Source organism: Phytophthora infestans, genomic scaffold, assembly GCF_000142945.1.
Source record: "Phytophthora infestans T30-4 supercont1.3 genomic scaffold, whole genome shotgun sequence".
Lineage (NCBI taxonomy): Eukaryota > Oomycota > Peronosporomycetes > Peronosporales > Peronosporaceae > Phytophthora > Phytophthora infestans.
Genome location: NW_003303756.1, coordinates 4,994,817 through 5,050,089, shown reverse-complemented (window position 1 = coordinate 5,050,089; position 55,273 = coordinate 4,994,817). Strand labels below are relative to the sequence as shown.

The window sequence follows — 55,273 nt, the reverse complement described above, 5'->3', positions numbered from 1 at the left end:
CGAAGTGGCCAAGGTATTTGAGGAATGCGTCTTCAGGCAGTTCGGGGCTCCGTCTCTGATACGGCACGACCGAGATCCAAGGTTTATGAGTGAAGTATTCCAAAAGTTCTCCGAGATGATGCAGTCGAGATCAAGAGCTACGCTGAGTTACCGACCACAAGCTAACGGTCAACAAGAGAGGTCAGTCAAGACAATGGTTCAGACTATACGGGTCTACGTAAAAGACCCACTTCAAGCCGACTGGGATGACATCGCCGAGAAGATGGTTCACGCTATCAACAACTCAAGAGATTCGACTCGGCGAGAAACCCCTTTCTATCTGGTGCATGGTTGGGACGCAAAGTCTACACTCAAGGCTATGACGAGTTCAATACGACGTGGACAGGGACGCCCAGTCAACTCGGCGGACGCAGTCGAGTGGCGCCGAGAAGCGAACAGACAACGAGAAGTGGCACTTCGATTAGCAGCTGAGTTCCAAGTGCGAGAGAAAGCACGACGATCTCGAGAGCACAACGAAGCGTTGAGCAAGAAGGAGAGAAGATCCATTCCCAACACAGCAGATGAAGAAGATGAAGTTGCAGAACCAGGCGATGAATCCACCAAATTCTTGTTCAAAGAAGGAGATCAAGTCTGGTTGTTTATGGAGCGAGTCAAGTCGGGCCTGACCAAGAAGTTAGCCCACCGATGGCATGGACCATTCAGGGTGAAGAAGAAGGTGGAAGAATTCGCCTATGAATTGGAGTTACCCGACAAGAGTGGATATAGGTTCTACCCAGTGGTCCATGTATCACGTCTGAAGGCAGTCACCGAACTCGGCGAAAGACCAAAGACGAGGCTAATCGCCGACCTCGAAGAGACTCAGCGATTTGACTTTGATGAAGAATTACTGCCTGAAGACAGCTGGGAACCAGACACAAGTACAAACCAGTATGAAGTCGAAGCAATTCTCGACGATGAGCTACCATTATCCACAAGTACGTCACGATCACAACGGAAGTTTAAAGTTAAGTGGGTCGGCTACGATGAGCCTACTTGGGAACCACTGTCGAATTTGTCATGTGGGGGTCTCCTGTTTGACTATCTACGACAGAAGAAGCGCGAAAACCGTCTGCAAATGGTGCAAGTTGCAGATGAGGATTAACAGCTATTGCACCAAAAGTTACACCAACTCAGCGGACGACACAGGCCGAGTTGAGACGGAATGCTACTGTGTCGAAAATACATATACTGAATAATTACGAAATGAAGTCCTGAACGATACCTACGGGACGCCCAGTCAAAGGAAGAAAACTAAAAAGTCGGCGATCCGGATTCCAAGTGAGTTGAACCCGACGGAGACAACTGGGAAAAGCTCAGCGGACTCGACGATTGGGGGTGTGGCGTCGTAGCAGACGTCATCCCTTGGGAACTTGCGGAAGGAGATGCAACATTCGCAGCCGTGGCAAGAAGTATCATCGCCGAGCTAGCCAACGAAGCTGACGCCGAACCAGGTGCCTCAGGACCCGACGCGGCGGAAGTGGGCTGAGGATCCGTTCCACTGGGGAGTGGGGTGCCGAACGGAGACATACTCGGAGACGCGCCTCGGAGATTGGGAGAACCCAACCCATCGTCCGCCGAGTCGTCATCAGACGCACTCTCGCCATCTGAGCCGAGCTCACCGAGCGAAGACCCAGTGAAGATATGGATGCCTTGACGATTCAGCCGAGTTGGAGCATAGGCAGGAGGCGCTTGTTCAGCAAGATCGAAATCTTCTTCAATCGCGTCGTCAACAACCTGAGGATCCATACCGCGCGGAGCGAAATGCTACAGCCTTTCGCAGCGACGCGAGGAGATTAGCCGATTGCGTGGCAGCAGCCTCCAATCGAGACACTTGCTGTTGAGCCGACAAGAGCTGAGTTGACAAGTCGACATTGCTGAGAGCAAGCGAGTCCAGTCGCCGAGTCAGTGCGCGGTTCTCCTCCTGAACAGCTTGATTGTCAGCTTGGAGATCGCCGATGATCTTTGGATAATCAAGAGCGGCGTAGTTGCCTTTCAAGATATCCAACAGTTCTCCCGCGGAAGCAGCATGCAAAATCGCTCGCCGCTGCACGGGATCGGAGGGCTCCACGGAACGAGTAAATCCGTAAGCCATGAGCCTTGCCAAGAAGGTCAATTCTTCTCGGCGATCATGCCCTTGCTCGTTAATTCTGGCCATGAGGGAGTCAAGACTCACTGGAGCAGCCGAGCTTGGCTGATTGGTGGCGCCCGAAGTGGTGTCGCCCGGCAAGCTCGGTGGACCAGGAAGGCGCACGCGAGAGGACTCTGCCGACTCCGCGTCAGACTCATGGGAAGTTGTCAGGTCAACCAGCCCAGCTTCATGCCGGTCGCTGACCCCACGAGTACCGACGGGTCGAGGAATCGACTCAGCTGGCACGCCTTCACCACGACGAGGAGTTGGAGAAGAAGGATGGTGCCACGGGTTGTGCTGGAACAACATGCGAAGAGTAAGGAGCTGCCAAGTGAGTGACAGCGGAAACAACGAACGTACCAAAGAAGGTGGTGGGGAGCCGCGAGACGTCATCAGCCGAGTACGGACCAACGGTGGCAGAACAAAATGAAGGATTAAGACACTCACCAGCTCGGCTCGTATCATAACCGGGGCAGTTGTGGTGTAGGGATTTCCAGATTCGACCATACGCCGACCTACTTTAGGTCAAGAATCGGCTCGGTCTGATAACCCAGAGCTTAGGAGCCAAGGATCACGATAAGTACTCGGCGATCTGTCCGGATATGCTATCCGGACAGCCGCTGAGCTCAACGGTCGCCGGAACTCAGCTGAAGGGTCGGTAGAGATCCGAAACGACTACATTTCATTTGATATTTGTATGAGAAGCATAGGATTAAATAGGGGGAGCCGAAAGGGCTCCCAGAAGATAACAGAGCAGAATTTTCCTAGTCCAAGACACGTGTACACTTTTCCGGTAAGTCCCTGCATAGGGCTGGATTATGCCTGCCGTCAATACTCGAGAGGCATAGCTTGTAGGGTATTGACTGGTAGCGCCAAGAGATTAGGTCGGTCCGGGTAGGACAAAGTCTCGCTACGCGCGAAAGAAAGTCCCGCATACTCAGCGGGCCGGTACGTCGGATAGCCCGGGTGCCGTAACACTTCTAGCTGAGCTGCCTCTGCGCTCGGTGACCTGTAAAAGCGCTCGCGCGCCGTCGTCCATCCTTTGGTGGAGGGCACAGGGTTGTGAACGAGCTCAGCCGAACCAAACTCGGCAGAGCATCGGAAGTGGTTCAGTCTAGTTAGTCGGAACCGGGTGGAAGCGAGCCACTCGTCTGTCCCGGAAGGGCCGGACCGCGAGGGGACCACCCTCTGCGCAGGCCATACAAACCGCCGACCTAACTCGGCGATTCGTTGTGGTTTGTGTAAGGAATCCACATCTGACGATATTTGTGTGTTCTACTACACCACATGCTGTGATCCTGTACCGAAATGAACACTGGTGTGCAGCAGCAGTAAATTTCAACATCCTCACGATCACTGTGTATAACGCACTGGAGACAGATACGAGGCTCTTCGAAAGTATCTGTATGCCGATTTGGTGCCGCTGTTGTCACAGCCCTCGTCTCCAAAGCGGTACAGGTTCAAGCAACTCGAATGGATGACGCAGGTCGATTCCTACAGCTGTGGCGTCTTCGTGATCATGTTTTTCGAGATGCTTCTGCTAGACGTCGCTGTAGTGGGGTCAGAATCGGCGTCAGAATCTACGATAGCGATGCAGTATTTCCGATATCGTTTCATTAGCCATATATTAAGCTCAATGTGAGCTTAGGTCACACGTTAGTGTAATTGCTGCTAAGTTTGAATACTGTGACTTTAAGTTGGCCGTGTACGTACTTCGTGAAAATCACCGCGTTGGAAATCTGTGTTGAATTTGCCTAAGTCTTTGCCAATTTGACGAAATCGAGCTGTTTTTAGGTACGGGCTCGCGCCTTTCTGGTCGGGCAGTACGCTCTATTGCACTGTCCTCGTCGTCTATGAAGAGAAACGTGAGTGCCGGCTGGAAAAGAGCTTCGTCCCTGGAGTGAATCCTGACGTTCACATGGTTGTGCTATCCAACACATGGTGAGGCTATCCACCAGAAAGGACACCGGACTGTATAAGACTGTGCGTGATTCTGTAAGACTCTGCACAAAATGCTGACTCATCGCTTTCAAACTGTGTACGCAGGCTCTCTCGTGCTCGTAGTGGCTGAGAAAAAAGTTTTTTTGTGGACAATCGAACGATGGTTGACACCATGCAAACAGATACTAGTTTTTTTAAGCAGTAACTATTAAGACCTACTGTAGGTAGTAGAGAGCATCATGTTCGCTGCGCTGCTAAAAGGGCCGACGACTTAAAACTATGTGGTACACATAGTTTCGGCTGACGTCCCCTACAAACCACATTTACATCCGAGTTCGAAAAATGGTGAGCAATAGTCGTTGCCAGGGCACACGCAGTGACGGTAAGCCGATCACGGTTAGAGCGGATTAAGAACCCACCGAGATGAATAGATTGGCCTTTTCCTCTGTTTGTTGTTCGCGCAGTGCTTCATCCACCTCGGCCAGTAGGGCCTCCGCACTGTAGTCAGTGAGTCCGCGCGCCAAGTTGAACGTTGTTGTAGCGCCTTCGAGCAAATTAAAAAGTGAGGCAACGAATTTTCACTTGTGCAACACACGAAGGCAGCGACTTTATAACTATTAGTACTAAAAAAACGGCAACGCAGGTCGCTACGCCAACATCTCCTTCCATAAATTTGATGATGCGTCACCCTTCCGGAAATACGACCAACGATGGGTATGGCTCCTATTAGCAATTCAATAAAGTTACTGCAGCACTAGCTATCCCAAGCGATTCCAACGATTAGCTCATGTTATGAGCGACGGCAGCCTACTCATGACCCAACAAACCACTGCATACTGTCGAAGCATCTAGTACATCAATGCTAATCATCACGCTACCTTCTATTGCTCATAAACAGACAGTCAGACAACTGAAATACGATCTCACACCCCCACAGATAAATTCCAGTACGTCAAACGTTCTAGCAGAAGCAGCTTTACTTAAAATAATACAACAGCCGACTCAGACCACAAACGCCATCCATCGGAGCCACAAAGGGGAATCACAGGTGATGGCGACTGTGTCCATTGATGCGCGGCATAGCGGCACTGAATGTGTCTGCTCCGCGTGCGAGTCTGGTGCGCGCAGCCAGCACGCAGGCGGCTGTGATACCGGCTAATTTGTCGCTGGCCGAAGAGAAGCCAATGCCGCATAGCCTGAGGCCTGTGAACCTTGCTAATCCTTGGGGTCGATGGCAATTGGCCTTCAGCTCGGCCATCGAGCGTCGATGGCAATTGGCCTTCAGCTCGGCCATCGAGCGTCGATACTCGATTCGAGCACTCTTATAATAGTGGAGCGTCTTGAGCCTTGGTGCCGAGCAACTGCCGAGATGTAGCCTGGATGGGTATACCAGCGGTCAATTTGTCACGGTATACAGTTAGATGGTGGATTAACGATGCTGGCTGACTGCCTGCAGAAGGTCTACTCACTCCAGACTCTCCGGACCACGTCCAGGCAAGCGGGACCTGCAACCAAGACAGTGACGTTCCAAGTGTGAGGTCGTGGAGCAGCTGGTCGTGGCGGGAACTGGAGCTGGACCGCCACACACGAGGGATCTACTGAAAGGTAAGGAGCTCTGAAACTCTTAGCGAGGTGAAATGAGGAGGTCAGTCGTGGATTTCCTTCTAACATACAACACAAGAATTTATCAACTTTTACATTACTATCCCAGTAGTGTCGCTATTACTACTACCTCCTACGTCGGCCCAAGATACTCACGACCCCGATTTTATAGGAAGACCGCGACAATTTGGTGGAGAAGCAGGGTATCTTCTAGCCGAATTTCGTAGGAGTACAAGCGTGAAAAGAAGCCTTGGCAACGGAGTATCAAGGAAGAAGAAGAGAGAAGTGGAAAAAGGATGAGTGCTCAAGGATGGCCCGGCGAGGGACTTGGAGCCAGTGAAGGGGTAGGGGGATGGGATCCTCCGTCGGAAACGGAGCCCGTGGAGATCCTCGAGGATGAAGAGGAAGCGCGCGCTGAGAGAGATGCTGACGGCGGCACGCCGCAGAGACTTCAAGGAAGGGAACGCCAGGGAGATGGCGGGGAACGTGGCACGCCGTAGCGAGCTGATCCCGAGACGGGAAGGCACGAGACACGAGCGGTCCACGTGGAAGGTGAGGACATGTTCGACGTGGCGTCTCCGTCTCCGGAAACGAGAAGGACGATCGAGGCTGTGTCTGGAACGCTTCAGGGTGGACAGATGTCCAACACAGTCTTTGAGCAGTGGGCACGTTAACCGGCGCCCAGCGAAGGAACGACGCCTGCGAGGACGACGCCGGGTACGCTCTTGGACGCTTCGGCGATGGACTCGGGAGGTCGCCGCGAGGTGGGGTCCGCCTTGGATCGGACTCGTCCCTCCTTGCAACCGATGGGCGACGTGCCCATGGTCACGTCAGTGTACGGACAACCCAACAACAACGTACCGAGCCAACAAGAAAGCCGACGTGCCCCAGGAGCTGCATCTGTTGTTGCTGGAACACCTACGCGAGCGTACGTGCCTAGTGGAAGTCGAGGAGCGACGCCTGTTCAATCAATGAGAACACCGACGAGAGGAAGTGGAACGCCGACGACGGGCCCAGCCTTACAGACTTTCATCATGGATGGTCTCGCTCAATTGCTACAGAGGGCTGGGGTGACGAACGGAACGTCGGTGCCGTCACCAAGACCTCAAGCTACGGGACACGTGCCACGTACTGTGCCGACGTCGACCCGACCAGTGACGTCTTCAATGATGGAGTACCAAGGACCTATGCCCCGAGGATGAGGACGCAAACGCCGGTTTCGACACCTAGCCGAATGCCGATGGCTGCTATTCCTTCGTATGGAGGCGTGTCAATTCCAATGGCTGGTTCCACGTGGAATGGTGGAGGTGGTGGAACGCCTCAACGGAGTGCGTTCTACCCTCCCTTCCAACCGCCAATGACGTCGACACCTGGGTGGGCTGCTGCTGGAACGATACCCGCGTGGTCTGCTGCGTCTGCACGGCAGACACCTGCCAGCCCCAGAAGTGGAACGTACGGATTGCCGTTCCAGAGAACGTCTCCTATGAACGTTGCGACGTTCCAGGGACGAACAGGAGCGCTAGGACAAGAAGGGAACGTGGGTGCTCGGGGAGGAAGGTACGCATCTAACGCAGTACCTCCGCAAGGGCAAGTGACGAGTCCGTACTACAACCAAGGAGTCCGCAATGGCTCGCACGGGTCAGGGAGAGGCGCTCAGCGGGACGTTCCGATTATTGATATCCCGACGGAATTGCGGAACGCTGTGAAAGTTATCGTTCCATTCTACTCGGAGACGGCCACGTCCTTCGAGAAGTGTACGCTCGGTATGGACAACCAAATGCGGTTGACAGCCTTCGAGCAGTGTCTGAAGGGCAAGTTGGGTCAGGAATGGTGGTACAATACGAGGATCAACGATTTTGAGATTCTGCGCGTGAGATTTTACAACCGCTTCATCTTTCAGACGCCAGCTCAGTTGTGGAGCCGACGCAAGGCCGCTAAGAGGAACAACGGCGAATCTGCGGAAGAGTGGGGCGACAGGATCATCACGATATGCGAGTACCTAAACTATCACGAACCTCGTATGCAGTACGAGTTCTTCCTCGATGGGTTAAGCAGCAAGCAGATGCGTGCCGTTTTGAACGCGAACTTAGCTGCGTCGATCCAGGAAGCGTGCGCTTTATTGTTGTACAAGAATCTGCATCTCCCTGTGGAAGAAGAGGACGAGTTTGCGAATAGTGGAACGACGGTGAGGAACGTGAACGCGGTGACGTCCACGCAGTCACAGATGCTTCAGCAGCTTCAACAAATGAACCAGTTGATGCTGAAGCAGCAGCAGAATCCTGGAACGTCACAAGGGTTCGTTGGCGACGTGGCTCCTACGAACGTTCCAAGTACTGGCATTCCAACTCCGAATGGGAACGTGGCTGGCACACCGCTCGGACCTCTTCGCATCCGACTAGGGCCTGATACGCGTACCACGGAAGGAGAAGTGGTTTGCGGACGCTGTGGTCGTGTCGGATGTGGACGTGAGACGTGTCCCCGTGGACAAGGCCGTTGCAATCGGTGCAACGAGCTTGGGCACTACTCGATGGAGTGCAACTGGCCGAGACCCCAAGGGAGCTACCGGAACGGGTAACGTCGCCAAGCGGAGTATCTGCTGTGTGATAAGGCGGGTCACCTTGTGGCGAGATGCCCGATCCTTGATACTTTGCGAGGAATGATGCAGAGCGTGGCCGCGGGGAACGTGACTGCACCCGCTGGTACGTCCCAACAATGAAGGGGGCCGGAGGAAGGGGAAGGAAGTGTCGCTCCTTCCTCTTGCCTGGTTGGCGACACAAAGAGAGATGAGGGTTCACCGCGACAGGACTTGGCGGGTGGATATCAGAGGGCTCTCGGGAGAGGTGTGATGAACGATGAAGGCGCTCGTGACGTTCCAGTCACGAGTGCAACGACGGAGATTGAGGAAACTAATAGTGGAACGAGCGGAGAAAGCACTCCGACGGAACGGACTGGGCTACAACGAGACGAGAAGATTGAGGGCTCTACGGAGAGGCCCGCGCGAGACAGAGTGGTCGCTAAGGTAACAACGGAACGTTCCTCTGCGACGCTGAACTGGGAAAACGCAAAAAGGGCACGTTCTGAGTTGGTACAGGACGTCAGTAAGGGAGCAACGGAACGCCCCGAGACTGCGTCAGACGCCAAGAACGAGGGTCGAGAGATAGAGGGCTCTATTGAGAGGCCCGTGCGAGAGAGAGTGGTCGCTGAGGAAACAACGGAACGTTCCTCGGCGAAGCTAAACTGGGAAAACGGAACAACGGAACGCTCCAAGTTGGTGGAAGACGTCAGTAAGGGAGCAACGGAACGCCTCGAGACTACGTTGGACGCCGAAGAGAAGTGTCAAGAGAGTGAAGAAGTGGAGACGTTGTCCACCCGCCCAAAGCAGTACGAAGGAGCACTCGAAACGATCACGGAGGACGCATCTGGCGCCAGGTCAAGTCAGTTCTCGGCAGTCATTGGACAAGTGAGCACAGGTCAGGAAAGGACAGAAGCTCAGAAGGCCGAGGAGGACGAAAAACGTACTAAGGGGAAGGATTCGACGCAGCACTACGAATGCCTGTTTACTGACGAGGAGATGGATATGCTCGAGTACGGTGGCGACCAGGTAGTGAAGAATGAACCCGAAGGGTACGAGAAGGAACTGGAAGAACGATTGTTCCCGATGGGCGAAGAAGAGGTGCTGCTACGTGCCAAGCGGAACGCGGATGAACAAGGGAAGCCGACACTCGCGGAATTGAGTGCCGAGCTTAAAATACCGGAAGACGTGTTGGAACGTACCCGGGAGGTCTCATCAGGGGATCTCGGAACGCCAGAGTATTGGCTAAACTGGTACGCTCACACATTAGAGACGTCGACTGAAGCGAAACGTGCCAATCGGGACTTCAAGGATGTCGGAGGAACGGGAGAGAAGTCGACGACGGTCATTGGTTCCGTTACGACGGACGAGCACGAGCGTAAGGGTTGTACGGAGATGTCGGAGGACGCGCTGGAAAACGAGTTCGTGCAGAACGTTTGTGTTGGACTCGAAGAGGACGTCGTGCCAATCTCGGAACTCCCTGCGGAGGAGAAGGGAACGTTAGCATTTCGGTGGCGTTCCATAATTCGTAACCGAGTGTACGAGCTCCTCAAACAAGAGCAGAACGCCACGAAGGATCGTCAATCTGACGTTCCTGAAAGCGAGGGAAACGGTGATGCTGAAGACGACATCCTACCTTTGCACGACAAAGAGGACGGAACTCAATTTGACGAAGACTCGTTCCGAGAATACCTCGTTGAAGTGGGTGGAACGCTGACTGAGACGTTCCAAAATCGAGCGTTGGCCTAAGCACGAGACTATTTCGGGATAGAAGCTTCCGTTATTCGCGACAAGTTGTGCGACAGACGAGACAAGACGTCGAACATAGTGGCTGCGACCGTTTGGACAGGTTCCAGGAAGAGGGTGACTTTCGGTGCGACTATCGAGGACGGAGATCCCAAAATAGGAGAAGAGGAGCGCAAGGTCTACTTCCTAAACCTTTGAAGAGCTCTCAAGCCGCGAAGAAGCCCTGGGCTGCGCGAAGTGAGCGGCGATGACGTCTTCGACGACGGTGAAAGTGTCGTGACGGATGGCAAGCGTGTCATCAGCAGCGTTGGTGGTGTGCAAGCGCTGTCGGACGGCTTGATCGATTGCTGCCCGTCCGAAATGCTGGCTGATACAGGTGCGGTCGCCAGTCTTGTCGACAAACGCGTGCTGAAGCGTCTCGGACGAGCCTTCGAACCTCTACGACCTTATGCTGGGGGCTTGGATAGTGTCTCGGGGCACAAGATTCGCGTTAGTGGGGTTATCGACTTGCCCGTCACGCTTGGAACGCTGGAGAAATCGCTTCCTTTCGTCGTGACCGATCACTTGTTCGTAGACGCAATCCTCGGAACAGACTCGCTAAGGGCGTTCCGCGCGGTGATTGACCTCGAGGAGCTGTCAATGACACTGAACGAGGCGGGAGACGTGATCCCGTTGGGTGCGACAAGGGTAGAAGAAACCTACGCGGCTACGATATTGTCGACGGTGCGTTTGGAACCCGGACGTCAGGCCTTAGTGAGATCGAGCGTTCGCGGAACGATGAAGGACCACTCAGTTGTGTTGGTCGAGGGCGTTCCCGGAACGGACGAGTCTTTGAGAGTCACGAGGACGTTGTGTACCGTGACGGATGGAACGGTGTTGGTCGAGGTGTGTAATGCTTCCGCGGAAGAGGTAGAGATCAAGTCGGGCGCGTACGTAGCTGCCGTGACTATCGTTCCCAAGTCTGCGTTCGCTACCAGGACTTCTAGGCCAGGCGGAACAACGAAGAACATAAGCGCAGTGCTGAGTACGGTGAAAGAGAACGTGACGGCTGAAGTTGGAACGACCGAGGCTGAGATGAGTGCCGCCATGGACAACAGCGAGGAAGACGACTTCGAAGTGGACTTCGAAGTCACTCGGAGCAGAACAGAGGGGTTTATTCGCGAAGACGTTGAAGGACCTGAGGAACTTATTCGTTGAAACTTCTAAGAAGCCTGAGAGGACGGACCTGCTACGATTCAGTATAGACACCGGAGATCACGCGCCTATTAAACAGCCTCCGTACAGAGTGTCGAAAGCTGAAGGAGATGTCATGGAAGCCGAAATTCAAGAGTACCTGGATCTCGAACTTATCGGACCGTCGACAAGCCCGTGGGCCGGTCCAGTGTTGATGATACGGAAGCCTGATGGTGGCGTAAGATTCTGCATCGATTATCAGAAACTAAACGCTGTGACCGTGAAGGACAGTTACCCAATGCCTTTGATCGACGACATCCTGGACGTTCTGGGGAACGCGAAGCTTCTCTCCACGATGGACATCGCTTCGGGATATCGGAACGTTCCAATGGATCTCGACAGCGTGGAAATGACGGCTTTCACTAGCCAATTCGGCCTCTACGAGTGGTTGGTTATGCCGTTTGGTTTGTGTAACGCGTGCCTGCGTTTGAGCGTCTGATGGAGAACGTTCTCGTTGATCTCAAGTTGAGGACGTGTCTCGTCTACTTAGACGACTGTGTTGTCTTCAGTGACGACTTCCCGACACATTTGATTCGAGTACGCCAGGTTCTGGAACATTTCCGAACGGCAGGATTCAAGTTGAAAATGAAGAAGTGCCATTGGGGACGTGACCAAGTGGCGTTCCTAGGGCATATCGTGACTCCGACTGGAATACTACCGAGCCCTGAGAAGGCAAAATCGGTGATGAACATCAAGAGACCGCATGACTTGCACACGGTAAGAGCGTTCCTGGGTCTGACAAGCTACTTTCGACGCTACATACCGGGATTCGCTGCGATCTCTGCGCCGCTGGAGCGCTTGAAGCAGAAGGACGTCGATTTCAGATGGAACGACGACTGCGAGGGCGCGTTCCGACAACTACAACGAGCACTAGTAAAACCACCGATACTGGTGTATCCAGACTTCAAGAAGAGGTTTAAGCTCTTTGTAGATTCGTCACACTTAGCGGTGGGATCATGTCTGATGCAAGAGGTCGACAAGAGAGACAGGGCGATCGCGTACGCGAGTAAGATGCTGGTTGGATCGCAACGAAACTGGGTTAACAAGACAAGTGGAACAACAGAAAATTGAGTGCTGGGGAATCGTATGGTCGACACGCAAGTTCCCGGTGTTATCTGAGTCACGCGAAATTTGACCTGTACACAGACCATCAAGCTCTCACGTGGATCTTCGGCGAGACAACAAGAACGTCAAACGCCAAGTTGGCACGATGGGTTATGGAGCTGTCGCAGCTACGGTTTAAGATATACCACAAGCCTGGAACGTCGATGGGACACGCTGATGGTTTGTCAAGACTGTATCACCGACCGGATGCTGGTATTGTTAGCGCAATCAGAATGGCGGACCTTCTCAACGACAGTGAAGAAGAGACTCCTGACTTACAAGTGCCGACTTCAGACGAAATGCAGACTCAATCGGGAACTCAAGCCTTAAACGGAACGCTGGGTAGGAACGCCACCGACGTTCCAATCCCAGTCGGGGAGCCTGCCGAGACTACGGATCCTAACGGAGAGACTGAGCGAAGTAACCAACAGACAGAGGATGCATCCGTAGCTGTAGAGTCTCTCACGCAAGCGGAGCAGGAGGAAGACTCGCAAGGGAGAGCTCTACAGGCGAACTCATCACCGATTGACGTGTTTGGACTGGACTATGTCAGGTTTGTGGCTGAACAAGAACGTGTGTCCTGGATACGAGCGCTGAAGGCGTTCCTGAAAGATGAAGCCTTGGTTCTTGATCCACAGCTGAGAGTGAGTGTGCTGAAGATGTCTCCGCACTACTTGATTCGAAACGGAGTTCTGGCATGTCTCGTACATCTAGGAGCACGTGCCGGTCCAGCCAGAGCTGTGTGCGTTCCAACTGTCCCGTTACCGTTCATTGAGACGGTCCTACACTTTTGTCACGCAGACATCTTCTCTGCTCACTCAGGGAGAACGAAGACGACGGACAAAGTGAGACGCCACGCGTATTGGCATGGGTGGAGGAAGGACGTGATCGAGTACGTGCGTGAATGCTCTATCTGCAGTGGTGGAAAGGGACATAGACCTTGGAGAGCTGCATCGGATGCCAGTTCAGGACTTGTCTGGCCCGTTCTCGCTACTCGTAGTCGACGCAATTGGACCATTGGTCGTCACTTTTCGTGGAAACAAGTACATCCAGGTGTTTGTGGACTATTTCACAAGATGGGTCGAGGCATTTGCGGTCGCTTCGTTGGACACAATCTCGTTTGTGAACGCAATGATAGAGGGCGTTGTCTGCCGACATGGAGTACCGGAACGTCTACTAAGTGATCGTGGTTCCAACTTCACGTCCAATATGGCCAAGTCACTGTATCAGACGTTGGGGATTAAGAAGTTGTTCGGAGCGGCGTACCACCCGCAAAAACAAGGTCTGGTGGAACGTTTCAACGGAACGTTGATGGGTATGCTACGTATGTTTGTGAACGAGACGCAGACGGATTGGGACGTGTGCCTGCCAAGGGTCCTATTTGCGTACCGGACGGCATATCACGAAGGCCTCGGTGACACCCCGTTCTTTAGTCTGTAGGGACGTGATCCTGTGCTACCAATCGACTTAGCGTTCCTAAACACGGGAAGGGACTGGAAGAGTAATGAAGTTGCGACGTACCACCGGAAATTGTATCGCTCGTTGCGTGACTCGCGTCGCCTTGTGGAACGACAACTACTCAAGACTCAGGGTCGACACGAGCAGAGGTTGGACAACCAAGTAAAGGTGACATATGCAGAAGGAGACGCTGTCTGGGTGTACCAGTACTACTTTAGAGCCCGAGTGGGGGAACGCAGGACGAAGAAGCTGGCGTTCTCCTGACACGGTCCCTACCGTGTTGTTGGCCAAGTCGGGGAGAACGCCTACAGGATCGCGATTCCGACGCACCCGAACAAGGTCGTCACGGTGAACGTTACCATCTGAAGCGATTTCAAGGACGCTGGAGCCGACCCTACGCAGACGAGAAGCCTGATAGAGCCGAAGAAGAAGAGGATCAGGACGGTACAGGTCCATTGGACGTTGAGGACCTGCCGTCAACGAGCTTTGTGGAAAGTCTCTCTATTGGCGAAGAAGAAACTGCGTTCTCGGGAGTGTCGTCGCCGATAGTTGACGTGATCGCGAAGAGAGTCGAAAAGCGTGAGTTGCAGTATCTCGTACCCACCGCCACGTACGAGACGTTCTGGTTGTCTCGAGCGGCGTTGGCACCGGAGTTTGGAACGATGATTCGTGCCTTTGAGGACGCAGATCGAAAGAAGAGAGGTATGCCGGAGTTGCGTCGGAGCGTCAGATTGGTCGAAGCCAATGCCGATGTCGACGATGCTGAGGTGTTATTATAGCTGGCAACGGAAGCCGGTTAGAATGCGTGCAGCTGTGGGACTGCACGAGAGTGCTTGGGGCTCGCTGAGTCTCAGAACACTGAGTGACGTATACATATTTTCTATTTTGGAACGACCACGGGTTGTTCTTTGGGTTTTACGGGGTTGGATATTTTGGGAACGTCACGAGTCTATGAAGACAGAAGAGCGTCGGGTTTGAACGAGAGGAAGTTTGCGATGAGTCAGATTGGAACAAGAAGAAGCATTTAAAGGAGGACTCATTGGAGATGGGAACGAGGAACCAACAGAGGAGAGACAAGACAAGACGGCGGGGGAACGACGGAACGTTACGGTTAAGTGTCAAAAGGAAAGAGAGTGAGCAAGTGTGGAGCGACTGCGAGGCGTACAAGCCGAAGGAACGTCGTCTGGAGTAAGGAACGTGAATCCAAATGCAAGTGGAACGTCACGTGGGAACGTTCCAGATCTGGCTGTGAAAGACACCGTGCGACAGGCTCCGGGCGATGTGGCTCGGCGAGGACACCGAGCATCAGTCGGGGAGAACTGTCACGGTGTACAGTTAGATGGTGGATTAACGATGCTGGCTGACTGCCTGGAGAAGGTCTACTCACTCCAGATTCTTCGGACCACGTCCAAGCAAGCGGTACCTGCGACCAAGACAGTGACGTTCCAAGTGTGAGGTCGTGAAGCAGCTGGTCGTGGCGGGAACTGGAGCTGGACCGCCACACACGAGGGATCTACTGAAAGGTAAGGAGCTCTGAAAACTCTTAGCGAGGCGAAATGAGGAAGTCAGTCGTGGATTTCCATCAAACAAACAACACAAGAATATATCAACTTTTACATTACTATCCCAGTAGTGTCGCTATTACTACTACCTCCTACGTCGGCCCAAGATACTCACGACCCCGATTTTATAGGAAGACCGCGACAAATTAACGACCATTGGAAGTCCTTCTTCATGTCTAAACGGTCCAGTTCACGCCACAAGTGGTTCATACTGGATCCCGACGTCGTGCACGACCACTGCGGGTACTGTGAGAAGGCGATAGCACGAGTGGTGAAAACGCACCGGTTGGTGGCCTAAGGGAACGGGCCTGTTCCCAAGGGAGCAAAGTGACCAATAAGGTAAGTTGTAAGTTGAATGTATTTATAGGTTTACAAACTATAAGTCACCTATTGTAAAGCTATATCATCAGTCAATGGCTCCCGAAGTGTTGGTGTGTCATATTTCATGTAGCCGGGGGTACACTTGGGCTGCGTACCTCGTTACATCTGTGGTCGTGAGAGTGTATTTGGCGATGAGCTTGATGAATGAGGAAAACAGCTCGAGATTTACAAGTACTGTACACTATTAGAATTACTGCTTCAAGGTGACCCTTCAAGGTGATCCGTACATGCTCACCATTTTGTTGCGGGGTATAAAACTACCTCAACAACTTATATGTAGATATACATACAGAAAACCGTTCGACGTAGCATTTGTGATCTTCAGTTTTGACGACAGAGACTCGAGTCGAGTCTCTGTCTCGAGCGCGCTACTGTCCCTCCCTCCGGGATGCCGTAAGCGATCTACATGTATTTAAGGAAGCGTGGTTGAAGCGTAGATATTTGCTAAACGCAAGATGATTACATGTAAATACATGTACTACTGGACCGGAATTAACGGTATTTTTGCAACCGATCAATTTCTTGCAACCAATGGTCCGTAAAAATTCTACAGCACCAACAAAAGTAGCGAGTTTGGCAATAAAACAGTGTCCCAGCTAATGCGCGCCTTCTCTTACAATATTGTGAACAAAGCGACGGTTTAAATGGACAGAAGTATCTTGTGAGAGATTTTACACCGGTTGCAGAAAACTTGTAAATTCCGGTACAGTACAGTAGTAGTACTGTAATTAACAAAGCGCTGGTCGTCATCACTTGTTTGTCTCCTGCAACAGAACGGTACTAAAGTACATGTAGGAATCCTACTCTTTCAACTACATGTACGTGTAATATTCAGCTTAAAACTTCATGCACAAGCCACCTGTGTCTGCTACTGTACACCACTCTACATACACAAACTGTATACTACCGGATGGCAAGCAGTTCCCGCGACACAACTTCAAGAATGCCTTGTCAACCTTGTACATGTACTGCCCGCTTGGCGGGTCGCCCTGCACCGTAAGCTCTGCACCTCCGCTCGTGAAGCCTCAGCTAAAACTCACTCATTCAACATTTTGCTGACTCTGGCGCAACAGCTCCCTCCACGTTCAAGATGCTCCGCGGCTCGCTCCAATCCAAAACGCTTGCCACTCGCAGTTGTACAGTCTTCCTCTGCCCGCGCACTCAGTTCCTCTGCTGCAGCGAATGAATACGACTACGTCATAGTCGATGGTGGCTCTGCTGGATGCGTCCTCGCTAACCGCCTCAGCGCTGACCCGACCAACAAGGTTCTTCTGGTGGAATCCGGACCCAGCGACGTGGGCAAATGGGACTCAGCTCGCATTCACATGCCTGCTGCATTGGCCTACAACCTGGCAGATGACCGATACAACTGGAATCACTACACTGAACCCCAGAAGAACTTGGATGGCCGTCGTATCCCTTGGCCTCGTGGACGTGTCCTTGGAGGTTCGTCCTCCATTAATGCAATGGTCTACAACCGTGGACATGCAGTCGACTTTGACGATTGGGAGAAGAGCGGCGCCAAGGGCTGGAGCTACGCGGACTGCTTGCCGTACTTTAAGAAATCGACGACCCATGACCTTGGTGAGGATGATTACCGTGGCGGGAGCGGTCCGATGCGCGTCACGAGGAAGACGCAGGATAAGGCGCAGCCTCTTTTTCAGGCGTTCATCGATGCCGGTGTCCAGGCTGATTATCCTGAGGCAGTGGACATGAACGGATACCAGCAGGAGGGCCTCGGTTGGATGGATATGACGATCCACAAGGGTAAGCGCTGGAGTGCTGCTGCTGGCTACCTGCACCCTGCAATGGGTCGTAAGAACTTGACTGTTATTACCGACACATTCGTGAACAAGGTCATTTTCGAAGGCAAAAAGGCAGTGGGCATTGAAGTTGAGGACAATAAGTCCAAGTCAGTCTCACAGATTCGCACGGCAAAGGAAATCATCCTCTCGAGTGGAGCCATCAACACTCCACAGTTGCTCATGCTGTCCGGTGTTGGTGACGCGGAGCATTTGAAGGAGATGGACATTCCTCTCGTTCACCACCTTCCGGCACTTGGCAAGAACATGGAGGACCACCTGGGCACGTACCTGCACTTCGAGTGCAAGAAGCCCATCACTCTGTACAACGCTACTTGGCGTTTCCCTCATAAGATGGTCGCGATCGCCCTCGAATGGCTGACGTCGCAAACTGGTCCCGGATCCTCTTCACAGATCGAGGCTGGCGGCTTCATTCGAACGTAAGTTAAGATTCTGCACGGAGATTTTTTTTCTTACGCTCAAGTTTACTACTGTAAAGACACTAACGTTGACTATTTTGGTGATGTACAGAGCTCGTGGTAAAACCTACCCAGACCTCCAGTTCCATTTTCTACCGGGATCCATTGATGAAGGACTTCACGTTCGTGCTGGTCACGTTATGACTGGCCATTGCTCGACGATGCGAGCAACTAGCCGCGGTTACGTCAAACTTCGCAGTAAGAACCCAAGGGAGCACCCCATCATGGAGCCAAACTACCTCGACACCCATGAGGACATTGTTGACATTCGCAACGGTGTCAAACTCACGCGCGAAATCTTCAAGCAGAAGGCATTTGACGAGTTCCGCGGTGACGCGCTTTCACCTTCGGATAGCGCCCAGACCGACGAAGAGATCGACGCTTGGGTGCGGCAAAATGCTGGCACAGTCTACCACCCGTCCTGTACTGCTCGCATGGGAAAGGACGAAAACACTGCAGTCGACGCCGAGACGCGCGTGCACGGTATGGAGGGATTGCGCATCGTGGACGCGTCCATCATGCCCAACATTGTTAGTGGGAATCTCAATGGACCGGTGATCATGATGGCGGAGAAGGCAGCCGACATTATCCTGGGTAACCCTGCACAACCCAAGTCGAACGCACCTGTTTACCAAGCGGAGAACTGGGAGACTAGCCAGCGTTAAGAGCGATGCTTCAGAACCACACTGAAGAATCACAATCTTTGGTTCTGGCGTCCGGATACTTTTTTCTTCGGCAATAAGTGCTTCACGATGTCCGCGTAGCCCAGATGACGGGCAAACTGTAAGAAACTGGTCTTTTGTGCGGATAGGAGGAAAGGAGAGAGGTGTTCCATATTTCGAGGGAGGGGTGACAGCTTAGGCCTACTACACCTTTGCCAGTCCAAATCGGCGACAGTGTAAAGCAAAGTGGAACGTCCCGTAATTAATTTTTTTAATTTTTGAAATTTATTTTTTTAGAAAAAGCCTGTCATTTAGTGTAGTGCAAAACTTTACGTGCCGTACTCCATAGGTTTGCTACGAATAGCTGCCGCCACTGACAACGCACAGTGGCGCGCCATCTTGTTAACCAAGCGCAGATCCATACATGGAAGCTATGCTCTGCAGCGTTTTCAAGCAGCTGCATCCGGCGCTCTGTTTTCTGGGCAAGCGGACGATGTTGAACTGAGCGCTGACTGGGAAAAACAACGCAAGGCAAGCCACTGAGTGTTTGTAAGTGGATGGAGCAGATCCACCAAAACTGGTACTTGCATGGCAGCGGCGCGAGTGAGTGGCCACCCGGGAGGGGCGCGTGAACGACATACAGCCGACGCCCTCTGGGTCTTTCCTCCATTCCTTCCTCGCCCCAGTCCAACAGCCACATACACAGCAGCCATGGCGATTAAGAGCGTACGCTGGTCCACCGTCACCGTCTACGAGTTCGGCGTGGGCATCGGCGGCAGCGCAGTGCCTCGACGCGGTGGTGGCTGGCTCGAACCCCGCAATGTGTGTGGAGGACTTCAGTGAACGCGGCGCAGCATCAGCGGGAGAAAACACAGGCGGGGGACAGGCAGGAAACCGCAGGACGACATCGGCGGAGACGCGTGCGCTGGTTCAAGCCGCTGGAGCGCATCACGATGCTTGAGAAGGCAGGCTACAGCGAGGAGCGTATCTTCCGCTCAATGCTCATGGAGTCGTCCAGCATCGCCCAGTCGCGACGGCTCTGTCTGCGTGTCGAGTGTGTGGCCTAAGTTGCATTTTGCACGTGTCGACGACGACCGAGGTAGCATAAAATGGAATTTTAACGTGGGGGTGCCGGGTACGATGGTGCTCGGAAGGAAGAAGCAAAGGGCGAAGACAGGATGGACTTTTTTAACTTGTTTTGATGCCGACCACCAGTTAGCTCTGCACTAAATCGCCATTGCTCTAAAGTCAATTTTTGAAAATAAAAATTAAAAATTTCTTTGTCACTTAAGTTACTTCACACAGCTTTGCTTTACACTGTCGCTGGCAAAGGTGTAGTAGTATTAAAGGGACTGTACTTATTGATAGTACTTGACTTTTTTGTGCTGGCGGGTAGATTACAAGTTGTAATTTACAACGATGACCTTACAGACTTCTTGTAGGTAAATTCCGGTATATTGTAAGCCCCAACAAATTTTGCCCTTAAAAAAGAGGACGAAATAAGATACAAGATCGTCAAATTCCATTGATTTTGTCCTTTAAGGGCAGCAATACTATGCGCTGTTTTCCCTTATACATGTATATTTTGTTTTTGCTGATTCGCGGTTTAAAATTTGGTGCAGCTAAACGGGCATTCATGTAAATCGATACAAACTTTAAACAGTCGTGTCTCCTGAAGAATTTGTCAAGCACCCTTTAGTTTTTTACCTGCAAGTTCTAACAAAGCTCCCGTTAACTCTAGTGACCATGGTCTGGACGTCGGATGCGACGCCGCTGCTCAGCGGCTGCTCGGAAGTGGGCTGCAATTCTGATGGCGGCGGACAGAGGATGCATAGGAAAGTCGCGTCTACAGTGTGAGCTCACTTGTGGTTGCTTTGGAAACCCTTTTGTAGTTCCTTTTCTTTTAAATTCCAATGAGCCCTCCCCCACAAAATGACGGGTGGGTGGGTCGTTCAATATACCCAAAACCCAAACAAACCAAAATCCAATTTGAGAACACTTATCATGGCATCAACTCGCGAGTGCTTGGCGGTGCTCAAGCCGATGGGCGAAGTGTTCGTCAATGGTTTGGCTTCTAGCTACGACGATGAGTATCCAGAGTCCGAGCAGCTACGGGCGCTAATGACCCGCGAGGACTTTGACAAGAGTATAGGTATCATTAACGACGCGTTGATGGACCATTGGCCGTGCATGCCTTGCAAAAGCTTCGGTTATGGCTGCTGCATCTGCACACTGGGGCTGTCGCTCTATTGTGCTGGTACCCAAGTTTATGAAGCTGAGAGTCGTCTGCAGCTGCAATTGCGACGCATGAATGAGCACAGGAAATTTAAGGTCAAAGGGATCCAGTGGCGACTCGAGAGGTCGTGGTGGAAGCACTCGTCATATATTGAAATCTCCGTTGACGCTGAGGGCGGTAGGAGTCTTGGGGCTTGGAGTGACAGGTCCGAGGGGGAAATTCGAGACGAAACAATGAGCGACCGAGTATTAATTGTGTGAAGAGAGTAGAGCTCGCTTCATGCGTTTTTTTTTATCTGGATACGTGTTTCGAGCAGAAGCTTGAATACAGGGTGAACAAGTTGACGTGTGATTCCCTGATTTCTAGGCGGTAGTTCTCTTAATGGTGTATACGGTGTTTGTTGTTGGAATCATCGGAGGGGTGGGGGGGGGGGGCAATGCACCGGTATAGGTTTCCAACAACCATCCATTCCTCCCGGTGCCTGTCTTATTCTTCAATTTTCCAAGCTAGTGCCCCCAAGATGCCAGTCGAACCTAAGTCAAGTTGCACCATGCTCACCAATGGGTGCCTGCGAGGATACTGGAGGTGCAGCAGAGAATAATGATGTAGAGCTCAATTCTGCGGATATAATGGAGCACCTCAAGTGGATTACAAAGGTGCAGATTCAATAGGCGTGTCGAATAGAAGTGTAAAGGGGCCTAGAGCAATGCAGAGAGAGCTGCGAGACGAGCTAAGCAGGAAGGAAGGGCGCAAGCAGCAAGTGCTTGCTTGCCTACTTTGGGCGTGCTGCACAATAGTGACATTCCTATAGTAAAGCAGACAAAATCCCAGGTGTTTTTCACCCACCCACTTCTCCAAGTCACACCCACCTCAGGTATTTTAGAACACGGGTTGACAATCGATTTTTGTGCTTTCAGGACCACTTAATAAAGCCATTGTCCATTTTAGATCAAATGTAGCCATGCATCTAATCTTCGCGTCGCTTCGTGTGCAATAAGTCGTAGAGGAGACCCAAGCGTGACGATGGCAAAGGAGAAATCGCTGGACAGCATTCGCTCTCCTAGATCGCACCATGAAGCACGCCAGAGCTCCAGCAGTCACATGTCGGAGCCTTCAGCTCGAAATTGGTATCTTCATCGACTGTACCTTCGCTCCGAGTTCAAGGAATGTCTGCGCGTCATTGAAGGAGTGTTGCGAGAGCATCAGGGTCTGAGCGAGTACCCGTTGTACATTAAAGCTCTGATCTTACGTCAGTCTGGACGAATCCAAGAGAGTCTGCAGCTGTTCCAAGCTGCAGCGTGTTTGAACCCGGAAAACAAGGAAAATCTGAAACAAGTGGGAAGATCACTCTACCTGTTGGGCAAACACACGGCTGCCATTGAGGTGTACGAGGAGATCTTGACTATGGGACGCGTGGACGACTGGGAGATTTATCACAGTATGGGACTTTGCCACATGTACCTCAAGGACTACGACCGCGCGGCGCAGAATTTCCAGCGAGCAAACACCATCAACCGCCATGACGCGACTTTCCTCCAACTGGGCAAAGTGCACACGCTCCGAGAGGACTTCAAAGCTGCGATTAACGTGTATCTGGAAGCGCTAGAGTTCTCACCGGAGAACCCGAAGATCCTAACAACCCTCGGACTGCTCTATCTCCGCGTAGGCGAAAACTTCCGCGCCTTCGACTACCTGGGCAACTCGCTAACGCACGACCCCCGTAACCCGAAGACCATTCTCGCTGCAGGATCGATCATCCAGGACCATGGGGATATGGACGTTGCCCTCGTAAAGTACCGCGTGGCTGCGGCTCAGACGCCCAATTCGGCCCAACTTTGGAACAATATCGGCATGTGCTTCTTTGGCAAGCAGCGTTACGTAGCGTCCGTGGCCTGCCTCAAGCGTGCATTGTACTTGGACCCATTTGAGTGGATCACGTCGTACAATTTAGGTCTCGTGCATCTCAATACGGGTCAGTACGCGTCCGCTTTCCACTTCTTCAGCGCCGCCATTAACCTCAAACCAGACTTCCCGAGCTCGTACATGTATTTGGCCATCACGCTGAGTCGTCTGGACGATTTCGAGAACGCCTGCAGCGCATTTGACAAGGCCATCGAGATGGAACGGTACGGCCTAGTGATCATGTTAGCACGACGTTGCTGACGTTGCTTGCTGTGTGTTATTGATGAAGAGACCACATGTTTCACCTTAACTACGCCATCACGCTGTACAACAACGACGAGATGGAGCGAGCCAGGGTGCAGTTCGACCGCTTCGAGGAGATCTTTGAGGGTCTGGACGAAGAGGCTCGCTCGGCCGATCCAGAAGTGCAGGAGCAACGTCAAGCTCTGCTGAATGCGCTGGTGGACTAATAGCTCAACGTCGCTGGGCAACGTGATAGCTGCAATGGTGTAGCATTAATACAAGGGAGCGGCACTTCGATGCAAGCGGGGCGAATTATATTCGTTCTCAATTTAATAAAAAACGAGTTCAACAAGCGCTACCAGTTTTTCTTACAAGATGGTGGATGGAAAGAAAAGAATTCCTCCGTACCGTAGCAACAGCCAATAACGGCGACGAAGTTGTCTTTCTCACGGACAGTAAGTCGCAGAAGCTGATTAAAGCGCCTCCAAGACGAGAGGAATGACCTCGCAATTGGCAGGGTGGATTCGGATGTTCAGCACGACAGCGCATATCGATTCCATAAAGCCTGAATGTGTCACAACAGCAACATTCTGCTCGGGTATCTCACGGAAAAGCTCTAGTAAAAATTCCTTTGCTCGAGCCTGCATCTCCGCGTCCGTCTCGCGATGCGTCGCTGGTCGTTGTCGTCCTTGATGGCTGAAAAGTCCACGTCCGGAAACTTGAGCTTCAGCTCTGAGACCGAACGCCTTTTATCGCATGTGTGACAGCCAAGAATTTCGCGGCAACTCTCAATGCAGACGAACGGCGTATCCGGTACCTGGTCTTTCGCAAAGAAGTTCTTAGCAGTCTGAATGGCTCGAGAGAGCGGCGACACAATCACCCGCTCAATGGGAGGCATGCCTTTTTCCAGCTCTGCCTTTACACTACCCGGCCCTTTGCTCTGTGCGTCATTGATGCCAAACGGTGTGAGGTCTGCGTCCAAATATTTCTCCTGGAACGCAAGCTCAGATTCCCACAGTTCGGGGCCGACTTCGTTGGCCGTAGCGTTGTGGATGCCCTCGGCGTGGCGCACTAAATACACAACCTTGACTTGTCTTGGGACATTCGTAGTGTCTGCCTCAGGTTTCTCCAGTTGGGCGATTTTCCGTTGGAACTCGTCCCAAGACGGAGGTTCGAGCTGAAAGCGCTTGAAGAGCGACACAGCCTCCGCACTGTTGGCAGCTGTTTTCGGAGCGAAAAAACCTTCGAAGGCTCGCACGGAAGTGGGAGCGGCGCTACATGAAGCAGCTCCGTTAGCGTTGGCAATGCGATCTTGCTCCGTCATTTTCTACTTCTTTGTGACATCCGGCCTGCAGCGTTTCGATCCCTGTCAAAACAGATAATGATTATTTCTTCACTTGAAGTTCAAATTTGAAAGGTTTAAAGGTTTATATTTAATAAATAATTCTTGCTGTGATTTAAAGACTTTTGGGTTAATACTTGAGTTTTATTATGCCGCAGTAAGAGGCCATATTCTAGTCCAGGAGATTATTTAGGCGGTGGTTTTACTGTTTTAACGGTAAAACAACCACCTTTTTTGTTTAAAAGAAACAAAAAAAATATTTAGGCAGTAAAACATTATTGCATGTAGCGGTATTGTGCATTGCTGGCTACACCAGCAAGCAGTGCCTTATGTTTGCGTGGTAAATGCATCCTGCCGGTAATTTGATGGTACAGCTACGGGCGTAGTTGAACGAACTGCAGCAAATTGCAGTTTCAAAAGTGCAATTCAGGCCGCTTTCCTAAAAATCATCGTGCATCACGGTCTTATGAACTCGCATTACCGTAAACCCACCACCTGCTACTTCTAAGTCCAGCAAATTCAAACTCTCTCTGCCAAAATCGCTGCAAAGCATAATGGAATTCTGTTAAAGAGGTCTATATGATTGCGGATAATTTGGGCAAGCTACAAACGTAATTTGTTGGCTTTGTCCAGCCTCAAAAACGGCCACAGATAGACAAAGTTTCACCCTCGATGCTGTCAATATTCTGGTACACGAGTACATGAAGAAACCGATATCACCAACCTTGAGCGACGACCACCTTCTGCGACACCCAACACTCGGTGAGCACTTCTCACTGAGCAGGCAGCTTCAACATCTACCACCTGCCGATCGCGTAAACCGAGCGAAGAGCTCGGAGTTCACCAACAAGGCAGCGCACTGCGCTATACAGACCGTCGGCAATGCCTGCGAGTTGACAAACTCTTGGTACGGAATTACAGACACGTTAGAAAAAGGTATTTGCTTTTTCAGTTTGAAAACTAGAGTACTCTTTTTTGCGCGAAAAGTTGGGGATCTCTATCGACGACAACAAATTTCACCTATGCGATTATCTCCAAGAGCAAATCTTAACAAGGAAACAATGCAGGCTGGCCGATCTGGCCGAAACAAAACGCTACACGACATCCAATCAGAAGTCGTTCAACTTGACTTAGGTACTGACTGTACTGTAGCTCGATTAGCTCAGATTTATGTCGCATACAAAGGCCAAAACTACTCTAATTATTAGCTCTTTCGTGATTAAAAATCTTATATTTTCCTTCGAGTTATAAAGAAACTGTCCAAGCTGAAAATCAAAACCCATTTTCGCTTTTGCTTTCAAGCAGCCACATCAATCGACAACAACTTCAAAGTATGACACAGGACCCTCTTAAGAAGCAGCTCAACAGAAACAACCCTGACTGCAAAGCGCCCGAACAGAAGCGCGTGCGACTCAGTCCACCCATGCTGCCCCAGGTGTCGATCTCGCTTCCGCCACTGCCTCCGCTGAGGAGCGTCGCTACTCCGAAATCCGTCCCAGTAGTTACACCTCCAAAAACATCAGCTACAGAAAAGTACAACGCGCACAAGCTGGCGGAGCTGCGGCGCAAGTATTTGGGCGACATCGGCATGGTCGTCCAGGAGCTTAAGGCCGTGCTGACCTACGGGCCCGGGTCAGCCTGTCCCGACGCATCCGTGACACCATCAGTTGTGCTCAAGCTCGTGCGCACCGTCCAGACACTCGAGAAGCTGCAAGCGCTGCTACTAATGAACCCAGATCGACTGCGCCGAGTGTCGTTGGCTCAGCTGGAGAATGTCGAACAGCAGATCAAATGGAACCTCCTCCCTCTCGCCACTTTACTGCGTAGCTTTGACAACGAGAAAAAAGGCAAAACTTGGCGAGCGACATCCCCAATTGGAAGCAACAAGATCAAGGTGGATCAGACTTGGAGCCAATGTGACACGGAATCTCCGCGCTCTTCGTCCGGAGTTTCTGTTGCATCACAGCCCCAGCATGATTGGCGCTTCCTCTCGATGGCGCTTAGCCTGCAGTTGTAGCTTGTTTTTGTATTTCTACTTAACTCGGACCTTCTCCATAAAGAACAATCTAAATTATTGTAGAATTCGACTTGAGAAATGACAAGCATTTCATGTCCTTGCATGTCCCCCCACCTGATCAAGTGTCTATTTCCAACTCGAATGTATCCCGTGAAAACGCGACCCTATGTGCCAGATGATGCATATGCATGGTACATGTCGAGTGTCGTATCGACAGCTCCTGCGTTTTCCCACTTACGTATTACTTCTCGAGAGCGCAAGTCAGCCTGGCGAATTGGCTCGGGAACGCGGTACTGTGAACAAGCTTGGGCGATGGCTACACTTGCATCCAGCGACAGCATGTGCCCCACCGACACGTAGACGGGATTCTTGACGCCAGTTGTGCCGCATAGCGCAGCTCCCCAAACCTAAAGGTCGCACAGTAGGCAGATCATAGCTACATGTGAGCATAATGACAACATTAAAACGCCTAACCACCTCTTTCCTTGCCGGATTCTCCTGTGAGCTTGACGAGATCGCTGCCATCTTCTCGCGCCTTGGCCATCAACGCTTTCACATCGGGCTTGGTGAGACCGTCGACGTGAAGAAATGTCTTGCCTACACCAATGGTTGAGATATTCTCGAGAACACCAAAGTGTGAGGCCAGACCGAAGCCCTGAGGGTGCAAGACACCGTTGCCGTCCACCAGCGTCACGTCAGGCAGCAGCTCTGGTCATAATGAAGACAAGCATTAGCCACCGGAACACAACAACTTCCACAACTTCATGAGCGACAACACTGCTAGCTACCCACCGGGTCGGCGTCGACGGAGATCATCGTACAGCTTTGTGAGCGCGGGCACCTCTCGAAATGCCAAAAAGCCGGCAATATACGGAGCTGGAAGGGACACGTAGGTGAAGGCCTCGTACAATACCGTCAACGCCGGGAAGTCGAGCACTACGACCGAAGCGCACGCGTGCTCGTCCGAGCCTTTCAGGAAGCTAATATCCACACCCGCAACTCTCCTTAACAATTTACAATTGCCGGTCCTCTCAATTGGAGTGGCACCGCCAGTATCAGACTGAAGCTGCCACTGCACCGCATCTGTCTCGATCAACTGCTCCTTGAGCTCCAATTGTTCCGCTGTTTCGCAGTCAAAAGGTGGACATAAGATACACAGCACAAAGATGCACTAATAATATTGATACAATAGCGAGGGTAGCGCACTTTTCCACTGTTCGCGCGTCCTAGTGGTGGTGCTTTCGACGCTCGCCATGGTGGGTGGACTTTTGCGCTTTTGAACGACGGGAACAGTACTATGTAGCCATGTTGGTTTTCTACCAATCGGATGAAAATAACCCATTTGCGTGAGCATACTTTCACCACTTCCATTTTTGTTGTGATGTTACTTCACTGCCACTATTAGGTCTTCAGGCAGTAGCTGCTTCACAAGCTCCTTTTGCTCAGCCGAGAGCATCGCCGGAAACTGAATCTCGTGATGCACGTGCAGGTTGCCGTGTTGAGACGGATAGTTGTGAGCGGGCATGCCCTCCTCCTGCACTGTGCGGACCTCAAAGGGCGTTGTCACCTTCGAGTTTGTCAGCACTATGGTGCGGTCGTCTAGGTGCTTCAGGGGCTTCTTGTACCCCAGTAACGCCTCCTCCAACGAAATCTCGAGGTCGTGGTGCAGATCATCACCCGCGCGGCTTAAAAAAAACTAGTGTTAGTAAGATAAATGGTCATCTAGAGCAATGTCGACGTACCGAAAACGGTGGTGAGGCACCTGGTGCAGGCGGAAGATGACGTCGCCTGGCACCATACCGGGCCGCTGCTCACTCTCGCGCTCGAAGACAATCTGATGGGTGGACGGCATACCTCGTTCAATCTCCGCTGTTAGCACCTTGTCCTCCTTCACGACCTTGTTACCATGGCAGAACGGGCATGCCTCCTTGAAGGTCTTGCCGCGCCCACCGCACTTGGGGCACGGCTGCTGCATCTGCACGGTGAACCCTGGCCCCATATTTTGCTCCACCAGCACGTGCCCCGAGCCACCACACGTCTTGCACTTAGTAGTTTTTCCTCCCTTAGCTCCGGTGCCGCGGCACTTGCGACAAATGACGTTTCGAGCGAACTGTGCCTCTTTCTTGGCTCCGTTGTAAAGCTCCTCCAGTGTCACGGGCATGTCCACGGCAGCATCAGGACCGCGTTGCTTTCCACCTCCACCAAAAAAGGCATCGAATGGACTAGAAGGGCGGCCGCCCGACTTTTCGTCGCGCTCGAGACCAGCGAAGCCCTCAAGGTCGTACACTTGCCGCTTTTGCTGATCAGATAGCACCTCGTAGGCGCGCGAGATCTCGTGGAAGCGGCCCTCAGCCTCCTCGTCGCCTTTGTTCTTGTCTGGGTGGTATTTAAGGCTCAGTTTGCGATAGGCTTTCTTGATCTGAGCTTCGGACGCCTCCATGGTCAGTCCCAACGTCTCGTAAAAGTCGACGTGCTCATGTTCATGCTCGTGGTGATGCTCGTGGTGACCCCCATCAAAGCCAAAGTTGAAGCCAAATGCGTGCACATTGCTCACGAACGTCAGCAGCACCAGTAGCAGCAGCAGTAAGGGGCTCCGTCGTCTCACATACATGGTGGTGATCCACCACCGGCTTCTAATTCACTTCCACGTGGAATAAAAGTTTTTTTTTTCTTTCAAAGACCTGACTCCTTTAACTCATATGCTCTATTTTAGTTTTATTTATGCTAATACATGTAACACATATGCCCACTTCAACTTGTATCTTCAAAAGCTCTTACAGCACGACGCACCAACGGTCAAAGAACTTGGGATTTTCATCTAGCTGTCCATGGACGTTTGTCCGATCCATCTTGGTGAGCATTTTGGTGCCAGTAGGTCTCCCTTCGAGACGCTTTGCGGCTGGAAATAGTCGCATTAGTTGTCGAATGTCGTGGTCTGACATGTACGGGTCGAGATACCAGTCGCGAGTCTTCACTTGTGGGCTCTCGCCTGTGCCTGGGGTGCCGATCACAGCGCTCTCGCAGTGGCTGAAATTGAGCGCGAGCACTAATAGTGCCAGCGCGTTGTGTGTGAATTCGGAATCGCCGCTTTCGACGAATACCGCGTCCGATACTACAATTTGGAGCAGCACGACAGGTCAGCAAGGTATCACCCACAACATTAAATAATAAGTGAACGTACGTTTCCACGCCACAACAGTTGAGCTCTCCAGATTCCACCGTAGCGCAGTAAGAAGTCCCGCCAAGAAGGGATGGCAGCCAACGTTGGATAGATGTTTTTCAATGAACGCCTCCATACGCTCCATCGTCTTGGTGTGGTTTCCCATCATGCGCAAGTAGTCGTGCCGTATACGCACTGACACATATTGCCGGGCATTGTCATCCGCCCAGATCTCCAAATTCGTTCCTTGGCTCTCCTTGGCTTTAGTATCAAACACTGCATACTGAAGCATCAGCAACAATTGGCATTAGCACTAGCACCAGTGTACTTAAATGACTCAAAACCCACTTCAAATTCTCACGCACCCTTTGGTTAGAAACGTGGTCGTGATAGCCCGCGCGTACTTCGTTCTTCACCACTTCCAGCATCTGAATGCTGCGTCAAGCAAGGACAATCAACACCTTCATCAGCGTTTCAAAACCCAACGTTCCCTCCACATGCAATGATATCACACACGTCTGATTGAAATTCTCGTCATGGCTAGGCACCATGCATTTGTGCAGTTGCACAGTCTCGTTGAATTGCTCATCGGCCCCAGTTTCCTCAACAGCTGAGATACTTCAGCAAGTAACACATGCACCAGCTTATTCGATACTAGGTTGCAAACGCCCGAGTTCATCTTCCCCAACGCACCTAATTTCGTCCACTTTACTCGCCTCGAAGTGGTCTAAAACGCGTTTGGCCTCATCGTCTTGGTCGTAGTAGAACTTGGCGCAAAGTTCACGCCACCGCCTTTGACGCACAACGCGGTTGCCTTCGACGCTCGCACACTGACATTCTAAAGACACATACGCACATATCGACCCGTCAGAACTTATGTACCACGCGCATACGCTCGGTGTGCTGGCCACCCATAAGAATCATCACCACCCATGATGCGAAGGATTCGAAAATGAAAACTATAAATATCTGCCAATCAAGAACGACGGCGAATATTATAATATAATATTCCAAAAGCGATAATTAAACGCATTTTTACAGACCCTACTGTACATGTACTGTGGCATTATTATAATACTTGAGCCTCTTACTGTAACCCCTTAGTTCCCGGCCTCAAATATGAGTATATTTTGACCTCGTCCCATATACAGATATAAAGGAATTTGTATGGGGTTTCAATTAAGTCCGGATATCTTGGCGCGGGTTCGGGGTGGTAACAACGACTTGCCAGTGTGTATAGTACGGATTTTTTTCTCCAACATAAAGGAGGGTTTATGTAGTACATTGAGACGATCATATACAACTATGCTGTATAAATAAACATAAGATATGTACTATTTATTGATTAGCCTATCTTTGTGCTGTTGCATACGTCCAGCAGCGGTGAGTTCATTTATTATAGCCAATAACAAGAAAGATCAAGTGCCGTATCAATTGATTGCTCCTTGCATAGACATGTACGACCAGACGGCGCAACCACTACGCCTCCTCCTCCACCGCTTCATCATCTTCTTCGCTCGACTCCCCAGCACCAGCACCAGCACTTGCTCCGCTCTCGCCTACCTGCTGTCTGCGTCTCCGCTTCTTGCCTGGCCGCGACGCTGGCGGTCGTTCACGTGTCCTGTGCTCTTGCAGTAGGTCGCGCGGGATGTCGTTGCCGTTGTTCCAATCAGCATGCCAAATGCTGAAGCACGTACTGACCCTGCCTTCACGCGGAACGTTGCATAGGTATTTACTAAATCAAAACGAGTTAGCCAAAGCTTACGGTAAGGGTACCAAGCGAGCTACGCACCGTTTGTTCCCGTTCGAGCACTCCGGGCAGAAGTATTTCGTAAACTTGCGAGGCTTGACCTTGTAGATGGCACAGACTTTGCATGATCGGTGGCGTCGCTTCACACCCTGCTCGCAATCGACAGTATCTGGGTTTTCTTCTAAGCAATGTCCGTCGATAGCTGACGATGCGCTTCCCTGTAGCTGTGTTGAATCTGCTCTTGCCGGCGAAGGGGCAGTTCTATCTTGCGCAGATGTCGCTTGCTGTTCCAATACAGTCAAGCCCACCATAAGTTAGTTGTTATGTTGGAAGGCTGCTGAAGCAGATGAGGTTATGTTGACTGGTCAACATTTGACTTACCTCAATCTCGTCAAACGCTTCGATTGAATCTACTGCCAGTAGCTGCTCCATCAATTCCTAAAAAAACGAGAAGTGTTTTGGCGGGCGCCTGTTGTTTACCTTTCGATAGTGTCGATGAACGATAAACACGTTCACGAGCGCCATATCCAGAAGCCCCAGAAACAGAGTCATGTAGTACTTGCGTGTTTTGTAGCAAAGTTGCACGCTGTAACGTTGCAACCGGAGTTGATCATGGACGTCGACTCCACCCATCCAGCGGTGGTAGTCGCGAACAAGCTCTGGAGCCGGCACCGGCGTCATTTCTCCGTGGATGCGTCTCACTAGAATACAAATACAATTAGTGCTAGCACCCAAATGGGAACTCAATGCATGTAGTACGTACTCACAGTGCCGGTTTGGCGGCTGCCCCCACTTGAGAGCAGGTGCACCGGGTTACGGTCCATCCACATGGCAGCAGTTAGTTGCGGAAACATCTTGTTTTGAGCCAGCTTGATGGTACCTTGCGGAGGCACCAGTACCTCGCGCCTGTTCACCTTTTTTTTTTTTTCGTAGTGATCACTCCAGCAGCGTAACCTGATCTATCCGTCTGTATCGTCCCCGTTAGATACATCCGATAATGAAGCAGCTCCAGCGCTAGCTTGACCGACGTGTAGAAACGGTCGGTGACGACTAATCTCCATGGAGACGTCGGTGACGGAGATAAGAGAGCTTTCATGTTTCAAAGTACAGCCGCTTCTCCAGTGTTGTTATCCTTTGGAACAGGAGTTTGTAGATGTGGCTTCGCCCCGCAATAAATCTCAATTCTAGCAGGCAAACACATCAACAGAGACGATTATGTTAATATTATGTTGTATCAACAGATGGCGCAGGATTCTTATGTTGGACAAGTCAACATAAGGACTTGGGCCAAAAAAAAAGGCAAGCCGAAGCTTGCCTCAAGTTACCTCATGCAGTACGCGGTCTTGGCACACGCAGCAACAAACACCTTCGTCCCCCACTTGTGGGGCTTGTCCTTGTTGAAGATCCTCATGGGATTGTATCGCGAGCGCGAAGGCAGTGTTGCTTCATCGAAGCTGATGACTGGGGGAGCTCTGTATCCACGAGCGAATGTTCGCTGTAGCACATCGAGCACCGGTCGAATCTTCCACGCTCGGTCCGTACGGGCTTGTGGCGACTTGTTGCTCGAAAAGTGTAGATATCCCATGATATGAAAAAAACGATTCTTTCCCATCACGAGACTAAAGCGGTTTGACGGTAGAACTCCAACTTTCTTCATTGACCAATGCGCTGCAATGCCTTTCCGGATGGGGACCAACATACGTGCAATCAGCAATGCCATAACTTGAAGGACCTCGTAAGTTTGTATTTCTTCAACTGCTGACAACCGCCGTCTGATCTCAGCAAGATCTTCTGCTTCGCCACCACTACGCTGTTGCTGTCTGTTAATTGAGCGGGCCCTCGTAGGGATTGACTAAGTATGATAGCGGTTGCTTTCGACAGCAATTTGGGACCAAATCTTCGGCGGCAGGAAAAAGAAGAGCAATGCCAGCGGATCGTCCCCAAGGCGTAGCACGCTGTCACTTGGTCCGTATGGCCCATCATACAACCCAGCATACGTTGGGTCAGGTCCAAATTTAGTCGCGTCTAGATACAACACACAAGGACAAAAACTATGTTAGCCTTTATGTTAACTCAGAAACAAAATGAAAGGATTATGTTGGATTCGGCCAACATAACGTACCATACTCCCAGCCATCGGTACGCATTGCAGTGATCAGTGGTGCGTTCTTCGCTGCGGATAACCACGCCGTGTTTGGAAGCTCCTCGATGTCGTGGTCCGAATCTTCATCTGTCAGCTCTCCAATGTCCCAGTCACCGTCCCAACTATCGTCATCAGCATCCTCTTCGTCTTCAGGTTCCTCACGAAGCTCTGGGTCCTCGTCGGAGTTGAGCCCGGTGCATTCGTCAGCTCCTTCGTCCATAAAGTTAGGGTCTGTGTCAATAACACACGCAGGTACACTGTGCACAACGTCTGCTTCGTTAACACTCTCGTCTTCGTCACCTTGCATTCTCTGTTCACCATACATCACGTACGTTGGATATTATGTTAGACATGTTGTCAGCCACAATCCTTCTAGGTTGGATAAACGAACAAAACGCACCGTGTCATCGTCGCCATCGCTGTCTTCTTGTAGGAGAGCGCGGCGATGCTCTCTTGTCGGCACTTGAGTACTACGCTTTCGTTTTTCAGCACTGGAATCAGTAGTAGCTAACGCGATACCAGACTGTTGGGCAGGCAGCGCAGTCTCAACGCTCAAAACCATGTCCGCGACGACTTCTGTCACCTCCGTCTCGTGGTCTGCTTCCACCTCCATCGCATCCGCTATCGCGGTTGTCTCTATCGTCTCCTTTGCTTCAGCAATCGTCTGGTTTCGCGAGCCCTCTTTTTCGCCCGCCGTGTCTGCAACCTGAGCACTTGCTGAAGGAATATACAGACCTTTATACTGCGCCACCTCCATATCTGCCGTTGTGCGCTTGGCAGCCTTCTTCTTTGTCGCCTTCTTCGCCTTCGTCTGCCATGCTCCATCGCTGCCGCTCTTCTGCTCTGTCCGTCGAATGCTGCGCTCGTGACGCTCACTTAGCAGAGCCTCGCGACAGAGGCGCCTTTCTTGCTCGGTGAGGTGGTGACGCGGTGTCTTGGGTGTCGGTGCAACCATGTTGCTATCGGCCGTCGTTTTGAAGAGTGAGGAGGTTGGTGGCTGGTGGCCACTCGCTCGATAGTGGGTGTGTACCTCCCTTTTCTAACTCATTCAACCAAACTAAACCTAAGCCTGTGCATGTGACCGTTTTACACTCATATCAATGACTTCATCTCACTATAGCGGGGAAAGGGGGGATATGGACCGTTGCCCCATACAAAATTCAGGTATAAGATTTGCTTATGTTGGACCTAAACAAAAAATAAAAGGTGCAACAGAAGTGAATTAGGGTATACACCCCTTATGTTGGAAGATCCAACATAAAGGAACTAAGGGGTTAAAGTGGGGGTACTCGTTTTATAGTACACTGGTATTGTCAATTTCGCTCGAATTTGCCGGCGCGGAGAGGCTGGCTAAGTCAACCCATTCAGTAACCAAATCGACGCGATTGGCTAACATATATTGTGGCGCGCGTTGCTTTTCATTTTGACGTTTCTTCTCCATGGATGTTGGTGTTTCCTACTGCAACTAGGACACAGGCACTTGCTCGCTGGCACGGTGTATCATGAATAAGCTTCCGTGGTACATGTAGTGATGTATTTGCTAACCTTATTACTTGTGTTCCAGGTTCATACGAGCCGCAGATTTCGGGACTACGAATAATCAAACTGCAACATCTAGTGCTTGGAAACCTTCTAGTCGGGTAGGTACAACACTTTTGGTTGGCATTGCTGGATACGGTGACGAGATTACATGTTTTGTTGTTGCGCCATTAATTTTGAGCTATTGTTGCTCGGTTGAAGTGCGAGAAATGGAAGAAGCTGCTACAAAACAGCATGCGCACCCAAATACAGTGTTTCACTGTTTGTATGGCTTTTATTATCTCGGCTCTTCGCGTCAGGACCTCGCGCGTGTGTACAACAAAAACGTCAAAACGATTGGTAGCTGGATCAAAGTCTACCAGTCAACGGGAACATTCGAACGGGCAAAGTCGACGACCGACAAGAAGTTCACGAAAGATCATAGGCAATGGATCTGCGATATCTATTCGGAGAAGCCGCTTGCGTACCTTGATGAAGCTCAACATGCCTTCCAACACGCCCATCACATCAGCATTTCAAAGTCTTCAGTGTGGCGGATTATTCACGACTGTGGATTGACCTACAAAGTTCTCGAGAGGCGTGCCATGCATATCAAGGAGCAAGATGTGTTTAGATTCGTTGAAGAACTGAGCAACATTGACTGGACTCACCACAACCTTGTCTTTCTTGACGAGGTCTCTTTTGACAATCGAGGGATGATAAGAAAGAGAGGGTATACTCTAAAAGGGAAAGCGCTGGCTACTCGAGGTGATTTCCAGAGGAAACCTAGGGTGCCCATCTTAGCTTTCATTGATGTTCACGGTGTAATTGATTACTTCAACACCGAAGGAACCTTTGATCGTGTTGAGTTCGTCAAGTGCTGCAAAGACTTTGCGTATACAAGCAGAGGAAACGTTCGTCAATATCCAGGCCCTAACTCGGTGTGGATTTTGGACGGTGCGACGATACACAGGCACCCGGAGGTTGTCCACTTCCTTAGAAGCATTGAAGTAGTCCCAATATTTCTGCCTGCTTACTGCCCATTCTTCAACCCAATCGAGTACATGTTTGGGTACATCAAGAAGGCATTCCAGAGGTATTACAACGAGAAAAGCGGACAAGATTTACTACCGTTTGTAGTGAAAACATTTCGCCGGTTTGAAAGTTATTGTATGGCAAGCGTGTTTGAGCGCTGTGGCTGGCGAATTCAGGGTCACTTCGATCCCACTGGTTCAATGGCAACGGAGAATCGACACATCATTGACCTTTGTGGTAATGATACGGAACCCGAGGAAGTAGAAGATGAATTGAAATTTATTGAGAGACGCAGGTATTTGTAGGTTGAAGTGAGGCGAGTGCTTCGTGCCTACCGACGAATTAATCTTGATGTTCAACGTCATCAACGTTTTCAGTTGTCGTAAGTGGATCAACCACGTCACTGACCGCGGGCGGGGGGATATTATAGAGGAACCCCTCAATGACTGACTTTCGCGCCAGCAGGGCCTTATCATGGGCATCCAGTCGTAGTCTCAGGGCTTCGACATCTTGACGCAGTTGCTGGCTGTCCGCGATTGATGCATTTACGCAGTCTAGCGCCATTTTTGCTGATCGTGACCAGATCGATACCTGCTGTTCGGCCTGAGAATTGGCCGGCCTGAGAAGACTTGTAATATACTCTGGTGGAGGTTCCGAAATTGCATCGCTCCATGTAGACCTATCCAGGTTTCGTGTGATGTGGGTCGCCCACATTCGCCACACAGTAGTTTTTGCGCGAAAACTGGACTCCCAACGCGACTGGAGCTGCGAGACTACGTCGCGAAGGGAGCTCTCGGCCGCTGCACCAGAGCGATCAGTTGCAAGTGGTCGTACGCATGCTGCTGTAAACTTTTCAAGGTCCCTTGCCTTTGTGATGGATGTTTCGTACTCGTAAATCATGAGCTTGATTGTCTTACCACGTCGTGAGGTCATCCAGAGGCTCCAAGCATCCTCGGTTTTTTCATTGGCAACGATGTGATTGTTGTACTTAACTGCATGAGCTTAGACCAATCCGGCATTGTCGATGGCTCCATAGTCCAAACACCTTCCACTTTGACGGCCCGACCTTTGATTCGATGGCTGAACTTCTCCCAAAGCTTGCGTAGGATGTCCCGGGAGGTGGATCCCTCAGCCAGAAAGTTGTTTAACGTTTCATCAGAGGTTTCGCGCTGTCCAAGTGAGTTTTTGACAATGGGTTTGGCAACCAGTTGGAATTGATCCGACTCCAGTGGAGATGTTGTCACCCTTCGGGATCCTGACGGGCCTTGCGGTGTTGGCGTTCGTGAACGAGGGTGTAGAGTTGGTATCAATGCTTGTGGGGGTGTCCGAAGTCGCAACGGGTATGGCGAGACGCGAGTTGGTGTTCGAGCACGCAGTGGTGCACGCGAGGGACTTTCATCTGGATGCTGTGAAGAGGGCAAGTGGGGGCCGGCAACACATACAGTAGAGCCCTCTGATGGGCTTTGCGTCCCACCTCTAGTGATGGCCGCCAGCGCTTCTCCAGCATCATTTCCTTCGCTCATGTTGCCGATCGAAGATTGCAAAGGGAAACCTATTGTGTAAGCTAAATTATGCTCTTGGATAGGCTTCCGGAGATTGGACTGGAGCGGTTTAGTTGGCCCGCGTTGGAAATTTGGAGTAAAACCCATAATACCACATAGCTAATTACGAGTGCAGTTCATAGCAAGGTAGTTTTAGCTCGAAATCTGCCAAGAAAAAAACATTCCATTCGTTCTCATGTTAGTGTTACCACTTAAAGGCGTCGACGCAGATCAAAGTCTTTTGGAAGAAACAGAAAATATCTTCTGGCAGATAGTCTGCGTTTTCGTGGGGCGGTGTGCTTTGTTGGTGCTGGTGCTCTGAGCTTGGGCGCGCTGGAGCTCGAATTCGTCGTTCTCTTTCCGTTCGGAACCCCACGGTTCGGATCGGTTTCACTCGTAATTAACAGAACCCCCCCCTTTGATGATCACTATAAATGGGACAAGCTGACTTGGTTAGATTAAAGAGTTAGGATCGGTGGACATTCCCCTCAATCTTGATAGACTTAACTCATAGAGCTGCCAAGTGGAGGTCTTGAACACGCTGTGTGTGCCTTCACGCAGTGGAATCTGTTCTTTTCGGCTGTTCTGGCGACGGTCACTGACCCCCAAGCTCTGAGCACCTGTCTAGGAAGAAGAATCTCAGAATAATTGCTCCCCACAGGAGTCGTCCCCGTGGGTCCAATCTCACGCATATTTAGCAACATCGATGCAGTAGCTGCCTGCTTCCGGTCCATCTTACCTCTTGTATCCTTGAGTAATAAGTTCAAATTCCGAATCATGGGAATCATGCTTGGCACTCCGAACTGCCTTGTATTCAAATGACATCGCTGCGGCTTTCCCGTCATAAGACTGGTATATATTTTCTGTTCTTGCCTTATTGTGTTCATCTGAGGTCGGCTCTTTTTAAGACCATTCTTGCTTGTTGTGCACTGGACATTTTATCGATCCACATGCAGAATACTGAGTCGCTGTAGAATGACTCCCAAGCTTGAAGCTCCTGCTGTTACGGCCGAGCGTTCCTTCCGCCACCGATGCTCGTGTACGTTGCTGGGGTTTGTCTTTGATCCGCTGTCGTCGCTTTGCATCTGCGTCAAACAGTAGACCCCGAATTTGCATGACCATTGTTGTTCAGTTTCTGCCCCATGCTCCTTTTGAAGGTTTGCGTGTAGTGAAGTGCGGATGATGTTAAGTCCGGCTCAAGGCGGAGTAACGTAGCTCATCCTGGCCAAATTCAGATATACAGCTCATCTTGGCGATGATCTGAGTAGTCCATCGACAATTGCTGTGTATCACAATTGGCGGGCGTGAAGGACTTTCAATCATCGTATCCACGCTTGTGTAACTCCCGCGAGAGCCTCGGCGACAATATCGCTAGCATCGAGCTGTTTGCAATGTGTGAGCACCATCCGCTCTCCGAGGTCCATGATGGTCGCCGCGATACTGTTTTAGTGTGCTTGCATCAATCATGAATCGCCAATCCCATCGCTGGAGTTGAGTTACCGCGTGGGGGGCTGTAAACTCGTTCTGAAAGGGCAGTTGTCTCCACCATGTCAGGTCATTATGAAGAAACTCTGTCATTGGAACACGTGCCTTGTGTCGCGTGCGACACCGGCTCTGAATCGCCACCAATCTCTGTATGATCGGTATGGTGACCGAAATGAAGCTGAACTATCGAAAAACACCCAAAGTTGTTTCAGCGTAATGATCATAATCTTCCGTCACTCTGTACAGCTTGTCAATCATCTGTTGTGGAACAGTAATGAGCTCTTCTGGAATGTTCCAGTCAATACCCACTGCGTGGAATACGCACAACCAGATCGTAAACTTCACTTCGCGCAAGCCTTCGGGGACGAATGACGTCATTTCGCAATCGTTTTGCGGCGATCGTCGATGTTAACCTTGATCAAGACGATGTAGTCTACCCATTAGAATATCCAAAAGGGTTTCTTGTATCCTGGTACTTTGGAAGCACCTGTACGCAGATAACGTCAAACTACCTTTTAGAAAACAGCGAAGAAGCCTGATGACGATTTCCAGCCGAACACGGTCATACCTGAAACGATGAGAGCCCCCCCCCCACCACCACCACACACACACAAAGAGAAAAGATGATGCATGACGAGCATGATCTAGAATGTGATGGAAGGCATCGACAATTCAAGCGACCATGACATAGATATCACTTCTTGGGTTAGATCGCGAATGCGGATCGCGATCGAGACAAACGGAGCCCAAGTTGAGTCCGGCGAAGCCGATAAATCGGTCGCAAATACACCCACGGCACGAATGTATTACAGAATGTGAAAAGGTTTATCTTTTTTACTTGGCACCACCACGAGCAAACCCCAGGATTGGCCATAAGCGTATCCAGGGATGCAATCAAGCAATGGACTTCGTAGTAATCCGCAAGCAACTTGTTGGCTAGGACGGTTGAGCACCAGTGTAATTGTCCGGAGCACCCCCGACAATCAGCTGGGTCGATTTATGGGGGGTGGGTTACCCAATATTCAGCGATATTGAACAGGAGTGGAAGTTGGGGATACGCGGTTAAATGTACTCGACACGGTCACAACTGTGACGCCGTGTTTAGTCGGCCATCATAGACAGTCTGACCGCGGAAACGTTCGAGCGTCCCTGCGATACTAAACCCTTTTGCTCACAAAACGCAGCGTAATGCTGCATTTTGCAAAAGCGTTGTTTTCGATGGCAAACCGTAGCAACATGCGCCGTCAGCATACCTTCTTTTTGTATTAGCAATTTGATTACAAAAAGTGCATTTGTCTGACGGCCAAATTAGTAAGATATACTTTTGACCAATGAAGATGGCGCAAGACACAACATTCTTTGTATTACCCGTTGGGGTAGTGTACCCTACAATACTTTCATCGACGCTGGCAGGGTAATCCCATCCGTGAGATTATTGGTATGTGATTCTACAGTTTTTGCATGCTACTCGTGTAGGGCCATCATTGATGTGTGGTCGTGAGGAAGATATGTTTCGAAGTAGAAATGCACGGTATTGGTTTTGCAGCACAAACGCTTGTGGCTCATCACCGTTTGAATTGCGCGTAGAATGGGCAAACTATACAGCTACCATCCAACCTTTGCAAATGCGTGATAACATTTATGGCATAGATTAATTTATACATACCCCGTATACTACACTGCAGTATGCAGCTCGATTTCAATACACTTGATCTGAACATGTCGAGCTTCAGCAAGGAAGAAGATGCTAGGCTAGTTAACCTTGTGTTCCAACACGGGAGAAGGGGCGAGGAATAGCTGGTCGTTATTTGCAGAAGCTATGCGTATCTACGGTCTATCCCGTAGGCTGCTGCGAAATCGGCTCAAGACGTTATGGAAGACGTATGGCTAAGATTTTCAGATTTCGACTTCGGCGGGCTCGAGTTGTAGCAAAAGTTCCTCAAATCGGTAGTTCGGCACGTGTCCAACCCGGAGGTGAGCTCCCACGAGCCGACCAAGCTCATTATGACAATGATTCTAAACTTTCATCGCTTTTTGAGAGAGTCGAAGCTGACGCTGTTCGTCAACAGCCTGGTTGTATGCATCTTAATACAGAGATATGACAATGGGCGTGTTACGTCAGTTACTAAGCGGTTTAAACTTACGCCTGCGGACGTGGTCGTGGACATTGGGAGCGGCATCGGGAACGTGGTTATGCAGGTGGCGTTACAGTCATCCGTTAAAATGTGTGTAGGACTTGAGATTCAAGCACAATTGACCAATATATCACGCTCAATCGTCCGTCAGAATGCTTCTGCATATCCACAACTTACCAAAACGCATTTCGTTAAAGCCGGCGTGACAGAGCTGTGGTGTAGCAGGATTAGCAAAACCTGTGAGATTGCTGGATCCAACTTACCAACAGCGCCCCGACACCGACTAATGGAGCCCCCCCCCCCGATGATCCGTGATCTGCTGAACTTTCCTCACCTTGTGTACCCGTCGGTAGGGCGGGATCTCGCTCTCTCGGTAACTTCCGAAGAGTTCAAGTGGTAAAACTTGAGTGTCTTGGCGAGACGTGGGGATGGGGTGGAGCAGTAGGGGTAAGATCTTCACTCTGCGTCCGTACTTGTTTCTGGATTCTAAGCGAATATTCGAGTTTGGTAGATCCAGGGCCTAGATCTGGGATCTGGCCGTAGGGTTGCCTTGCCGGTGTATTCTCTTGCCTTTGTTTTCCTTTGCGTCGTACTTGCCGCCTCCTGTGACGGGATCTTGAGAGTTGAGAGCCTCTTAGGTATACCCGGCCAAGTAGTAAAGCCGGTTAACCTGTCAGATCTGCACGTGTAAAGAAAATCTCACTAGGTTGTAGGATCTGGCCAATGTATTATCCAGTTATCACTACCAACATTAGTTTCGCAATTCCCAACCCTCACTGAGCTCGTACGGCCAATGTAGCTCCGAGTCTTGAGGGCAAGAAGGCACTTGCTTGATACTGTGCAAATTGAGGTCTGATTCATAGTTTAGCCTATACCTACCTGGATTTCTACCTTCTATGTATTTTACCTGCTAAATCCCCTACCAGGCTCGACTGCATGTCCTTTTTCTCCTTGGACCATCATCCCAGCTGTATTATCAACAGATCCACCGGATCCATGGCGTAATCATTGTGGTCGCCACATTATGGGTACACTATTCTAGATCCAGGTCACCTTGATCCACCTCACTACAAGTGTACGCTCATCATGGATCTGAGCTCTCCAATCTTCCGACATTGTCTTACGACTGTCTGTGATCTCCATCGCTCTACGAAAGCTCAAGGTCTGATACATCCACCATCCCCATATCCTGGATCCAGGTCACTCGATGTGAGATCCTCACCCCCTTGGATCTGGACTTGGAAGAGTAGGATCGAGACATATCGTGGTGGATCTTGCTTCTCGTTTGTCGTTGATACCAGATCCACCTCCAGATGACACCTACCGTCCTTTCTCCATAAAATCCTCACTTGATCCGCCCATGGAATATCCCATATCCCCTAGGCGTAATTGGGTGAGGATGAATCCGAGTCTCCACTTTGTGGATCCTGCCTTCCCGTATGTTATCCATGCCAGATCCGTCGTCGACCCATATATGATGCCGCTTTACCTTGACCCAATCCACTTGGAGCAGCGCGGATCCATGCTGGGCAATCCAAATCCTCCCTAACCACCAGGTGTTGTCACTAATCTGGGATAGTGACTCCTTGTCAGATACAGTCTCTTCTTTCTGAGGAAGCAATTCACCACAGAGCAGAACGCATTTACTATCGACTTAATTCAAAACACTACCGTGATATTTTACAACAACAAGCTCCAGCTAACCAAGCTCTAGAAAACCTTGTTTGCCAGTTTAAAGTCGTCGTTCCAACAGTGGTCGTAATGTCGAAACTCTGCCCCTGTCATAGACGCTCATGTCGGCGCTTGTTCTGCGCTGTCTTCGACCCCCCCCCCGTATAACAGTCGCAGTCACACGGACAAGTAAAAATCAAACTATGTATTACAACGAGAAGAAGCCCAGTTAGTTCACCATTTACTAGCTATCTAATCAGTCGAAACAAGCGACTCCATTGGGGGAGAAAACATGGTGTTGCTGCGCTTCTAGATGAGTAGCTTGCTCGATCTGCGCATCTTTCCTTTTGTTAAAAAGAGATGTTGGGCAAACAAAAGCTGTGAAACATTTGCCAGCACGTCTACAGCGTGTTCTGTCACGCGAACGATTTCGCAGGACCGCCATACACATGAGAGAACAACGACACACAGTGCTCTTCACAAAACATAGTGGCGCCACTTGAAATCGGTCCTCAAAACGGCAGATCACACACTCACGCTTTCTACGTGAGTCAGGGAACACTTGGAAGGACCGCCGTGGAGTGCACGCTGGTACCTAAGCCGTAGGGGTACCCCTGACTACTTATCTAAAAAGGTGTTCGTAGAATATCCAAATCAATCTCAATTGGATCTTCGAAAGGTAATCCGGTGTCGCAAAGTGAGCTTATCCACCCTCCACTTAGCATAGCCGACGTAAGCTCGAAGCCAAATTGGCGGTGAGGGTCACGACCTTTGATTGCCTTACCAACTAGCTTTCATCGATAGCACAGTTGCGGCCAATATCGACGAACTATGACGCACGGACCTTAAGCAAGTTCAGCAGCGTGCGAACGCGTGCAGCAGGATCGCGAGTCAGATCTGTCGGGATTAGATCAAATCGAAAGCACAGGCTGCTACGAATATGCTGGAATCGCTTCAGTGGCATCACCGTTTCCAAAACAAGACTCCCAGTATTAAGAATGATGCCCTCCCATGAGAACCCCGATAGTTGGAATACCCGCCTTGTCCACAAGCGTCTTATAGAAACCATTTTCTGAGGAAGCGTATCATTTCGTCCAAGCTGACGTTTGGCTGTTTTCACCCCAGCAGTGGACGTGCTGAACGTTTTGCGGTATGACGCATTGATGCGTGAGCTCGTGCTGGAGACTGTGGCGCCGTACCCAAGCGATCTGCTGTGGGAGCCGCTGCACAATGCGGTGCTCATGATGTCGCGTGGAGACAACGGTTTGGTACGTCTGGCGGCGCTGATGACGGTAGAGAGGTGCTACCAGGCCAACTTCTCCGGTAAGGCTGGCGAGCGCTTCTGTGCGGTTAACGCTGGCGTCAAGACGTTTGTTAAGGGCGTGGGTGACCACGGTTGCGAGTATATAACGGGAGTCCGTGTTGGTCGTCTTGGACTCGACCAGCCGGTACTTCGATGCTGGAATTTCTGGCTGTATTGCGTACAGCTTCGACGAGGACCAAGCGAAGTGCAGCATGAGAATGATTATCATCGGACTGCTGACTGAGTGGGCGTCGGATGCTTCAATTGAGGATGTTGAAGGCTGTCATCACCGAGCCCGTGTAACTTACGTAGTTGGCTCAGGCGTAGAGGGCATCTGGGCCGCGTCGGTCCATAAGTTCATGCGTGTGATGCGCACGGGGGTCGTGAGGGATACCACGAAAATTGGCTGCCTTACGCATATGATCACTTAAGGTATGCAAGTACTTTTATGAAATGGTGCACTTATAAAATAAAATAAAAACGAGTTTGTATAACCCAAACATCAACTATTACATCAAGTGCTGATCGGGTTTAGCGTGTACTGTACTGTCAACGATGATATCCTTAGGTCTTCGTCGTTCGATTAGCAAGGTTAACATTAAACGTAGCACGTTGCGCACACATAACTCTGTTGTCGGCTACACATGCTCTACGTAACTGGAATGCCTCAGTATTTCTACTAATACTGTCGATCCATAGGCGGGTACAGCTTCTGGATCGTCATTGCGGCTCCCGACACAATCTACATGATCACACAACCAGAGTACATGTAAGTCTGTGCTGCAAAACGATTTGTGTGAAACTTAGCAGACTTGCTGAGTGGGATTTCTTTGTATTTGACGTCGTACAAGCATTATCTAGCCTGTTTTAAATGATCCGACTTCCTATAGCTTTGTAGTGACAGCTACAACCATAGAAATACCCCTACTTGTGACTGCTTCTTCTCTGTAAGTGCCCCGCGCATATGATAAGAGATTGACTACCAAACAGTTGGTGCGTGTCAGCTCCTCTATTGTTAGTGTTCTGCTCTTCGTATCAGTGGCTCGCATCAACGTAAAAGCGTTTGTGAAATCAACTGTAGTGATTCTATCTTCTCCTACAGTAAGACCATATCATTGCACCAATTTTTAAAGGTGCATCCCTGACTGAAGATGAAAAAGGGTTCAACAAGCAAAGGAGCAAGGTTCGCGTATGTGTAGAATGTGGGTTTGGTAAAGTAGAGCGGTATTGGGCATTTGTGGACCTCTTCAAAACCCAGAAGCTGCTCATGCAAATACTGGGAAAGATGTACACAATGGAAGTGCTTTATGGCGGTCAAACGTCAAAATTTTATGGCATTATGCCTCCTAGTGTCAGCGAGTACTTACATGGCTAAACCATACGACACAATTACAAACCTGATTTGGCTCTTAATTTGTTTTACCAGCCATCGTCTCAATTAGCTTTGCCGTCATGTTCATCTGAGACGACATCATTTCCATAAGCTTTTCTGTACGCTCTAGTTCCTGTTCTAGTCGTCGCTCGTCAAGTGCAGGTCTGCGCTCCTCAAGCTCAAGACGCTGTCCTCTTTCTTGTGCCCTACTTCTTTGTGTTTCCACCTTAGTTTTTAGGCACTCTGCAATCGTGTCGGTACTGGTACGCTTTTGTCTCTTTGGAGAAGGAGCTGTACGCTCCTAGCTGTCGTATTCACTCATACGGGAGCGTCTTAGTCCCATCATAGCATCTCGAACAACTTCAGCAGACGCTGATTTGCGCCGCTCTTTTTCCGTTTTATCAACTTTATTTTGCACATATGCATCATACTGCTTAAGAATAGCTAGTCAGAGTTTAGAATACTACTACTAGCAGCATCGTACTAATGTGGCGATATCCGTTAGTAGCTGATCGCGCTCAGTACATTCCTCAACCGTGCCGGAGGCTCTGAGTGATTCCATCCCCTCGCGACGGAAGACATAAAAAAAGCGCAGTAAGACGATGGCGGCATGCTTTGCCGTCTGCAGTGCAGCCGGGTAATGCAGCTTATAGGCCGCTGGCAACTTGCCTCTATCGCTGTAACGTCCCACCGTGACCTGCTGCCCACGGCGTGTGTTTGATTGCTTCCTTCAGGAGGAAGATGTCACTGGATGGAAGGAATAGAAAAGCTTTCTTTCGCTTTGGCTTGACACTACGTGACGCGGCTGCTTCAGTAGTAGTCGCATTCTCGACAGCAATGACGCCTCCATCGCTTGACATTCTGTCCGTTCTCCGTGACCACCACCTGTATTGTGACTCGCAGGCACAGTGAGGATGGCTCTATTGTATTTTTTTTTCATATTTAAATCATCACCTAACCCCAATCGTTCCCAATGTCACAATTCAATTTTATTGTTTTGTAACTTCTGCTCTAATATATATAGTAATCACTAAAGGAGTTGTACCCAAGATAAGGAACAGGATATCAGATGACGGGTGGCCGTCGTTACCGTTGTTAACTACAAAGTGGCTTGATTCTCCCGGCTTGTGATGACATTTATCAATTCCCCGCTCAACACTGCAATATCACGTATACGTTCGCTCACTAAGACCCCACACACGTCGCGAAACAGGCTAACGTATGAATAGCTACGACAAATCTGCCGCCACAAAGCCGACAATCCATCATTGAGCCAGGTCCGACTTGCGCTGTGGGCTTGAAACGTGTTGCAACTACAGCGCGCTTTATCACAGGCGACGATGAAAAGCATTCTGAAGCACAAACGCCTACTCGAAGCGATACCATTGGAAGCTCTGACTGCAAAGTCGCACCGTTCGATCCGCTTTCCCGACTTTGAATCATTGGGTCAGCTGGCTGACAAAAAACGTTTTACTATTGCATTTACATGCAATGCGGATGGATCTGTTGGTTTGCTACCTTTTTCTGTGGGTAAATCAAGGGGCAAACAGCAGGTGTTATTGTGGGTTCTACTCAAAACTTTCAGGGCCGATTGGCTGGCCTACATGCGCGACGAATCGTTACACACAAAAGAGCATAAAAATGCCAGATGAGAGAAGTTTTACCTTTCCGTATCAGTCTTCAAGGTGGCGTCAATTTCGCCACCGCAGACACCTCAGGATCGAGTGCGAACATCCCCGTACCCGGAACGGCGCCGTAGCCCAGCGTCAAGTGCTGTATAGCAACCAGCGACCTCTCACATTTACCGTTTGGTCATGCAGCCCATCGTGAAGGCGACGGTAGGCGAGCGAGACAGCTCTGGTGACCGCTTGACCCCTTTTGTAGCTGGCGAAAATTCGTTATAGGACATTCTGCAGAAGATTTGGAAGCAATTCAGCTCTCGTGTTAAAGGGAGAACAGTGAAGCTCGACGGAGTTTGGGCTGTGCGCCAGCTGCAATTAATTCTTGGTCCAAGTTCATGGTGTTCAACGTGAAGAAACACATCATCGACAGCTCAAAATCTGACGAAAACTGGAACGCTTGGCTTTGATCAATGCATTACAAGACCGTCACGCTTCTCATCTATGATTATGGCGTCGGGCTTGGGAGAAAACTAGATCGCGAAGCTTTTCGGAAGGACTGTATCCTCCCAATAGAGACTGACACAGCTGGCGCGGCTGCTGAAGTCTCGCTTCGCGAGGTTGTGGACCGGCTACAGGATCTTTGGGGCGCCACATACACTGGCGAAGCTGTGGTGTGGCGTATGTGGGTGACTGAGGTGGTTCGCAATCAGGATCGCTCCACATGGGACGATAAGATACGTGCACCGCAACCTTCACGTATTTTGCGACTGCTAGCGGTTTCTGCGTCCAAGAACACCTCAATGATCTTAACCACTCGACGCCAATTGCTCTCGACTGTGTGAACGCATCTATCGCTGGGTCAATGGAGTTACCTCGCGACTGGGACGTATATGGGCGTCGGCTCGAGCGTTTTGAGACGATGTTGCAAACTCGTAAGGTCCAAATGAGTCGCTTCTCCACGAAGAGTTGGTCGACCCGCTGCAGAACATGGAAAACCTTGACGATTTTGATAATCGATAACACAACGGCCGGAAGAAGGTCAGGAAGTGTTAGCGAGCTTGCTAATTATTTAATTGTTTTACTAAGCGTTCGAAAGCCTAAACCATCCTCGTCTAATTCCTCTTCCTCCTCTGACACACCCTCCCAAATTTCTGGAACTGCGCGTGACTCTGTTGATAACGGCCCCACAGGATTCCATCAACCATCCAGCCGCAATATGCAAACACTCAAGCCATATTGAAATTCACAAAGCATCGAAATGTGTCAACAATGAACGGCATCAAGCCAGGATTGCTGGACTCCACGTAGTAGCGCTGAAAAGCTTTCTTGGCGTAACCAAAGCGATATTCGAAAGGGATTAAAGAACGGGCAATAAACAGGTAGAAAAATCGGTACAATTCCAAAACTTATAAGGAAATGCGCGATTTTAGGGTGCCGATGGATGGACGCACCATCCAAAATCCAAAGAGAATTTGTTCTGGGGAAGGGACGAACAACTGGTGCGCTTGGAGTACGCAAAATCTCGACAACATCGAACAAACTCTTATCGATCAAATGTTTATACGATGTCATAGTAGTCAAGTATGCCATTGACACCAATGAACGCAAGCAAGGAGACTTAAGGTTCTCGCTGGAACTCTCCCCGAATAGCCACCGTTAGGCCTCGACGTGCGTAGCCTCTCTTTCTCATCAATCCCCTGTTATCGAGCGAAACTTCGTCCAGAAACACTACATTGTGGTGGGTCCAGTTGATGTGGCTCAGCTTCTCCACAAACCGAAAGATGTCTCGCTCTTAGATATGAATGACTAGGCACTCCAACACCTTCCAAGTTAGTCCAAAATCGTGAATAATTCTCCACACGGATGTTTTCGAAATGTTGAGCTGAAAGTTCAAGCAAAATGCACTTCGTGTCTCGTTCAGATATGCTAAAGGCGTCTGCTCAGAAAACTCTCGAAGCCATGAACGTTGTTCAGCCGGTAATTTTTTTGGTCTGACTTTGACGTAGCGCGTAGGTAGGTCCCCGTAGCTTCATATACACAAATCCAATTGTCTATTGTCCGCTGCGTTTTGTTGTAAATGTGTGTCAGTTCCTTCCTGGAATAGCCAAGATAGTAAACCCGTACAAGCAGTGGAAATCTATGTTGGGACTGGCATGGTGCCGAGTAGCTGCAGCCTCCATCTTACTAAACAATATCAAACATGGCTTAGCAAATCGTTGACGTTTCTGCCAGCATCAATAACACCGGATTGACAATAGTAGATGTACCGAAGTGTACGAGCGTCCTTGGAGATCCAGGACTGCAAGGAAGGCTGCTGCAAAAGAGGCATCCACCAGTGGTGACCTGAAGATCACCGGCACGGACCCGGAGAGGAAACGAAGACCCGTGTTGAGCTGCACTTCTAATTGACCAATCAGAGCACTCTGTCGATATGAGATGCCAAAGTCACGAATCGATCGAAATTTCAAATACACTTGGACTTTACAATACTGCAACTATTCTTCTATCGACCTTGACAGAACGGACCAAACCAATAGTTAAGAATCTCTAAATACCAATATCCGTTATTTTCGTTTCCCTATTCACTTATGAGAGGATAGAGGTAAGTTTATCTGAAGTTTTTATTCAAGCGGACGTTCTGAAACATTGTATTTGGAGGAAATACTATTGGAGATATCACTACAGAGAGGATCGTCTGGAGCACTACCAGGATACCGGTTTATAATATGACGTATAGATGAACCCTTCGGTAGTCATAGCGTCGGGAACCAACCTTTTATGCCACTAAGGGCCATTTTTAACCGGGATCGCGACCTGTTGGATCGTGAGCGATGCCTGGGATTGTGATTCCGTCGTTCTTAACCGGATCGCGACGCGCCCACACAACGCAAGAGGAACGACATAACACTACGATTTTTTTAATCCATATTTTGGTATGAGTGCTGTATGCGCATCATTACAAGCGTGAAAAATAAACTAATAGGCGGAAAAAATTGCATATACGTTTAAGATTCCCACTACAACCTCTTTGCACGCACCTATTCTTAAGTGGTGCGCTGGTGTCGCTTTACGCCTGCCTCGCGATCCGGCGTTCCCTGAGAGGCAAGTCTCGAATCGCATTGGGTACCTGGGTTACACAATTGGAAATAAGTGGATACGGATTAGCCAATCACAGGCCGATATTTTATCCCAGTTAGGAACGGCCCTAAGGGTATTCTTGTTGTGGGATGGCTCAGCAAGGTGTACCTTTAAAATGGTACATGACAAAAGACAATCGAACACTACCATCCGTTTCATTCCTTTCGTTTGCGTTCCTCCCGAAGTCTCTCTCATTCTTCAGTTTTCCAAGCTAGTGCCTCCGAAATGCCAGTACAACCTAAGTCAGCTCGCACATGTCAAGTGTGGAGGAAGAGCCAGGACTGCGTTCAGCTCCAGCCTGAGGCTCAGGTGCCTCCGGGACGCGATGCTCGCGCCCAGAAGCCGGACTTCGACGGACCATTGGCAGACGAGCCGCCCGTCCCATCCTACTGCTAATCCTACGAATATATTACCGGGGGTTTCCGTGTGCTGCTGCCCACTCGACAACTTGCGCCGTCAAGAGCAAGCAGCAAGACTCGGCTTTTTCCCCTGCTGGACTTTCAGTCCCTGCAACTAAGCGCTGCTACGACTACTTCCTTCATCGTCACGGTCACCACTCGGAGCAACCGAGGAGCGACCATCACTCAGGTTATGAGCCCAAGAAGGGAAGCTGGAAGCCCCGGAGTGCGCAAAGCTCGCGCGCGTCCGACGAGTTGCAGTTGCCTACAAGAGCAGACGAGGCAACGTCAGACGAGGCACCTGCGACGTCGCAAGCGTCATCTACCTGAGCTGAGCAACAACTCGAGCTCCTATTGGTCCAATTTGGGATCGTTATAGCTACATTGACCAATCCGCAGCAAGTGCAGAACGTTCCGGTGGAAACATCCACGCGACGTCCACAAAGGAAGCTCATTTAATAATTCTCAGCGACTCGAGCACAACCGCAGCGAGTGCCGACGCCGTACGGGACCCGCCGAGGAAACCCAAGCACAGAGGACCTTACCGCCGGCGCCAGCACGCGTCAGGGCGAGCGGCCAAGAAAACCAAGACCGTATGAGGCTGCAGCGCAACCAGTCCAGACCGAGGCCAGGACCGACTCCGCTACGGACGAAGCCATGGTCGGAGACCACAGACGCACGCGGTGCATGAACCCGAGCGGGCACGTGCAGCTGAAGCAAAACTTACTGACAACAACTATCAGACGTGGCGCGTCGAGATTTGCTCCATTCTCGACGTCGCACACCTATTGGACCCCATCATGGAGCGTAAGACGATGACAAACCAACGTAACGAAGGACAGCGCGGCTGATTCAAGCAACGACTGCGCGTTGCTCAACGCGAGCTTACGATGGGACTTAGACAAGAGCTACAAATGTGATTTACAAGTGTTATAAAACGTGCTGATCCTATCCTACTGTGGCGTACACTGGAAGATCACTTTGACAACCATCCTGGAGTAAACAGCGTGTTTCTTAAGCGATATATGCTGCATCGTCGCTTGCAACGTGACGGACGGCTGGACGATTACATTCGGGACATCGACAACTACCAGCAGAGATTTCGCTGCGCGAACAAGCAGCTGCCTGAGCAGGAAGCCGTCTCTATCCGATTGTCGAACACAGTGGGTGTGTACCCGGCAGTCGTAAACGAGCACGAACTACACATTGGACGCGATGAGTCTATCACGTGGGAGCAAGCGATCGAGCGCATTCGACTCGCTGATCACTCACGCCAAGAGACCGAGTTACAGCAAGGACGTGGTGGAGGTGGACGTACCGTCCAGCGAGATGTGAATTTGTTGGTGGCCGTGGAAACGGACACAGCGACGGTGGCGGACGTCGAAATTCGAGCAGCAGCCAAGCTCAAAACAACAACAACTGCAACAATCGTCGCAGTCGCATCCGCAGCTCATCGCCGCGTGGGCGGAAAAGCGGCAGAAGAGCAAGAGCTCATCCCGTATGAGGGACAACATCGCCAGGTGCAAGGCGAAGACGAAGTGCAACACGTACGGGGAACAAGGATATTGGAGTGGTGACCCTGAGTGCCGCCAGCGTGATAACAACAACAACTCTGGCAACAACTCGAGCAACCCGCCGCGCAGGACGATCGATGTGGTTAGTGTGAAGACAATAGAGTCGGCTGCACTGACTCAAGCTGAAAGACAAGAAAATGTACTTGCGGTGCGTGGCAACTTCAATTACGAGGACAAGAAAAAGGGCCAGGACATGGTGGAGTGGGTGTTGGACAGCGGCGTGCAGACCAACGCGTCAAGCGACCTTACCTTGTTTACAGAGCTGCACAAAGACTCAGTTGCAGGGTTAGTTTTCGGCAACGGCACCACCGAGCGCGCAACGGTGGGCACAGTGCTTATACAGTGCTGAACGAGCACACGGGCAAGATCGAGAAGGGCCTCCTTGATGACGTGAGCTACGCCAAGGTGGCTGCCTACAACCTAACCTCGCAGACCTACATGGAGTTCAAAGGAAACTTGCACGATCAGAAGACTACGTGGCTGGTTAAGGACACATTGAAGCTGCTTCAAGTACATCCGCGGGATGTACCGCATGTGGACGTCACGTCTAAGCAAAAAACGTGATGAGCGTCAAGGCCAGTGAAGCTGAGAGCCCCATGACGTTGCAGCACAGCCACATGGGCCACGTGAACATGGAGACTGTCAAGCCTATGGCAGGAAACTATATATTTGGCATCAACATACAGTCGAAATTTTTTGCTCCCTATGAATGCATTCCATGCTTAGAGTCAAAGACGAAGCGCATGAGCTACAAGCGCAAGCCGTCTCGCTTCGCAAAGACCTTGCAGAAGCTTTGTGTCGACCTATGCAGTGTTGGAGTGAATACAATATCGAAATCAAACCTGTTTCTATTGATTATCGACGAAGCTACGAGATACAAGTTGGGATTTCTCTTAGCTTACAAAGACGAAGCTACGGAGCTTATTCAGAAGCAGATTCGCTGGATCCAGAACCAGTTCCCGAAGGCGACAATCAAGATGCTGTTCTCTGATGGTGATGGTGAATTCGTCAACACGCAGCTCGAGCGAGGTCTTCTGCGAGGACCTCGGTATCCATACGCGTCCATCCAGCCCCTACAGCCTGCAGGAGAACGCTATCGTGGAGCGCACGAACCAGACCGTCATGCGGCAGGTCAGATCTATGCTACAAGCTACGCGAATGCCTGTTTCAATATGGGGAGAAGCCTTCCTACATGCAATTGAGACGCTCAACAAGACGCCGACGCCGGTGTTAAAGGACCAGCAGTCCCCGCGTGAGACCCTGTCCGGAGAGCGACCAGACCTCAGCGTGCTGCGCACGTGGGGGGGTGCTTGGTGCACGCGCACATCCCTGATGACTCTCGATAGAGAAGAAGAAGCTCACTCCAAGGACGCAGATGTTCTTACTACTTGGCTACAGCGAGAAGACCAAGAGCTACAAACTGCTGAACCTGCGCACAGGATCAGTGACGAGGTGTAGAGATGGAAACATGAAGGCACATGAGAAGTACACGGTGAACACTGTGTATATTGAGCAACTTCTCGCCGTCTGCGACTCGAAGTGGTGACCTGCAGCGGCCAAGCAAGGACACTAAGAAGCAGCTTCAGTGGGAAGTTACAAACGGAACAACACCAAGGGTAAGAAGAAGGCGAAAGCGTGTGCAGATCGAGTGGGAGCCTCGAAGACCAAGGACAGTCGACGTGACGCTCACGAAGACGAGAGCTGGGAGCCACGCACGAAACAGAAGCCGTCGCCAGACGACAGTGCAGCTACCTCGCGAACGAAGAGGAAGCGACAACCATCTGCCGACTCAAGGACTACGTAGTGACGAATGTGACGAAGCAGCACGTCGAGGATGTGCAGATCCCCATTAGTCACAAGCATGCGGCAAGGTCAAAGAAGTGGAAGGAGTGGAAAGCAGCGATGCAAGTCGAGATGGACTCACAGCAGCAGCACGAAACTTGGGTACTCGTGCGCCGCACGGAGGCCAAAAGCAAGCGTGTTATTTCGTGCAAGTGGGTCTACGCGCTCAAGAGAGACTCTACGGGCCGGAACAAGCGATATAAGGCTCGACTAGGGATCAGATGCTTTCTACAACGCATGGTTATCGAATACAGTGAAATCTACGCACCTGTTATCAGGTTTGAGACGATCAGATGCGTGATCGTATACGCGTTGCAACGCGGATGGGCCATCTTGCAGTTCGACGTCAAGACCGCGTTTCTGTACGATGATCTCAACGTGGAGGTCTACATGGAGCAGCCTCTACGCGCTACGTATGTAAGGTACAGAAGAGTCGGTATGGGCTAAAGCAAGCGCCTCGCGTTTGGAACAAGACATTACACAAGCTCCCGACGAAGATCGGACTCGAGCGCCCCGACTCGGACTACGGATTCTACGTCAGGGAAGTGGGAGGAGAAGTCACCATGTTGCTCACGGTGTACATCGACGACCTACTGCTCCTCGGCCCTAGTGACCTTTGCACTAAGGCTGCTAAGCAAGTCAGTGAGGAATATGGGCTCACATCTCTCGGACAAGTCAAGTATCTACTAGGCGTGGAGATTCTGATCGACAGCGAGCGTCGACATGCGGTATTTTTCCAGCGGCAACATGTTACGGAGGTGCTGAAGCGATTTCATATGGAGGGTTGCAATGCGGTTGCAACACCGGAAGCGCTGCGCGCTGAGGTGGTCAAAGATGCTAAGGATGACTCCCCGCCCCCGTACCGAGAGCTCGTTGGTGCACTACAATATCTGGTCTCAGCCTCAAGGCCGGACATTGCGCACGCTGAGCGTAATCTCAGCAAGTACCTGTCCTGCTTCGACCTCACACACTACGCTATGGGAAAGAGGGTGCTACGCTACCTGAGTACCACGGCTTAGTTATGGACATTGTTACTGGGAACGACGTCAAGCTGACGTGCTACACCGATGCTGACTACGCTAACGACCCTGATGACCGAAAGAGTGTTAGCGGGTTCGTGACGTTCGTCAATGGCAA

The 55,273-nt window shown here is 50.7% G+C and overlaps 8 protein-coding genes across 8 annotated transcripts; 4 read left to right on the top strand and 4 right to left on the bottom strand.

Annotated features, from left to right (window-relative positions):
• Positions 1-16,612: 16,612 nt before the first annotated feature.
• On the top strand, positions 16,613-18,712 carry PITG_02954 (choline dehydrogenase, putative; the record flags this gene model as incomplete). Its single annotated transcript, XM_002907761.1, has 3 exons — positions 16,613-16,762; positions 16,840-18,008; positions 18,100-18,712. The coding sequence occupies 3 exons, from the start codon at positions 16,613-16,615 to the stop codon at positions 18,710-18,712; spliced, it is 1,932 nt and encodes a 643-aa protein (XP_002907807.1).
• A 2,001-nt stretch (positions 18,713-20,713) lies between these two features.
• PITG_02953 (uncharacterized protein) lies at positions 20,714-21,205 on the top strand (the record flags this gene model as incomplete). Its single annotated transcript, XM_002907760.1, has 1 exon — positions 20,714-21,205. The coding sequence occupies one exon, from the start codon at positions 20,714-20,716 to the stop codon at positions 21,203-21,205; it is 492 nt and encodes a 163-aa protein (XP_002907806.1).
• A 731-nt stretch (positions 21,206-21,936) lies between these two features.
• On the top strand, positions 21,937-23,317 carry PITG_02952 (sporangia induced Bardet-Biedl syndrome 4 protein; the record flags this gene model as incomplete). Its single annotated transcript, XM_002907759.1, has 2 exons — positions 21,937-23,071; positions 23,137-23,317. 2 exons carry the CDS (start codon positions 21,969-21,971, stop codon positions 23,315-23,317), a joined length of 1,284 nt encoding a protein of 427 aa, XP_002907805.1.
• Positions 23,318-23,706: 389 nt separating this feature from the next.
• PITG_02951 (phosphoglycerate mutase family) lies at positions 23,707-24,414 on the bottom strand (the record flags this gene model as incomplete). The annotated part of the gene is made up of 1 exon (XM_002907758.1): positions 23,707-24,414. One exon carries the CDS (start codon positions 24,412-24,414, stop codon positions 23,707-23,709), a length of 708 nt encoding a protein of 235 aa, XP_002907804.1.
• Positions 24,415-25,765: 1,351 nt separating this feature from the next.
• PITG_02950 (uncharacterized protein) lies at positions 25,766-26,449 on the top strand (the record flags this gene model as incomplete). Its single annotated transcript, XM_002907757.1, has 2 exons — positions 25,766-25,906; positions 25,967-26,449. 2 exons carry the CDS (start codon positions 25,766-25,768, stop codon positions 26,447-26,449), a joined length of 624 nt encoding a protein of 207 aa, XP_002907803.1.
• A 164-nt stretch (positions 26,450-26,613) lies between these two features.
• On the bottom strand, positions 26,614-27,532 carry PITG_02949 (uncharacterized protein; the record flags this gene model as incomplete). Its single annotated transcript, XM_002907756.1, has 4 exons — positions 26,614-26,856; positions 26,961-27,157; positions 27,242-27,448; positions 27,511-27,532. The coding sequence occupies 4 exons, from the start codon at positions 27,530-27,532 to the stop codon at positions 26,614-26,616; spliced, it is 669 nt and encodes a 222-aa protein (XP_002907802.1).
• Positions 27,533-27,790: 258 nt separating this feature from the next.
• Positions 27,791-29,095, bottom strand: PITG_02948 (uncharacterized protein; the record flags this gene model as incomplete). The annotated part of the gene is made up of 2 exons (XM_002907755.1): positions 27,791-28,134; positions 28,192-29,095. 2 exons carry the CDS (start codon positions 29,058-29,060, stop codon positions 27,834-27,836), a joined length of 1,170 nt encoding a protein of 389 aa, XP_002907801.1.
• Positions 29,096-29,223: 128 nt separating this feature from the next.
• On the bottom strand, positions 29,224-30,037 carry PITG_02947 (uncharacterized protein; the record flags this gene model as incomplete). Its single annotated transcript, XM_002907754.1, has 3 exons — positions 29,224-29,561; positions 29,631-29,892; positions 29,990-30,037. The coding sequence occupies 3 exons, from the start codon at positions 30,035-30,037 to the stop codon at positions 29,224-29,226; spliced, it is 648 nt and encodes a 215-aa protein (XP_002907800.1).
• Positions 30,038-55,273: the final 25,236 nt, after the last annotated feature.